This window comes from Micrasema longulum, unplaced genomic scaffold (assembly GCF_059751315.1).
Source record: "Micrasema longulum isolate JH-2025_06_02 unplaced genomic scaffold, ASM5975131v1 h1tg001674l, whole genome shotgun sequence".
NCBI lineage: Eukaryota > Metazoa > Arthropoda > Insecta > Trichoptera > Brachycentridae > Micrasema > Micrasema longulum.
Window position 1 is genome coordinate 62,629 of NW_028278853.1, and position 72,089 is coordinate 134,717.

At 31.0% G+C, this 72,089-nt stretch overlaps 1 protein-coding gene across 1 annotated transcript; it reads left to right on the forward strand.

The window, feature by feature from the left end:
- Positions 1 to 27,062: 27,062 nt before the first annotated feature.
- Positions 27,063 to 55,036, forward strand: LOC148274357 (paired box protein Pax-6-like). The gene is made up of 5 exons (XM_088237233.1): positions 27,063 to 27,105; positions 27,397 to 27,564; positions 41,136 to 41,334; positions 54,420 to 54,600; positions 55,007 to 55,036. The coding sequence occupies exons 1-5, from the start codon at positions 27,063 to 27,065 to the stop codon at positions 55,034 to 55,036; spliced, it is 621 nt and encodes a 206-aa protein (XP_088093359.1).
- Positions 55,037 to 72,089: the final 17,053 nt, after the last annotated feature.

Genomic DNA, 72,089 nt, shown 5'->3' on the forward strand with positions numbered 1-72,089 from the left:
AGTTGGGGAATTTGTGCATACTTAGTAGCCTGCTTTTATTTATTTTAAAATGCCACGACAGTACAAAACAAAACATCTTCGAGCACAATGCACGGTGGAAGCTTTGCAGAAAACTGTAGGAGATATTATGCGGAAAAAAGGCTCTATTTCCGTAATCTCTAGACGTTTTAACATACTGGGATGCATTTTTATGCTGCGCATAAATTATATTAATTTAGAAAACATCCATCTTGGTCGTAAGTGCTATTTGGGTTAAGAAAATGAAAAAAAAATTGTTGTGTATGTGCAATATACTTTTGTTAGAAGTGTACGCCCTTATTTTAAGTTGAGGCCATAATATCCTACTAGTCACTAGTGGGGTTATATGGCATTTCGACTGTGTTTTTCTTTCTTCAGTTATAAGAGTTTTCATTTGCTTTATTTTTCCTTTTTAGTGGTAAGTTGTGCTTATAAACAAACTGGTGCTTATAAACAAACCATGTATAGTATTTGACTTATGATAATATTACTTTTTCCACAAACGAATAATCCATATTCTTTTTTTTTGTTGCCATATTTCCTTGACTTACTCTATTTTGTTTATTGTGAATAGACTTTTATTTAATTTTTTTATTTATTTCGAATACAAACAGATGTACAGGTTAAATTAATATATTTAAAAAAAAAACTGTATAAAATGTATACATAGTAGGGCCTGCCATCCAATTATATGTATTCACTAAATAATACTGTAATAAAGCGACAAGGGTTTAAGTTTAAACTATAAACTTAATAAATATATTATATATTAAAATAAGATAAATATGGACAGAACAAGGAGATAGTGGAAAGGAAAAGAAGGAAATTGATAATGATTGGTAAAGGATGAATGAAGGAAAGTAAGAGTGGAAAATTGCATTTGATTTAATGATTAAATGAATTATGAATGAAGAGCACGAATCAAGCCTATTAATTCTCTTCTGTACATATGTATGGAGTGTTAAATATGTCAAAACTATTAAAATTTTATTTAAATGTTTCACATATACGAGGGATCGTAGAATGTTTCCGATGATTAGTTTTAATTTTACGAATATAGAAAATATCAGAGAGTCTAACTATTTATACTAAGCCAAAACTTTTATTTTTATTTTTATGCACTTATTTTATCTATTATTACCGTTATGATTTATTTAAGTGTTGTAATTTTTAAATAACACCGCCGTGACGTCACGAGTTTAAGTATGTTAGTTTCTCTGACATTAAAAAGGAGAACCCCGTACCTGTCAAAACACGCTAAACGTTGAAAAACATGTCCACTCGAAAACCGTAAATCTATCACAACACATGACAAATCTATAATTGATTAGCTATTAGCTAGTTCACCCGAACCTGTGATGTTTCAAAGTAGTTTTCTTTTATTAAAACAATTTTTATTATTTTTTTCATAAATTTTTGAACCATTTCTACCTCAACTTGAATTCCATTTCCTTGAAGTGAGTTATTTACAACTCAATGAAAATGACCCCACAATTGAAACATTTGCTAACTAGCTGCTGACTACTTGTCGACAGTTCACGTCAGAACTACGGGACGCAAACCTGAATTGAGAGGACCCACAGGAGCTGCCTAGAGGCTCTTCGTGGACGCGATATGCTCCAACTAGGGGCGGACATGAAATGACTTATGGTACTTAAATACACAATGCCGCAATGCGCCTATCAGGCTACTACATCATCTTATTATTAGATATTATGTAAAAAAAACAATTAAATTTAATAAATAAAATAAAATTCAAATAACTCGAGTCTTTCAATTTTTAGTATCATATTCCTTACCTATTAAAACATATTACCTAACTAAAACAGCAAAGGAGACTGAGACATTCAGTTCATTATTATTTATTCCAGTATTTTAATAATTTATTAGAAGTAATGCTACCAGAGCTGCGATTACAAACGCTATCTTCATCGATACGATACGTATCTACGTCGGTAACCTGTAATTGAACACGTTCAGAAAAAAAAACATGCATATTCCATTTTTCATCCATAAAACTTAATTTTATTTATTTAGTAACTTTTTGTACATAATGTTATTTGTACATTGACGGGCTTATTGCCAAATGGCAATTTCTTCCAACCAACCAATAAAATAAAAGTTTTATTCAAGTTACTGAACATATTCCATAGAAAAAAAGATTAAAAAGCTAATGATATATAAAAATAGAAATAAACGTATTTGTTTATAAATTACCTTAAATCAAAACTATTAATCAATGGGAAAAGGGAAAAAAGGGGAAAGAGGAAAGGAGGAATTTTACTTTGTAGATAAAATTGAAGATAAATAATGACTTCGAATTGTAATCTTTTATTTTTTTTTTAATTAAAATTTTATTCATTTTGTGGTAGTGTATGGATAGGTGCGCGTGAATTGATTTGTGGTTAAATGAGAAAGATGGATTACAATTGAAGTTATTTATTGAGTGGATACACACGAGCTACATCCTTTCAATTTTGTACAGAAGGAATCTACAATAGCGAACACTGGCGAGGAGCTGGTGGACGGGCGACACGAAATGCCAAGATAAAATGTGCATTTTCTTTCGCTGCACGACGTTTAATTACTTGTCCGAGCTGACGTTGCGTCGGGTTACGCGTTGCGAGCCAGAACGGTGTTCGGCCCTGCCAACTTTACGGCTTGATGGTGATGACCTCCACAGTAGAAATGCTAGACCGAGAAACGAAGTATTTACTCCATTTTAAGATTATAAAAATCAACCTTTCTCCTTTGATTACAAAATAGAAAATGTTACTTTAGATGTAGTCAAGTCTATTAAGGACCTCGGAGTTATCATGAACTGTTAACTTACCTTTAATAAACATATTTGTACTATAATTAACAAGTCACTAAAACTCTTGGGTTTTTTTAGCAGGACATCTACTGACTTTACTAATATGTTCACGGTTTAAACATAAAATTACTCAGTTGTTTGTCCTCTTTTAGAATATGCATACGTGATCTGGTCTCCCTTCTATGTAGGCCTGATAAATCATATCGAATCGGTGCAACATCGTTAGCTAAAAAAAGTAGCATGGATGATTGGCCTCGAGAGGGGAGACTACACTTACGGAGAAATGGAGTCAATGTTAAAAATCTTAAGTCTACAAAAATGTAGAAATAACATTGACTCCATATTTATGATTAATTTGCTGAATGGCTTAATTGATGAACCATCAATTAAGCCATTCAGCAAATTACTGGAACAAGTGGCATTCAATGTTGCGATCCGCCGATTGCGAAATAATTATGTGCTGTTCCTGGATTAACACAGCACAAACTATGGCTTGCATGCACCAATGTCCTGATTGTGTCATATTGTAAACTCGAGACAAGATCTGGACTTGGTGTAAGTCTTTATAGTTTTAAAAATTCACTAAGCTAAACCAGATCTTCTCTTGAGGTAGTAATTTTAGTTTTTTTTTTGTCCTAGCTTTAATTTTATTTAGTTGTATTTTATTTTATTGGTGCCTGTATCCATTATAAGAAATTTTATTTACTATCGTTAGAATGGACTGCATAAGTCCGTTAAAAAAAAAAGCACCTTTTTAAAAATTTACCATGAGGAATGTTCTTCTGAAGTTTCACGGTCTGACACTGAAACACCGTGTGTTTATTTAAAAATGTGACATACGATATTTATTTGCGTACCAATTTTTAAAAAAAAGCGTTAATCTTTTATCGTACCTCTCCTTTTAATTGAAGGCCAAATGAATCCTATTGTTTGTCAATATAATACTCTGAAGGTATAATAATGTTAATATTTGGCAATTTTATAAAGCGCCATTTTTGTGAAAAATCACCTCAAAGACGCTTTACAATTTTATACGTTAACTTATATTCTAACTTATCTAACATTAAACGATATATTTTCTGATTTTATCTACCTTTATGTTAGTTAGAATTTTCCGTACAAAGATTTAAAATTCTAAATAAGACTGTTAAGTACCTATTTCTTACATAACCGACGCTGAGAGTCAATAGGGAAATATCACACCTTACGAATATCGATAAAAATATATGAAATGAGTTTAGGAAAATTTGTTGTATTTTCAAAATCAATATGGATATTGTAGAGAAATGATTTCATTCATAACTTTTGAATGTTACATAATATAATATGTTATCAGAGAAACGTAGATTTGAGATGGACCTTATATGCATTTTCAAAATACGCTATAAGTGAGGTCCAATCTCTGTTGCAATCAATTTTTTTTCATATTTTATTTATTTATTTATTTTTGCACCACAACAGGCCAGGAGGCCCAATTGCAGTGGTGAATTACATCACAGAACACCCAGGCTGGAGAAAAATCTAATTGATTTTTTTTGTGTTCTCAACGGGAATATAACCCAGAACCTTCCGTGCGTGAGTCAAGCGTCTTGACCACTACACCACGAGGGCCGCTCATATTCCCAACCATGTCTCCAGAAGTCAAAATCTGCTATTTATTCAACCTTCTAATAGGATCTTTTGTTTTTATGCCTCAATGTCCAGAACGAGTAGATTAGTCAATTCGTCACACGACTTGGAATTCTTTGGAATATATCTTCCGGCTTTTCGTAGATCTCTTTGCAACTAAAACAATTTGGGATGAAGATGGATTGGCATGGTTTAGCTTAAAGTCTTATATGTCTTTCGTTTTTATGAATATATTGTATTGCCCTCGTTTGTCTCTGCTACATAGTTTTATGTTATTTTTGTTTAGTTTCTTGTATTTATATTTTTTAATTTAACTGTTGTAATTGGCTGAGACCGTATATATAATAAATAAATAAACAAATATGTCCCTAGAAAAACGCGAAATGTTTGACATTGATAATTGTGACGTCAAGATTCGTGACAATGTTCAATAATAATTTTAACGGTTTCAAACAAAATTAAAAATTAAAATGAATCGTGACGTATTTGAGGCGTAGACAATGCAATGACCGTTTTCTCGGCAATTCAAAATTAAAAAATATTTTTTAAACCATTCATATTTCATTCATTTCAAAGACCCTCATACTTAAAAATTGTAAAAATGGTGATATTTCCGTATTGAAAATTATACACAAATTAATATATCATTCAAACATATAAATGGAGTTACCTATATTGGCATATCGATATATTTTTTATTGTCACTAGAACATTTTTGACGCTGAATTGTTTAGGTTTAAGAAGTGAATACAAAATGCGTTTTTATATTGATATATTAATTTTGTACATTTAATTTTGATGGATTACATTGCTGGTTTTGTTTCAATGCATATTTTGTTTATTTTTTTATTAGTATTTTATGAATTGTGTTTATTAGTTTTATATTAATGAATGATTTTTTAAAAATAATTTAGTTTTGATAATTTTAATTGTTAATTTTATTCATCTTTATTTTATTATTGATTCGTACAATTTTTGTAATTTTATTTCAATTTTAACAATAATTTAAATTCAATTTAATAATTTATTTTGCTCATTTTATATAAATATGTATTTAGTTAGTGTTTACATGTAATTGATGAAAAATATGTATTGTCTATTTTTTTTTTGTTTCAATATTTATGTGTATAATGTATTATTTTTTCATTGTTGGTAAACCAAATAAATAAATTTAAAAAAACGAGTTGACTATATCGACAATCATAGATAAATTTTATGTCGCCTATTTGTAATCGAGGGCCAGACGACAACAGACAACAGTGCTACGGGGCGATGTCACGGAACTGGACAAGTGATTTAACGTGAAGCGACATCTGTGTGGAGAGTGCGAACATCATTCACCCCCTCTCCGGACCCCACCACAGCGGCCATGTTGGTGACGTCACTGTGTTATTATTATTATTATCGCTTCATCCATTTAAAATAGGCACCTGCCTGCATTTCAAGTAAATATCATCATCCCCAGTGGTGCATAGGGCACTGCGTTAGAAAACCATACACAACGTAGTTCGATTATCTGTTACACGACGGTAAGGTGATCAGTCTTACGCTTCAGGTGCCGGACCAGCAACAACGAAGTATTTCCGTTCAAAAATTAGAAACAACCGCAGCACAAACTTACAGAGTAATATTTTTCTTTAATTAAATGAACAAAGGAAATAAAAAGTGCAGTTAGGAATACAACATACTTAAGAAAGAAGCGAAAAGTTATATTTATAATTTTGTTTCGTGTAGCACTGATTGAAAATACCGTTAATATATTTTTTTAAATAATTTATATGTCATACTAAAAATACCAATACCAATAATGTAAATAATATATGTATTAACTTTACAAGTAAAAAAATAATTAAGTAATAATATTGTATGTAAGTGTACCAAATTATATAAAATAGAAACAGAAATGTATTTATTTATTTATTCATAATTTTACATTGTTTGTATTCTTTTTTTATGCAGAATAATGTAAAAGTATAAATAATCAAATAACACTGGGGTGTCCCGTGCCGAGGGAAACGTTTTACAAAATGTGAAACATGCCTAAGATTAGCTATTCAACACAGCTAACATAATAATAACAATAAAAAAAACGTAATCAATCCAATTAACCTAATTATCATTAACATAATAAAAAATAAAAAACAAAAATGTTCATAAAAAACATAACCAATTAAAAAAAATTCATTTATAGTGCATAAAATTCATAACAAATAAACAATTAAAAATGAAAAAAATTAACACTTAAAAAATATAAACCAAATTTATTCATGTACACAGGCACATATATGCATATACATATAAATATATACATATACATGTGTGCATAATACGCATATATACCTACTTATACAATACATAAGTTGCATAAAAAGGAAGGAAGGCTAATCTGGGGATACTCCGTGTGCATCCGCTAAAGAATTTTTTTTTTAAGGCAATCCCAAAAAAATATTTTCATATATTATGTTGTTTTTTAATATTATTGTTTTATTTATTTTTTTTGCAAGGGGAATTATACGGAGTGCTTTTTAACGGGAACGCTTTTTGTCTTTTTTTTTGCATTGTATTTACTTATACGAGTATATAGAAAACTAAAATTGGCCTATAATTTTGGTTTATTTGTGAATATAGTTTTTTTTTTGTTGCAATGGCTGTTGTTTTATTTTCATAAATTTATAAAATAAAGTAATTATTATGCTTTTGATATTATGATTTAGAAATGTTTAATAAGTCATGTCTCAAAATTATAAAAAATGACTTCCTCGGCACGGGATCTTTGATGTTTGAAAAGTTATGCATAAATTTGAAAAGAACAATTAAAATGAGATAAAATAAAATAAATCAAAATATAAAATATAATATTTCACATCCACCCTTCAAGATTCAAACCCGGGACCTCAAGAACGGTAGATGAACGCGCTAACCACTACACAACGAGGCGGATTTATCTTCGGTCAACTTTCTTATGTGTTCAGGATTTTTACATGAGAGCAGCCGAAAACACTCGTCCCCAGCTCTATTCTATTTCACACACAGAAATTCTCTTGAAAGAGTCCAAAAAAAAATCTTAAAGTACATAAATTTTAAACTTACAATCAGTCATGAGTTTTTAAATTACGATTTTTTTACTTAAAACATTAAATTTGTTAAAACTTAACGATAGAAGAAAAATTATAGACCTTTTAAATTTATTCAAAATTGTAAATTCAATATAGGATTGCACTGAACTATTATCTCTCATCAACTTCAAGGTGCCTGGAAGAATGACTAGACACTCTAAACAGGTGCCACCGTTTTAAAGCAAAAATTCATGGACAGTGTATACTTGTAATGCCGTATTAAACAGACTTCATGAACTCGGCAATAGTTATTTCCACGTATCTGATATATTTGGTGTAGGGTATTGTTCCTATAAAACAAAACTTTTTCAAAGATGGTGAATAGTAAAGTTAATATTTGAAGCACTAACTTTGTGGTTATTCATTGTAATAAAACAAATAAAACAATTTTGTTTTTAACCACAATTTTTTAATTTGTAACTTTACGTTACGTAAACCTTGACAAAGAAGCTTGTTTGCTTTGAAGGTCAGTGAAAAATAAAAATTAGTGGTGAAAAACAAAGTTGTTTTATTTATTTTATTAGGGTGAATAATATTTATACTAATTTATTTATACAATTCATAATATAAACAATTTTTTCTTCAATATCGCCCAGCTGTATGAAAAAGTACTTATGATTTTCTTGTTGTATTACTTCAAAATATTTTATTATTTAATTTGTTTTTTACTTTTATCAATGAATTGTTTAAACTTTCTACTGAATTTGTTGCACAATTTTTAGTTAAATTTTTTAAATGTAAATCTTGTAAATTTTTATGTTTATTTTTTTTATAAATCTTGGGTAAAAGGAAATTTATGTTTTTAAAAAAAGGTATATATATTAAGCCAAATATTTTAGTATTATAATTTTTTGTAAAAGGCAGATTTGCCGTTTATGTTAATAAAGAAAAAAATATTTACAACTGTATTGTGCATCCGCCTGAACTCAGGGATTAAAGTAAATCATTGCGCCTTGGAACCCAACTATGTGCATTTATTTTGCTCAATATGTACCACTCTCACACGCGCATTTGTCAAATATTAACGTAAAAAAAATCATTAATCGGGCATGTTGCGTACCTGCCATAAAACTAAATAATTCAGACCAAAATAGACACCAAATAATTGAAACGGTCATCACCCCTCGGTAATGGCACATATGTGCATTTACCTTCTTCCAGGAATCAGCGAGCAGCTTTTTAGCCACATGTCCGACCGTAACTATGATACCTTATTCTATTCCACATGTGGACATCATCAGTTGCCTCCGGAGGGCCCTATTGCCAGGCAGAACTCTCGCCTCCTCCCACGTCAATCCAGCGGCCAAGCGAAAAAAGTCAAAATATCGTCATCGATGGCCTTCCAGGATGGCGTGAGCCCACAAGTTTCAAGATTAGGCACATTGGATTTAGGTTCTCCTGAGGCATGCGCAGCACGTGTCTAAGCCAGGACCCCCGCGAAGATAGAACTCATAACAAGAAAGACAGAAACGCTGTTCTGTGGCTGGTGTTTGTGTGAAAGAGAGAGAAAGACAGATAAAAGAAAATCAGTTGGTTTAATAAAAGTGATCGGGGATGCACGCACGCACGTATGATGACCGGTATATTTACGATTTTTAATTTATTTTACAACAACAGGGATATAGTACTTGTTAAAATAATGGAAAAGGAATTATTTAACAGCATGTATCTTAGTAAAATTGATATTTATGTAAGAAAATGTGTAGATAGGTATATTTATATAAAAAAATTTAAATAACTTCTTTGGTAACCTATAATTAAAAATGTTTAGAAAACAATATTGTATGTATTTTCCATTTTTCATCCAGAAAACTTAATTTTATTTTTTATTTATTTAACTTTTTGTAAATAATGTTATTTGTACATTGGCGGGCTTTTTGCCAAATGGCAATTTCTTCGAACCAACCAATAAAATAAAAATTTTATTTTTATAATTCAAGTTACAGAACATATTCAATAGAAAATAAACATCAAAAGCTAAAGATATATAAAAATAGAATTAAACGTATTTGTTTATAAATTACTTTAAATCAAAACTATTACTCAGCGGGAAAAAGGAAAAAAGAGGAAAAAGGAAAAGAGGAGAAATTTAGAACGAGATAGGAGATTTTTTTCCTAAAATCGAAGATAATTGTTAACATCCCATTGTAATACTGGCCCACTACCTCAGTGGTCCCCAACCTTTTTGTCGTCGCGAACCGGTCAACGTTTCATAATTTTACTGCGGCCCACTCGGAGGGACGGAGGGGAAACACATTGAATGAATTAAAAAAATATATATAATAACAATATGTTTGTACAATAAATAATAATAAAATTTACAACTGTGGTACATAAGTTAAAGTGACAAATAATAGTAGAGAAAAAACAAGGTTTGTGGGAAAAACGAAGAAAAAATATATAACAACAATGAAGGGTTATTAAGTTTCAGATAATTTATTAATTTTCTTTTGGATTCATTTATAATGTTTTAAAGGTTCAACGGAAGGTTGAAAGTATTTGTTTTCAAGTAGAGAAAATAATTTTGAGAATGCTCAGGGTTTAATATCGGGTTTTTAATGTTATTCTGACATCTTGTAGATATATTAATTTGAAAGTAATTTATCCATTTTATTTGAAAGTTTTAATGTTGAAGTTTTATGTGTTTTGCTTGAATATTTTTAATTGTATCGTGTTTAACATGCCTTCAAAAACAGTGACCCCTTAAAAATGAATAAAACCATGTGGAATATTTGAACTTACCGCTAAATCAATGAGAACCCTGAGCTTGCTTAATTGAAACAAGATGGTTCCATCTGAGGGTAATAGGAGATTGTGACACCCAAAGTGTCTTGTTTATGTCCAGTTTATTTTTTTGTTTTGTTTTGGCTGCTGTCACTGCAGAAAACCCCGCTTTACATAGATAGGATGTCGGAAATGGCAATAGGGATTAATTTTCAGTCATTACAGCACTATGATAAATTTTATAGGTGTGTTCGATTTTTCAAAACTAATTTCTATTTTTAAGCAGGCCCTTGCGCGGACCAGTACCATTTGGTTCACGGCCGCGGCCCGGGGGTTGGGGACCACTGCACTACCTTGTTAAAGGGTACTGTAACCCAGGGTGACTACGCCATAACAAACAATGATCGTGAATACTGGAAAAATCTTCCCAATGTTTCAAGAATAAAATAAAACACGCGTATTTAAATGCAATTTTTTTTCTTCTTATTTATCGAGTAAAAACACAAAAATACAAGTAGAAAAAAAAACAAAAAAAATAGTCAAAATATCTTATATGGTGGGGGATACTTTGCGCCGAATTACATAATCAAACAAAAATCAAATTAATAATGTTTTGACGCAATGTATACTTTAGTCAAAGCGCATTTTCTGTAAAAAGTGAGCGCGTATATCAATGTCATTGCAAAAATATTAGATATATTTGTTTTCTTATATGTTATATTTTTTGGTGTTATATTTTCTCAATTTTTAAAATTGTTTAATTTTTTATTTATTTTATTATTTTGTTTTGCATTTTATGTTTTATTTTTGTTATTTTGTAAACTTGCCAAACACAAGAGCTAGACTCTTTTTTGGCAAGTTCAACCTTAAGTGTTTCATTTTTCTACTGAATGTATTGTTTATTTATGCTAAAATAAAGTTGTTTTTTTTTTTTAATAAAAAACTATGAGAAATGACGCGTTAAGACAACCATAGACAACTCAAGGTAGCGAGGGTAAAAAAATATTTTTTTGTAATTATTTATTGTTCAGACGTAAAATTATTCGAAACAAAGTAAAGTTTTGGCGCAAAGTATACGGCTGACATAAGCAAAAAGGAAAGGAATCACAAAATTATTTAAATATGAAGTGATTTTCAACAAGAAAATTTGAACCATCAATATATAAATGAGCAGTAAAAAAAATATTTCAATACAAAAAATTAAATAATGTTTTTTAAGCAATTATCGATATCTAGAGATCCATAAGCAAAATCTCGGTGTTGATATGACACACATAGGTTTTATGCGTTAGAAACGATTGACATATCGTGTTTTTACTTATGATTATTTACATTTGTTTAAATGTTCACAACGTTGTTGAAAACTAAAAAGAATCATATCCCAAAATATTACTTTTGCAAATAACTGCCTTTTTCGCGTATGACGGCATTATACTAAGCAGGCGCAGAGTCACCCCAGTTTATATAACAAAATATTGTTGATTAAAAATAATAGCTTTACTTGTTTTGCCTAATTTTTTCAAAAGTAGTTTTATTTGCTTTAAAAACATCAAATAATGCACAAAAAGGTGCTTTCAAAGACGTTGTTTTTTTTTTCAAACTTCGAATCCCATCAAAAGCCTTTGTGGCGCACAAGAGCGCCGTCCGCAAGCTTATACCATACTAAATCATAACCAAATAAATAAACATTAAACAAAACACGACAAAACTTCACAGGAATTCATACAAAACAAGGAAAAAATCAATTGTATCAACCCACCGCACAAAGCTCGACCGCTGATTGGTTCAAAGTACCCGTCCTCTTGTCCCATTGGCGGGAGATAACGCGGAGCTTTCAACTTTGAATTTATGTTCCAGCTAAGCGAAAGAGAGGGGAATATAAATGCATCGATTGACTACTCAAGTGCGAAAGAGATGATGATAGCGTAATGCAGGTATAGATGTTGTATTTTGTTTTGCCGCTTAAAGCAGGATAGATTGGTTCCCGCGTGAAAAAAGGCGCAATTCAAGCTCAAACGCCACGCAATTTCAAACCTTATTTACGGTGATTTTAAAGCTTGTTTTTCAGTGATTTATTGACGTTATTTAATCAGTTTCAAGTGTATTTAAATACGTTATCAGGAATTGTAAAGCATGTCTGTTTGAGGTTCAGTTGCAAAGTTTTACCCTTAGATAAAGGTCGTTCGGGAACTTTTGTTTATTTTAAAACCGCGCTTCGTTATTTTTTTCTAAAACTGACAGTTCTATTTTTAAATTACTTTAACAAACGGATTTTATTTAAATATCATCCCGAAAAGTATCATTTAAAAAATAGATTTTTTAAACCATTTTTTAAAAATAAAACAGGGCTTGATTTAAAAAAAAATCAAAGCAAGCAAGTCTGATAAGAAAAGTTTAATCGTTTTGACATTTAAATTTGTGAAGTGAAATAAATAATTTGTGCTTTTCTACGTGGTGACATTTTAAAAACTGTGATTTTTTGGAATTTTAAAGGTTGTTTTAAAAAAAGGTGAGCTAAAATTATTTTTTGATTTTTGTTATGTTCAGGAACTTTAAAATATTTTAGTGTAAAAATACCTGTTTTATTTTATTATAATTTAAATTGAACCCGAAACCTCTTGCACAGTAATCGAACGTGCTGACAAGTTTACCTAAGTACTTACATATGTAATTACCTATAAAGCAGGCATTTTTTTTCACAATGAAATTACGTTAAGTGGGCAATTGTCTAACGTGGTAAATCTAAAAACTTCATAACTTTTTTAGATGAAAAAATTAGGGTATTAGAAGCAGACTTAGAAATTTCCATTGAAGAAGTGAGATATTTACAAAAAACTTTGAAAAAAGAATTGTGAGATTTATAATTATGCTTCACCAACTCAATGGAGAACGATAAGTTTGCGGTGTAAAGTAGTATAATTGAAATCTGTTTTAGCAAGATTTAGAGACGGTTTTGAATTACGCTATTATTTAGAGAGGTGCTTTTTTATGAATAGTTTATTTTGGCATCTAATATTATTTGCTTCTAATACCCTTAAATATTTGCATTCTTATTATTTAAACCAATATTTCAATTTTGGGGGCATTTTCAGCGAGTTGTAAATAACTCACTATTAGATTATGGGAATCAATTTGGGGTAGAGTGAGGTTCGAAGCTCGGACCTCTGATCCGTTAGTCCGCGACATCAGCCACGGGACCAAAACCCAATCCCAATAATAATATTCATCATTTCCCTATGCGCACTCAGCGGTGCAAAGGGTACTTAATTGGTACTCGAACTCGATCATTTTTGAAACCGTATCTTAATCATTTTTTTCACAAATTGAAAAGTCTGACTGCATCTGGATATCCAAGATTCTGCTTCTATTTTGTACGCAGAACTGTATTCCTCATCCGCCAAATATTGATTATGTTGAAAGATGGCCAAACATTCCGTTTTTAGGTTTATTTAGTTATTTATATCACCGGATTCTTTTGCTTCTTTGGAGGAATTTTTCAGAATTTTGTGCAAATACGCTATAGTAAAAAAATCTGTACGTAAAAATTATCCTCGAAATAAACTCGTCTATGTAACATTGATGGCGTTATCTCGAAATGAGCATTATTGAACTTAAAAAAATAAAATCTTTCTTAGCAACGTTGGTATATTTATTATTTATTTATTTATTAACTCTTTTGTTGCTGTAGTATATGGAACACGAGTCTACATACGAGTAAGATACAAGACTTGATTTATCTTTCTAATTTATTTCATTGATGACGTTGCATTTTTTTATTATCTTCAAATAGACAGTTTCACGCCGGATTTGGAAAGCAAATTTTTTATTCTTGTGGTGCGAAGAATAATTATACGAATAAAATAAAAGAATGCCAATACCACAATAAATCTATGTTGCTGGATAAAAAAAAGCACAAGAATAGAACTTATAACAAGAAAGACAAAGACGCTGTTCTGTGGTCGGTGTTTGTGTGAATGAGACAAAAACAAAATAAGAAATTCGTTCAATCTCTTGTGTATTGCAAAAAGTAGGAGTAAACGCAATTTATTTTACAGGCCTAAATTGTATAATGATTTTTATAAATTATGAAAAGGGAATTATATAGCAGTATGTCTCTATATTGTATTTTTCAAATACCTATCTGAATATTAAAATATTCTGCCCTTTGCTTGCGATAATACGATGTCACATCACATGTTGTAAAGGAATTTTTAGCATATCCTTTTAAGGGTTAATTCACACAATTTCATTAAAACACAATTCTTTTTTTATGTCCCGACTTATTTAATTATGTATAAACAGATTTTTACACATCAATTTACGAAATACATAATAAAAATTCATACATATTAATAAATTAAATATAGATAAGTTATTAAATGATACATGGCGTAGCAAAATTTATTTATTTATTTCACATAAAACTTTTTGTTTTATCTTTTCTATAATTAAGAACATCTATCTAATTTTTTTATTTAATTCTTTAATAATTTCATAAGTCAATAAAGTAAAGTTATTTCTCTACACAAACTTCAATTCCTCAAATGTATTACTTTAAAAATCGTGTGCTTTTTTCATTTTGTGCAATTCTAAAATGGTCTTCGTAACAATTTTTTTTTTGGTATTTTCTGTTGTAATATCAAATATTTTTAATGCAGAGTGCTAAGTTAACTACTAAGCTAAGATAAGACTTAAATATTTACTCAACTTTAATGAATAGGTGCACACTGAAATTAAACGCGTTACATCTGTTTTCTAGAGTTTTGATTTTGGGTTATGAATCAGTTACGTTCTAGGCAGCTAAATAACGTTCACGCAGAAATAAAATCCTAAATTTCCTATTTGTAAATGATTAATTATGATTTTTTTAAATTTACTATTTCACGAACTGCTGATACGAGTAAATGTAAAATCGCCGAGAAGCACGAAATTAGTTCACGACCTCAAAATCTTATCAAGAAGTAAAATGAACACTAGACAACCTCCAACTAGCTAGGAGCTACATGCATCCAAATGCATACAAATCCTACCCATCTACTGCAGGCTGCAGGCAATTAGGCTTGCAAACTAAAATTATAATTTTTAGAGCCCATCAAATTGCATATTTTCAAATTTTATAAAAAGTGACATATTATCAGGTTTGGCCATCTTAAAATTAATTGAGTTTTTCTACTGACATTTCTTGGTGGAACTGCATTTTAATTACAATAATAAACATACGTTTATAGTTTTATTCCACTCACATTTATAATTTTTACCAATGACCAGGTTTCGTCGTGACCGACATCCACCGACACCAGTCTAATGATGTCGGTCACGACGAAACCTGGTTACTGCCTAAAATTATAAATAGAATTGAAATAAAACCATACATGTACTTTTATTATTATAATCTTTCAATAGATATTATTATTACAGATATTATTACATATATGGATAATTTACATAGCGCTATTTTTGTGAAAATCACATCAATGGCGCTGTACAATAAATAAATATCCCAGCACGACTTGCAGCTACAGAGCGCATGGACAGTAAAAAATCTAGCCTCTATTTACATTTTATTTATTTTTTATTTGACAGTGAAGTTTATAGTTTTAGTGATATCTAAAAAAATTAAATAAAAAACGAAATTATGAAAATAGAAGTTAGATGACAATATGATTGGGGTTCTACGCCCCATTTACTAAATTTACATTTATGGAACTCTTGGCATTTAACCCGTTATTGGTTGGTTAAAGTGGCCACTTCACACACTGGGTAGCATTCATTATTCTACCTATGTTTGAACATTCATATTCTTATTATTCCATCTATTTATTTTCGTGAAGTAAAAGAGCCGAAACCTTCATAATTGCAGATAAAATAATTTAACTGAATCATTTCACCTTCATACTATGCAACGCAATGCCAGAAAATTCTTTTCAATTTTAAGAGGAGACGCGGTCTGACTTTTCTTTATGCAGACTTATTCAAGTATTTTCTCCCTGGAAAATGGCACTAGAGCAGTGATTTTTACACACTAGATATCAATGGCGAATGGTGATTTTATTCACAGGTAAGCTATAAAAAAATATCATATATTTGTACTTACATATAAGGAACATAATATAATGTTAGTAATATATACTATAATTTGATATTTTTCGGGGGTTTTGTGTAATACAACAATTCTTATCCATGAAATCAACTAAAACTATGTAACTTCGTGATATATTATATTATATGGATATATTATCCATTACTTTAATACATAATTAATCTTTTTTTTTTAAATACCACTACAAATTCAGTCGATATTCAATTGAAATATCAACTGGCCGCATTGTTCTTGTAATTAATAGTACTAAAAACGGCCGCGTGGAGCGCTATATGTCCTGCAATATGACGCATGAAAGTAATTATGGTCTTATGTCAAAAGTACCATCTCAAAGAAAAATAGTCCTTAAGGAAAAATGTTTGAAATACTGTTTTCCAAATGAAGAATCTATAAATAATTTGTGTAATCTGCAAGTTTAATTAATCTAGGAGAAAAACCCGCACTAGGGTTAAGACATTCAAAATATAGTTAACTTATTTGTATGGAAAAATAAGCCGGAATAATCGGCTAGTTGCTTGGCTCACCGCGAAGCTGGGCGCACTTTATTAAATTTAAATTAGGATAAAAATACAAACGGTGGAAATGATTTAAAATAAATGTTAATTACTTATTTGTTTTTCTGTAACGAAACTTACAATAAAACATTATTATGGTTAGTCAAACATAATGGTAAGCTGCGCATAACCGCTTATTTGTTTTTCTGTAACGAAACTTACAATAAAACATTATTATGGTTAGTCAAACATAATGGTAAGCTGCGCATAACCGCTTCACGGTTCGCTCCTGATAGATATTTACCATTAACGAAACTATAATTTTGCTTGGCTTTGCTTTTTTGTTTTTTTCTTCTTATGGGAGCTAGAACCATCCAAAAACATTTGAAAGCGCCCAGTTTTATCTGCCGTCTTTGGAAGTACGGTAAACAAATATGATAAATAATAATTTTGAAAAACAGAAAAATACCCTGATAGAAAATTTTGTTACGTTACTTTTTCTAAAAAATAAGAAATAATCCGTTTAGTTTGAGGGTGCGGAAAACGGAACCACGAAACCTCAATTTTCGCGATTTTGGCTAGGCATAAATCAGTCCAACGAACGTTTATCTTTTTCGCACAATGTCTGCGAGAGAGTGTCATAAATACTATGTTCAAATATCTAATCATCAAATTTCGCTGCCACCGCATTCCCCGGACCAATTGTTTCAATAAACAATATATTTTTAAATTTGTCTAATTTTCTGTAGACAAGGACTGGATTTTACCTCCTAGGGAGTAGGTAATTGAAATGAACATATCACAGCAGAGATGAAAAACATTTTAGAAAAGGGAATATGCAAGTCAAGTCATTTGATCTGTCATTAGACGGTTTATGTGGCCACTTTCACTGAGTAACATTCATACGCGCATTATGACTTATTTTTTAATAATATTATTGTCACATCTATCACATGCGAATGTGTTATTCTAGAAAAAAAATGCTTTTCAATACATTTTTCATTACTTTTATCGACGAGATCCTACGCGCTTGCTAGATTTTTCAAGGTAACGCCTTTATACAATAATTCAACTTCGTCTAGGGGTAGAAATATAGAAATGAAAACGCAGCCAATTAGCAAACTCAAGGGTTGTAAATACTCCGTACGAACTATAATACCTCTTTGAAAAAATAGAGTTGAGTTAAAACACAAAAGGGTGTCTGCCTACGACGCGTATTCATAGAGAAAAAGCCCTTATAACGGCGCTTTTTCAAAAGTGTTAATAACATAAGTACGTGAAGGATTATGTTTAAAAGGATTACACGCTGCTTGCATGTGGCTTAATAAGGACTCTTTTCTCTGTTTTTTAGGGACGGAATTTGAACATTTTCATTTCATTTTGTTTTACAAATGATTTGGTTACAAATTGAACACTTTAACTATTTTATGTCCGAGTATGTGAAATAACCAGAACTCTGGACGAGCGTTTTATACTCGATGGCTAATCTGAGCTAAAATCCAGAAAAAAGTAATCCAGTGGACATAGTCCACCTCGTTGTCCTGGGTTCTGTTCCTGGCAGGGCAGACGTGAAATATTGGTTTTAAAAGTGGTCCTATTATCATTATTATTATTATTATAGTTAACATATTACAACAGAGATGAAGAACATTTAAGAGAAGGTAATATAGAAGTCTAGCCATCTACAAGGCTTATGACCTGTCAATGGCTGGTTTAAGTGGCAACTTTACACACTGTGAAACATTCATAATTCTGCCCATATTTGAACATCTATTTTCCTTCAATTCTTTCATCTGTTGATGTTTGTGAAGTTAAAGAGCTGAAACCTTTATTTATGCGAGTGAGATTTATCTAATTGAATAACTTCACCTGCATACTAGGCAACGCCTGAAAACGTTATTTTTTCAATTTCTATACTTCTTCATGGACCAGGTGGATTTATCAACAATATTTTGAGTTTGTCCAAATTTTTGTAGACAAGGACTGGATTCAACTCCCCGGGGAGCTGTTTATATTAACATATTACAACAGATATGAAGAACATTTAAGATAAGGTAATGTGGAAGTCTAGGCATCTACAGGGCTTATGACTTGTCAATGGCTGGTTTAAGTGGCCACTTTACACACTGTGTAACATTCACCATTCTGCCCATATTTGAACATCTTTATTCCTTGAATTCTTTTATCTGTTGATGTTTGTGAAGTTATTATAGTTGTCAACGAAATTAATTTATAATTTACATAGCGCATTTTTTTTAAAAATTATCTCAAGGGGGCTGTACAATAAACACATATCTTATTACGTCTTGCAGCTACAGAGCTAATGGGCGATTAGGATTCTAGTTACTCATTTCCAATTATTATATATTTCAATTATAACAGACAGGAGCTAGCTTCAGAGCGCATAGACGGTGAGTAATCTAGCTCCCATTTACATTATGTTTTCATTTGAAAATGAAGTTTAGTGTTTGAACGATATTTAAATATTTATTTTTAAAATTCTTTTTCAAAAATATGAGTTAAATTATAACAAGTTTTGCAGCTACTGAGCGCCTAGACTGTTGAAATTCTAGACCCCCTTTACAACATTGAAGTATTTTATGGTTGATAACATTAACATATTAAGGCAAGATTACCTATCGTCTTGCAGCTACAAAGTACATTAAAGAGCGGAATTCTAGCAACTTAAAATTATATCAATAATATTACAATAAATAAACACTAAGCATAGTAGATAATTTGTCAAGTGTTCATGTTAAAATGTTAATAATAAAAAAAATAATAAGGCACTGTTTAAACATTATGGTTAACAAAATAAAAAGCAATATCCAAAGGGTAGCTTTTGTAGATTGTAAGTATCATAATTACTGCCGGACATGTGGCTAACAGGCTGCTAGAAGATTCCTGGAAGATGGTAGATACACATAAATGGAAACACATAAGGATGTTGCGTTTTGTTTCAATGTCCTGGGCCACGAATATGATAGGAAGCTATGGACGTCATACCTCTACCATGACGGTATAGTTGAAGATAAATTCTCTCGAGTGATTACGAAGATACATAACCGACTCCCCACCTTCACGATTTGGGTAGGCACATCGATGTGTAACAAGGAAAAGCGTACGTTACGGTACACATATCTACGCACTTATATAACAGCTTCATCATGACGTCATAGTTGAAGATAAATTCTCCAGAGCGATTACGAAGATACACTACCACTTCCCCCACCTTCAAGTTTTGATGTAAGTACATAATTTTGTACCGACGGGTCTAGTACAACTCGATACGCATATCTACGCATTAAAAGTGACACAAAATTTGTTCCGTTGAACTGTTCATTTCCCAAATAAAATAAAATAAAATATCATTAATTTAATTAATTTATTTTACATTTTAGAAGGGTTTTTAAAAAAGATTATTGAGCAAGCATCGGTTGCTTTGTACAAACTGTGACATAATGGTCGGTGCAGGAGTGGCGATGTCTTCGGTTGGTTCGATCGGACTTGGTTCTCTCGGGTTACTAACAAGCTAATAAATGTATATCATATATTTCATCACCGTCAAAATAAAGAAAATTATATTGATGGTGACACAAATTTGCTTTATATACTGAGATGCACTGGCGGTGATAGGGGCTTTGAATGTACCTAAATCCTAAATAACATAAATCTTTCATAGAAAATATAAAAACATATTTTCATAAAAGCTTGAAAATTGTTTTTGGAATGTGCGCATCTGAAAAGAGGCCACAAGATCTCTAGAACGGACCCGGGTAAATGAAGGAAGCTTTCTACGAGGGTTGTGTAAAAAAAAAGGTTCTCAATTCTTTTTCAGGTTTAAGGCATTTTTTATTTGAACTGAAAAGTACATCATTAGAAAGCTTAATGTCTTAACTATTTTTTGAGCGCATTTTTGTTGACAACTTATCCACTTTTGGAATCCTGAAAATGTTATTTTTTCGATTTCTATACTTCTTCATGGACCAGGTAATTTATCTACAATATTTTGAGTTTGTCCAAATTCCTGTAGACAAGGACTGGATTCAACTCCCTGAGGAGCAGTTTATATTAACATATTACAACAGAGATGAAGATCATTTAAGAGAAGGTAATATAAAAGATGAATCTCACCCGCATAAATAAAAGTTTCAGCTCTTTAACTTCACAAACATCAATAGATGAAAGAATTGAAGGAATATAGATGTTCTAAAATGGGCAGAATGGTCAATGTTACAAAGTGTGTAAAGTGGCCACATAAACCAGCCATTGACAGGTCATAAGCCCTGTAGATGCCTAGACTTCTATATTACCTTCTCTTAAATGTTCTTCATCTTGGTTGTAATATGTTAATTGAAAAATATATCATTGGAAAGCTTAATTTCTTAATTATTTTACAACATAATTACTAGATTTTTCAATGCATTTTTATTGACGACGTATCCACTTTTGGAATCCAGCTTCAAAGAAGTCCGCCGCCAGTCCGTGGAGGAATTTGGTGACCGCTTCCTGCACTCTTTCATTAGTTTCGAAACGTTGTCCACCCAAGTGTTGCTTTAATTTTGGAAACAAGTGGAAGTCACTCGGTGCAAGATCAGGGCTGTAGGGAGCCTGTTTAACGAGATCCCAACCAAAATTTTCGATTAAATCCTCGGTTTGGCGAGAGACGTGCGGGCGCGCATTGTCGCGGTGCAGTCTAACGCCTTTCCGCAGTCTTCCTCTTCGGCGATTTTGGATGGCTAGTTTTTTCAAGGTCTCGCAATAATTTTCCGAATTTATTGTGGTCCCTCGAGTCATAAACTCAACAAGCAGGACGATCACCAAACTCCTCCACGGACTGGCGGCGGACTTCTTTTAAACTGGATTCCAAAAGTAGATAAGTCGTCAACAAAAATGCGCTCAAAAAATAGTTAAGACATTAAGCTTTCTAATGATGTATTTTTCAATTCAAATAAAAAATGCCTTAAACCTGAAAAAAAATTGAGAACCTTATTTTTTACACAACCCTCGGATAAATAAGCAACTATACATAAATGTAGTGATAATATCAAGATACTTTGTTTACGGCTTACACAGAACTTTGAATAAAATACACACCACCGCAAATGTCAAAAATGAAAGTGTTATATAACGCATATCGACAGCTCTTCAAACTTTCTGCATAAATGTTTTAGGACAGTGAGGTTCCATCTTTAAACTTTCGACTTAAAATGCAAGATCCGTAGATATCTAGCGAGAATAGAAAAACAAGGAACCTCTAGATTTTTGCTGTCTAACTGTGGCTAAATTGCCAGTAAAACTGAAGCTCTTGGAATTGACCCCTACAAAGGCAGTTTTAAGATTTTTTAATGTATATGGAAGGCATTACTATACTTCTTTTCTAACTTTTTTGAAAAAATGTTTATAATTAGATATTATTGCAGAACCAGTATGCTGATATTTTTGCGTTTTATCGATTTGTTTAGATAATTTATTCCACTCGTTCATCTAAAATCAATAGGTCGAGTTAGGTTAGTTATCATGGTGCACTGAATCTCTCGCTGAAGGTATCCATGATTCGTGTTAAATAACCCATGAATCCATCCATGGGGTCGCCGCTTAGGGGATTCCGTGGGGGTATGGGGTGGAAGTAATGGGGGTGGGGCGGACACAGCCCTCAGCCGGCCTTATCTGCAGCCTACAGTCCTTACATCATCAATCTAGAGAGCCTTGACCCCCGTGACTTTTTTAGAATATTTGAAATTGTACTATATTTTTAATGTGCCCTTTTGAAACATTTTTATTGAAAAATTATTTGAAGATTTGAAATTTGGAAAATCGTTATTTTTCTTTGATATGATGCAATGAACAAAATACTATGACAAAGGATGTGTGGAGCTTGACGTGGCCCTTCTTGGCATTACTCATTTAAATATGAAATCGGCCAGTACTGTTGACATTTCTATCATAATGGAAAGATGTCTATTAAATCTCATTATGACATTTTTTAAATATGCTTTTGCACGAGTGTTGTATTAAAAATGTAAATATATATTTTTTACCTTTTACATACAGTGGGTGTCAAAATTAATAGGGACAGTATCGATATTTTGTAATTTTAATATTTACATTGTCTCTACTTCTAATCAATTTTAATTTGATGGAAATTCCTTCGTTATTTTTGCTGCTCGTATCACCACTGAGAGTTTTAAGAAGTGGCAATACTAGCGAAGCGTCACACCTTTTTAAAAATTGAGGTTATTTCCTGGGGACCAGATTTTTATAAAAACTAGCGATCAAGGGTCTTGTAAATATATATATATATATATATGTATATTATATATGTATGAATTATTTTAAGGAGTTTTAACAGTTCATATATACAAGGTATTCTTTAAACCCTGTCACATCCGAAACCACGATGATCATTATGGGCAAGAAGACATATTGGTATATTTAAAAAAATATTTAGAACGAAGAAAATAAAATAAAATAAACAAATGGTTGCTTACTTCTGCAGGGGAGAAGCGAGGGAGGCGCGGCCGCGCCATTGACGGTGTATCAGACTCCCCCCTCCCTCCTCCTCGTTTCTACCCTGCAGAAGTAAGCAACCATTCGTTTTTTTCTGTATTTTATTTTTTAAGATTTTAAAAAAATATTTAAATGTGCCAATATGTCTTCTTGCTCATACTGATCATCGTGGTTTCGGATGTGAGTCTTTAAAGAACACCCTGTATATACCAAAACGTAACATATTATTGATTATCTATCAATCTTCTAATTAACAATAAAATAAATGCGGATTAATGTTAAAAAATATGTTTAACTTTTTCAATAAAATGTTTCTGTTTATAAATAAAAAATAATGTACCTTAAATAATAAACATTTTTATTTAAATGTGTGCCAATTAATTAGGCCACCCACTGTTCTTACCTTCTTACAATTATTTGTACATTGGTATTTCGCGTATATATATTACTATAACTACAGTTTACAAATTTAATAACTTTAATTAATAATTTAATAAATTTAATAACACCAGATAATATAAAATAAACTTAAATTTACAAAATATCCTACCTATCTTTTACAAACGAAATTTTTTTAAAAAAAAATACAACTTAATGTAATCACAATATTGAATGAGTAATGTAATAATTATAATTGTTAATATAAAACGAAAAATTAACGAAGTACTCGGTAAACCTGAAATTACAAAATGCATTTAAAGAAAGAATAAGAAAGAGAAAATAGAAACAAAAATAACAATATAATATGAGTTCAATACATAATCATTGATAATAATGGGAAATACTTTATGTTAAAAAACAGTTACAATAATAATGCTTTCTAAGAACGATGTTAAAAGATCGATTTTGCGCTTTATAAGCGACAGGGAAATATCACATACTACGAATACCGATAAAAATATACAGAAACGAATTTAGAATAAGTAATTGTATTTTTGAAATCAATATGGATATTGTGGAGAAATGTTTTCATACATGAATGTAAAAAAGAAATTTAATGAAAATACGTTGCTGAAAAAACACAACATGTTTGAGCTTGGTAGTTGTGACGTCGGAATTCGTGACCATGTTCTAAACAAATTTGAATGGGCAGGAACAAATAAACATGAATCATGACGTTTGAGGGGCGTGGGCAACGGAATGACCGTTTTTGCGGGAATTCAAAATCACAAAATTAAAAATATTTTTTTTGCTAATAATAATTATCAATTTTTTTTACTGGACAGTATTTCAAAGACCTGTATTACTTTTTAAATGTTTTAAAAACGTGACATTTCCCTATTGTTTATAAGCTGGAAATTTTTTAAAACATTTTAAAAGTAATTAAAATGTTTTAAAAACGTGACATTTCCCTATTGTTTATAAGCTGGAAATTTTATAAGAAATACGTCACCTAAATCCAAATGTTTATTGCACAGCGCATGTTTATTTCCCAGTGGCAGGGCTGTTGATATTAAATTAACGATTTTTCATAAAATTAATAAATCGTTAGTACTTTTGTTACTAAATATAATCGAATTAAAAATATTTAACAAAAAGTCGTAGATACGAAATTCATTGCGTATTCGTAACATAAAAATAAAATATCTTAAAAATTAATTCTGAACTCTTTCTATGGTAATCTGGCGTAAGGCATAATAAGGGGTCCATATTGTAGAATTATACTTCAAAACCATTCTCACCAAAAAGGTGTACGAAATCTTTAAAGTGTTCACATTTCTGAAGTCCATAGGGATACGCAAAATAAGCTCAAGCATCTTCAGAAATCTACTACTAAAGTAATTTATATGATCACACCCAGATCACCCATTTCAGTACCTGAATCCAATGGAGTGTTACTGATTGAATAGTCAAATAAAATTGGAATTTATATCCTATGATTTGTATTTTAATTAAGGAGAATTTAGCTACATACGAGTATATGGCGAAGTTAATAAAAATTGTTGTTTGAGTTAATTTGATAGAATATTGGTAATAATCTTCCGTTGTCAATAGCTGAAGCAGAAAGATAATGATCACATATCAAATAAAAAGTAACCATTTATATGTACTCATATATATATATACATATATATATATATATATTAAATTTTTGAAACCCACAATCATATTGATAAACAAAACATACATAATAACAACAAATAAATAGACCAATTACGGGTTTCCCATAGGAACAAAAATATAAAAAACAAAACGTACTGTCCCTCTAGGAGAAAAATAAAGTGGGATATGAAAATAGGAAAGAAAGATAAGAAGGGAAAAGAAAGAGTAAGTAAATATAAATCAATGCAAAAAGAAAGAAAAAATAATATAAATATACACGTACAACATACATACATACATACATATATATATATATATACTTATACTCGTATATACACAACATATATGCATACACAAACACACATACATACATACATGTATGTGTGTTTGTGTATGAATGTTATATAATTTATAAGAAAAGAAAGAAAACCAAAAAATAAAATGAAAATTAGCAACTAAGAACTTTGCTCTTGTGACGTCTGCATCGCAATTTTAATGTGTTTTTGAAAAAAATATTTTGTTTCGTTAAAAAGATCTATTGTGCCAAAGTTTAATAAATGTAGGTATATTATTATGCAGGGACAAATATATGAACATTTATGTACATTATCTAATTAAAATTCCTCGTCTAAAAAAAGATTCAGTGTAATTTTCAATATCACTACACGATTTATTTATTTATTTATAAATACACCTAATGGGCATTTTTAAGGACACATTTATGCATAGAAAATTATTAAAAAGGAAAGTAGAAAGACATAATGGTATTAAGTAGACTTGGTGGGAGTGGAAGCGGGAGAGAGGTGTTTATAATTGAATTTGATTCAGTGATCGTATGAAAGAAAGCAACTTGTTATCGAAAAAATCAAGACTGGTATGTTTGTTGGCAAACCTAAGAATTGTAGGCATAGGGGAATGAAAACCATGGTTAGTTCAATGGTTATAAAAATCATACATATGAAATTGTGAATCAACAAAAGTGTGTGTTTGTGTGTATTTGTATGAGAGTAAGTGTAGATATGTGTTTGTGTGTATTTGTGTGGGAGTAAGTGTTCAAGTGTGTAGTGTGCGTATCGCAGCCAGAAAGAATGAGTATTAATTTATTTTTAGATCAATTAAGATACATTAAGGGGCATGTTAAATATATCAATAAATGGAAAAAAAGCATATAGTTTGAGCAAGAACGATAGAGGAAAGAGTGGTGTGCATAATTAGTGCTACAGACTGGCAGATGGAATAAATATTTATGCCTTGTCACTTAAAAGGGGATTTTATTATTTAATGATTTATATAAATAGCATAATTCAGATATAGTGCGTTTATTTTCAAGGGTAAAAAATACATTTTGTTCAGCAGATTGGCTGTAAGTGCTGTTATAAGCAAAAGAGATGAAAACAAGGTTTTAGTATTTTAAAGAAAAATATTTAACAAGATATTTCATGCTGTCAACCAAAACGGAGTGTGAAGGAGACGGTTCTACCATGATTTAAATGCGCTATTTGGCGAATCCAACATTACACAATTCATAAAAATAAGATAACAATGGTTGGGCCATGTGCACAGAATGAATGGTAATCAAATCCCCAAAAAAAACTTTTCACCACTCTGGAAGGATGCCGAAGCAGAGGCAGACTAAAATAAAGATGGTTGGACAATGTAGGAAGTGACATGGGAGCAATTGGCCTGATGAACTGGAGAAGAGCCGCAAGGCGCAGGGAAGAATGGAGACATATCTTGGAGGTGGCCAGAGCTCACAACGGGCTGTAACTCCACTGATGATAATGATTTGTGCTTACTAACACAGAAAACTTTGTGCATCAACGAATTCTGTGATTTTGCCTTTTAATAAAATGGCTGCCATGTTTTTATTTTATTTATTGTTTGATATTTGTATGTCAATAAGCAATATTTGCAAAAAAGCCATTGTATTTTTGCATTTTTTTCCAGTAAAGCTGTGTACCCCGATGCTTCCCGCCCAGCAGCTGGGTGGCCTCAGCCCCTGGCCGCCCGACGCCAGCCTCCTGGACCGAATGGACGACCTCGCCCACAAAGGTACGCCGCCCGCGCCCTTCTCTAGGGCGCCCTATCTGGAGGCGGGCACGCACCCTTGCTGCGGTGAGCCTTCCGCTGCTCGGGGCGATCCCGTTATAACCAATAATTATTAGAATGTGTAATTATATAACAACTTATATTAAACATAAATTATACATTCAAAATACTTATAAGGTACACGTAAAACGGCCTCATTGTGTTTTTTCTATTTTCGAAGTGTAAATGACATATTTTCTCCTGAACAAGTTTAATAGCATGAAATATTTATTTATTATTATAACTAGGGCCGTATCCTTTTTGTACAAAATCAAAGTTAAATACAAAGTTATGTAATATAAAATAACATAGTAAATTATTATGGTTAAACTCGATAAAATTGGTTGGTTGGAAGAAATTGACATTTGGCAATAAGCCTGTCAATGTACAAATAACATTATGTACAAAAAGGTAAATAAATAAATAAATAAAAGTAATGTATTGTAAAAAAAAATAAAAGATTTATTATGAACATATTACAACAGGGATGAAGAACATTTAAGGGAAGGTAATATAGAAGTCCAAGCATCTACAGGGCTTATGACCTGTCAATGGCTGTTTTAAGTGGCCACTTTACACACTGTGTAACATTCACCATTCTGCCCATATTTGAACATCTAAATTCCTTTAATTCTTTCATCTGTTGATGTTTGTTAAGTTTTAACTTTTTTTATGAGGGTGAGATTTGTCTAATTGAATTATTTCACCTGCATACTAGGCAACGCGTGAAAATTCAAATATTTTGAATTTTTGGTGAATGCTACGCAGTGTGTAAAGTGCTCACTTAAACCAGCCGTTGACAGGTCATAAGCCCTGTAGATGCCTGGACTTCTGTATTACCTTCTCTTAAATGTTCGTCATCTCTGTTGTTATATGTTAATATAAACAGCTCCCCAGGGAGTTTAATCCAGTTCTTGTCTACAAGAGTTTGGACAAACTCAAAAAGGTTTATAGTTAAACTGTGAAATAAAGAAGAAAAGTACTAAATAAGAGATACATTTTAGGTTTGTAAATCTCACATAGGCACACATTATTAGGCACACAAACTCAGGAAAAAATAAATTAAATATACCTTTATATGGGCATATTATACAAACAGACTAAATCTCTGATTCATCGGTTATTGTTGCAAAGTCAGTAGTACGCACTTCCTTTATGCAACTGAATGAGCATGAACCTACCTGGGTAGCAAGTATGACTGCTTAATATTAAAAAGGAACAAAATGCAGCTCCTTGTCTGATAAATTCCAGGAAAAAATAGTGAGCAAAAAATTTGATAATTGCTGGAATAAGCTAGTTTTTGTTTGTTCACGGGAGTGATTTATTTGTTTTAAAGTGAACGTTTTTGCTTGCGATTGTACTTAAAAGTATATTTAACATTATTTATTATATATTTTGAACTGAGCGTCCCACAAAAAAAGTTTTTATAAGTTTATATATTTTTTGGTGAGCCCGTTTTTGCCGTGTACCTTTCACTTGGTACACTTTCACTTACATGTTCGACCAGTCAGCACTTTCACCCTCAAACGGACATCTTCATACATTCAGTGTAAATATTATACAGTATTTACAGTGAATGTTTTTCATTAAAAAAAAAAAAGTAATAAATTAAACAAACCAGATTTTTTTTTGCATAGGTTGCGTGTATTCAAATGACAAAAAACATTTACACATTACAAGGAGTTGATTACAAATTTCAATATCTTACTAAAGCTAGGGTTTCCTAGGACAGCGGTGCCCGTATTTTAACGGCCGTAGTGAACGGTGATGCAGTGGACAGCCGTCGTAAAGGTGATTAGAGAGTGGTTTCCCAGGAAAACGGTGTTAAATGGTGTTGATAACACCGTTTTCCTAGAAAACCACACTCTAGTCACCTTTACGACGGCTGTCCATTGCATCACCGTTCACTACGGCCGTTAAAATACGGGCACCGCTGTCCTAGGAAACCCTAGCTTAACAAATGTTCGAAAATGATATATAAATTATACCACAATGACATTCAGCAGTAACTGTCAACGCTGAGAACCAGCCGATTCCTTTTAAAATGAATAATGCCAAATACGGCCACTTCGAACGCCACATATCCTATGTGATACATAATATTATGTCAACGGTATCATACCAAAGAAAAATTGTCCTTCAGAATTCTTCGAAATTTGTGATCTGCAAGCTTGTTTTAGTACTGAAAACAGGCGACTAGGTTAAAGATGTAAAATACAGTGTATTTTTTTGTATGGAGAATAAGCCGAGGTAATCGGCTAGTCTTATCGTTCGCTGAGAACGGGCTGGGCGCAATTTATATATTTTTTTGTAAGCAGATATAAACAATGGATGTGATTTATAATAAACTAGCGGACCCAACAGACGTTGTCCCGCCCGAACGTTGGCTTGCCTACTATTAGCTTGGAAAAAGACTTTGCATTTATAAGTAGGAACCGAGGTACTTGTTAATGATTGGATTCCAAAACTAAAAATTATTAATATTTTAATATTGAATTTTAGTTGGTACGTTGGTACCTGTTTATGGTTGAATTCCAAAACATAAAATAGTTTATTTTCAAATATACAATTCTTTTTGCAAATGTCAAACTCGGCTCTTCTCACCAACAGGGGTGCACTTTTTTCAGGAATGCGATTTTTCAAAATGAATTGAATGTCAGTTAATATTATTTAAGTATTACCAAAAATTCAGTAAAAAGGAATAAATTATTAAGAATGTAAGGAAAGCATCTGATTGGGATCCATAAAGTTAATGTTGTTTGTAAATATTCAAAAACAAACTTTTTTAAGCACGAAAACAAATTCTTCCATTTTTTTTGTGTTTGCATTCTCTTCGAATGCAACCCTGGTAGATCGACGAAAAAAAGATTTATGCTTCTAACTTTTTTTTACAGATTCAATTATTTTTTTTAATATTTACGAACACACTCAGCGCAAAGATCTATATTTCGCTGAAAACCGCACGTAAATCGCTTAAACCGTTTAGGGTGGAGTTCAGTGACATTACACGAACAGAAAAAAATATATATATAAATATAATAATTATTTTATCGATTTTCCCATAAATATGGTTACTTTAAAACTTTATTTTGGAAAGTCAAATTTAATGGTAAGATGTGCATGATCGCTTATTTGGACGATTCACCCTTAGTGTACAGCTATAGATAACTTTTTCTTTTTCTGTTGCACAGAAATATTATTGTGCATCTTTCTACTTGTTTTTAAATAGACCTATAGTAAAAATACTTAACACAGCACAATATTTACCAGTCTGGAGATGTCCGTTAGAGGGTGAAAGCGCTAATTGGTCAAATAAGTAAGTGTAAGTGAAACAAACATTTTTTAATGTATAACTTATATTCAAATATAAATTATTATATTCAACAGTTACAATCGAATTCCATCGAGAGTTGTCAATAAATAGCATAAATCAAATAATTAACATATTACAAAAAAAGAAGAACATTTTAAAGAAGGTTAAACAGTAGTCTAGACAATCTACTCTTAGGTCAGCATTTGATTCAGGAAGAGGAAAACTTGTCGAAATCCGGCGCTCCCCAAACACTAGATTTGGAGATTGTGGTTTTGCCGTTGCCGGCCCCTCTACCTGGAACCAATTGCCATCAACCTTACGAATCATCGACAGTCCCAGTCAGTTAAAATCCCAACTTAAATTCCACTTCTTTAGACTAGGGTACCCTCAATTTTAAATCTGAAAATATAATACGTCACTTTAGTTTAGTTAGAATTTAAGTTTCGGTATACAATTGTAAAGCGCCCTTGAGGTGATTTTTTACAAAAATGGCGCTATGTAAATTAGCCAAATATTATTTTTATCTACAGGGCTTATAACTTGTCATTGGCTGGTTTAAGTTGCCACTGTATACACACTGTGTAACATTTACCATTCTGCCCATATTTGAACATCTGTATTCCTTAAATCATTACATCTGCTGATGTTTGTGAAGTTAACGAGATGAAACCTTTATTTATGCGGGTGAGATTTATTTAATTGAATTATTTCACCTTGAGGTGATTGGTGAGTTTGCTTCTCGGAAATCCATTACCTGTGAACTAATGACGTAATTCATTTTGATATTTTTTTCGTACATTTTCGAGGAACGTCGCCGATCAATCAATGCTCTAATTTTTACCGCGTGTAAGAAAACATTTTTATATCCAATTTCCGATAGCGCTGAACATCCTCTTTTTACCGATCTATGGTGAAATGTAATTTTATGTGTGTGCAATCTTCTTATTTTTAAATTGATTAGCTATTAAATTTGATAAAAATACTTTATTTGAATTATTTCTCTTTCGCAAATCCTTTAAATTCTTTCGATCCCAATGAGGAATTCCACTGTTTTCTAATTTATTTTTTAGGGTACTATTTAACGAAGCAAATATATTTACATATATTTATTTTTTTGTGCGTTATTTACATAGATATGATTTTTTAAAGTTACATTTATCAAATACCGCGCCAAATGACTGTAATAAGTGTGTCACTTTTCGGTAATGACGTCATGAAACGGTTGGCGTTCTTACTTTCACTGACCGCGGTAAGTTGTATTTCTCCAGCCAATAACAAAACTGACAAGAATCTATGGAATATTTCTTTGATAACTTCATTTAGTTGATCGTAATTTGCTCATTTCTATGTTATGGTTGTTTTTACGAACGTTTCGATTTAGAAAAACCTAGAAAGTTGACATAATCTCTGGTTGAAATCTCAACAAAGTATTTTTATACTCTATGTACTCTCTATTTCTATACTATTTAAGAGTATACTCTTTTTTTCTATGGTCAAAATGTTCCTTACAAGGTGGGGGGGCCTTAAAGCGGAAACCGGAAATACTACACGTAGATATAAGGAGTGACGTCATTATTTACGATTTTAAAATGAATACTATTTTAAACATTTTTTATTTATTTTTGCATGCGTTTTTGAGATATTTCATCCTACTTTAAAATTTTTAAATATTCACGTGTACACGAAAACATTTTTAAAATTTAATTCCGGGTTGGGCTGGAATTCCTCATTGTAACTTCAAAAATATATTTCGGACTTTTATTATTAGGCATTCAATATACGGAATGGTTGTATGTGTTAAATAGATAAAGTTTTACACATCAAAAATAAAAAGGGCTAACCTTATTTCAAATAAATTAAAAATAAAACCGTGGATATCAGTGGCCTCCTCGCTAAAACAGAGTCAAAACGTTCCTCTTACGCTCAATAAGCCCCTTGGAGGGGATGAACGTACTAGAGAAAATGAGAAATATCTTTTGTATAATAATATTTGATTTCACCAAAGATAAAAAGCGCGGAAGGGCGGTCTGCAAGTTTCAAAGAAAGAATAATAATTTCAAACTGCCTCGAGATAAAAGCATTTCTCACAAACTTCTCTTTTACGAGTAAAATTAAAAAGTTTACGCTTAATACGAAGCGATGTGAAACGGAAGTTGTGATATAAAATGTTTAAAGCAACCATCATATTATCATTATCATCCCTCGTACTAAAAACAAGGTGAAATTGCATGTTACTGAGTTGCTCGTAATTATATTCCGCAACATCTTTATTAATTTATTCGAGTTTTCTCTCACTACGCACCTTGCAACACTTTTTAAAATTTTTTTGTTTATTTATATTTTTTTGTGCATCAAAAATAACGAAAATAATCTAACATATAGAATAATTGTTTAATTTTGCAATACGCTCAAGGGGCATTTACAAAAAGAATGCAGATATATACTATATTTAACTGTTATTGTAACTATGTAAAAAAATCAACACCATATATTTTTTTAAGGCAAGTATAAACCAAAAAATTTTGCTGTAATGCAAAATCATAAGTAAAACGTAAACTAATAAAAAAAAAAAAATATGGACATGAAAAAAAATAAAAAAAGGCACTAGGTATTATAAAGTAAATCAGAAAAATATTCTGAAATAAAAAGCAAATTGTACATATGTTTTTAAATATTCAAAAATGATTTTTAGATTTCAATATTTAAAATATATAATTAAATTTTCATGACCGTAAGTGTACTGGATTAAAATAAATTGAAAAAGTATTTGAAAAATATTTCAGAAAGAGTAAAAAATAAAAAATAACCAAATACACATCAAAAACAGAGAAAAAAATGCGAGAATTTTTTATACACTCATTAGTTAATATTTTTAAAATATTAAACACTCATTATTTAACTAAATGAAATAATTCATTATATCTTTTATTGCTTTTCTTCCTTTTCTTTATTTCCTCGTTATATAAACTAAGACCTCTTTTACACGGGGATACGTTCCACACAGTACCGTGTAAAAAAATACCTTTTAAAATGCTGAATGAAATATCTTGTATGAAATTTAATTAAAAAAATAAAAAGGGTTTTTATTGTATTTTTTTTCTTTAAAATAACAAAACACTAAGATAAAATCGAGACAAAGATTATTCGCTGTCATTACAAATATTAAATGCATAGTAAAATAGCGATGTAGGGCATTCCAACAACGAAGTCGGACGAATAATACAGTATGCATTGTTTAATTCATGTTTAAAATAATATTGTTTTAATTTTTATGCAGTAAACAAGACATCTGTATATTTTGATGTTTTGTTTGATTATTTAATAAAGTATAAACTGTTTTTCCGTACATAATATATAACTTGAATGCATCTCTATACACCGTATCTTAATTATTATTACGACTACGCATTTGTCTTTTTTTTTTAATTTTAATAATTCTTTTTTTTATTTTTAAAATGTGTTTTATTTGTAACTACATTCCTATGCATAGTACATTCATTTTTTTTTTTTTTTTACGTAATGAATTTTCTATTTTTGGATTGTTATTTTTATTATTGTTATTTTTATAATATTTATGTGATTATTATTTATTTTAAGTTACGTAGTATATTTTCTTCGTGGTTATTATTATGGCTTAACACGGACACAGTCTTTAAATTATTGAATGCGCAAACAAACGTAATTAAAAATAAATTAAATATGTCCTCATTCCAAGATACTTGTCCTTTGGTGCATTTAGATAAGACTTAGTTATTTGGGTAGGTAGGAAGAAATTGCTTTAAGGCAATATGCCCGCACTTATATGTTTGTATATTGTAAAAAAATATCTATTGTAACGTAGAAAGAATGCACAAATAAATTGGCTTGCTCACAGTAAGGCAACTAATTAAATATTATGTAGCAATTTTTATACATAAAATAATTAAGGGGATGAATAAAATAAAAACAATAATACAATTTAACCAACAATGTCAAACAAGGGGTATAAAAAAAGATAAGATTACAAATGAGGAGAAAAACAGAATCTCAAAACTCATTGTACAAGGGATTGTAGCTGTACAATTAGTTACCTGAAGAATTAAAGGGAATAGAAAAAAAATATATATTTTAAATTAATTTGAAAAAATATGTTATTAAAAATTGTAATATTATTAAAAGTTTAGATTAGATCTTAAGATGTTACGAACTAACTTAATAAAGCATAAATAAATATATATCAAGATAATTTAATCGTTTCAACGCCATTTCTGACACTTTCAAATACTGCAGTAAGAACGCATTAAAAAAAAATTCGTCTGCCTTCCTAGAAATTTAACTCAGAGCTCCGAGCATCGTAGACGAACACTCTAAGCAGCCCATAATCCAAAATATTAAATGCTTTAAAAAAATATGTCCTGAAAATACAATTTGAAAAAACACCCACAATTTCTTAAAGAAAATACTCCCTACTCACACTATAATTTCACGGGCTATACATTAACTGTGAGTGTGTTATTTTAACATACCAGTTTGACGATTTCGCGAGAGCGGTAAAATCGGTTATTGGTTGTCTTGGAGCGTCACCCCGCCATTATTTAAAAACAATATTTTTTAATACTACTAATAGGATGGATGATTTGAATTTTATTACAATAATCTTAAAATTAAAGTTCTGCTGAATTGTAAGCATGCAACTCGTCAACAGGTTATTTTTATTGTTTCAACTGTTTCATGTTTAACATACATCAATAATAATTGTATTCGAAAAACATTACATATTATACTAAATGTTATATTCCATTATTTCATTACAAATTAAGACTATTATTAATACAAAAAACATAATGAATATGGATGTACGATTGAAACATAGGCTGAATGGTGAATATTACGCAGGGTGCAAGGTGGCCACTTAAACCAGCCAATGACAGAACATAAGCAAATTTAATGCCTTGACTTCTATATTTTATTCTATAAAGTGTTATTCATCTCTATTGTAATGTATTTAATTACAGAGCTTTAATTTGAATAAATAGACATATTACAACAGAGATAAGGAACATTTAAGCGAAGGTAATATGGAAGTCTAGGCATTCATTTCACCTACATACTAGAAATAATTCGATTAGATGAATCTCACCCGCATAAATAAAGGTTTCAGCTCTTTAACTTTACAAATATCAACAGATGAAAGAATTGAAGGAATATTGATGTTCGAGTATTGACAGAATGGTGAATGTTACACAGTGTGTAAAGTGGCCACTTAAACCAGCCATTGACAGGTCATAAGACCTGTAGATGCCTAGACTTCTATATTACCTTCTCTTAAATGTTCTTTATCTCTGTTGTAATATGTTATTATATTAATTATGTTATTACAAATTAAAACTATCATTAATGCAAAAAACAGAATTAATATAGATGTTCAAACATAGGCTAAATGGTGAATGTTACGCAGGGTGCAAGGTGGCTACTTAAACCAGCCAATGACAGGACATAAGCAATTTTAATACCTAAACTTCTATATTTTATTCTATAAAATGTTCGTCTCTATTGTAATGTATTCAATTACAGAGCTTAAATTTGAATAAATAGCTTTAAAAAAAAATCCAGAAAATGTTACAATTTATAAACACCTGCCTTAAATTTAAAATAAAAATTATTCCCACAAATTTCAAACTCTTAAAAGATTACTTAATTAAGAAATTGCCCTTTAAAATGGTTAACAAGCGAATCTTTCCTCAGCAAGAACACTCAGAGATAATTAATTATCAAAATTCTTTAACAATAAGAGTTTGATGTTCATTTGCAGTATAAAAAAGTCTTTATAATACTTAAAGGGGGGAGAAATTAAAAGGTCTTTTGACGGCAAACTGTATTCATAAAAACGAAATATCATTTTCTAATATTCGAAGCATTAGCATAGGCTTTGTGGAATATGATCAAAACTTATATTTCAAATGCGAAAGTGAGTTTCGTTTGTTTGTCTGCCCTTCACGTCTCAACGGAGCGACCAGTCGAGTTATTTTTTGTACAGTGATAGCCGGGAGATAGGAAGTAAAATAGGCCACTTAATTTTCATCCCGAAAATTAAAAAAAGCTCTCTTAGAAATAATCAAATACAGTAAAAATGAGCAATATTATTTTAAAATGAGAAGGCTGTCAAAAATAATCAATATGTATCTACAAATTTCATATTTGAAGCATTAATCAATTTGTAATGATTGTTTTTCAATCTACATACATTGAAAAAACTAAAAGAAACTTTAATATTAGAGTAAAAGAACATTCAAGGTGCCTTAATAATTTTTAAAAATCTGAATTCGCTAACCATATGATAGAAAAAAATCATGATTTTAATTGATACTGGATTAAAAGTTCTTATCTTAAAATTAGAAAACTTGGAAATCTTAGAAATTATAAAGCGATTCATAATTAGAAAAAAAAATCAAATAAACAATATTTCCTTTGGTTCATTCCTGTCTAGTGTTGAGCGTATCCATCTCACAATACCATCCTTACAAGACAAAAATATTTTATTTATTAGTTTCATACACAACATAATACTGGTAAAACAAAAAAGGATAGAATTTATTAGTTAAGTCTACTTTGATAAAGAAGCTTATACAGCCTCCAAACATTTAGACAAATTAAAAATATTGTTAGTTAACGTTACATTTCATATAAAAAAATATTGATACAATTTTTATTTTTTTAAATTGATTAACATATTTCAGGCCTTTAATTTTTTTTAGAGGTTCGGATAGCTCATCGTATTATGTTTAACTCTTATAGAAAGAGTTTTGATGCATCCTCTCTGAAATCCAAAATTATAGATTAAAAAAAAACACTTTTTACCTTTGCCTTCATAAAAAATGCCTTCTTTAGGGTGGTTTATATGATTTGTTTATATAACATGATAAAAATTTCAGCTCTTTTACTTCACAAGAGTCAACAGATGGAAGAGTTGAGATTGAGTTGTCATTGGTTGCTTAAGTGGCCACTTTACACACTGTGTAACATTCACCATTTTGCCTATGTTTGAACATCCATATTTCTTTAATTCTTCCAAAACCAACTGGTTCAAGGAGAAGTTTAAAAATTGGAAAATTGTTTTCAGGCGTTGCCTAGTATGTGAAATAATTCAGTCAGATGAATGTATTCACAGCAATAAAGGTTTCAGCTCTTTAACTTTGAAGAAATATCGATGTTCAAACACAGGCAGAATGGTGAATGTTACACAGTGTGTAAAGTGGCCACTTAAACCAGCCAATGACAGCTTATAAGCCCTGTAAATACCTAGACTCCCATATTCCCCTTTTCAAAAATGTTTTCCCTCTCTGTTGCAACAAGTTTCAATATAATATTTTTTTAATTGATTAATCTTGCCATAAGCCTGGTTATAATGAATGCAAATAATTAATAAATTATGCTCATTCTCCACATTTCATCTTGTTTTGTTACTTTTGATATTTTATTTAGTAATCAAATCAATAAATATAACAACAGTTGCTGTAATATTATTGATTTTGGTTAATTAATTTCTCATACCTCTTGGTTCTATAAAAACTAGTTGCACCAAAAAACGTTGAGTTAAAAAAAAAGTTTAATAACAAATTGTGGCTTTTATTCAAAATAGGCGAAATTGGTTGAATCAAAAATATAAGATGAACAATTCATTTTGCTCATTTTTACAACAAAAAAAAAAACAGTTTAACTTTACATTTTTTAACATAGCTTTAATGGGTGGCTTTATCTTACTTTCTTCATGCAATCCATTTGCCTATTTTGTCAACTTTAAAGGATAACTTTAAAAGATATCGTACCAAAATACTCGCAGGCAAGTAACTTAAACCCGAGATAAATTTTGCTTTTATTTAAGTATGATTAAGATTCATTTGGAGAGGCTAAACTACATCAAATACTTTACATGCTATAAAACACACGTTTACTTCTTCCGATTTTTTTTTTCTGTTAATAAAAAAATATATTCAGGTCTGTCTATCTTGGTTAAACGCCTCAAGGGTTAAATCTAGTAGGTACAGTGCGTTTGGATGCTTAATGGCCTATATTAATATGTTAGTGCCTGTCGTTGAACTGAGTAAACACACAATTTTGGTTGTGTGAGGGCGCACAGTGTAACTTTTATTTGAAATTTTTCTATTACGCACGCATTAACAAAGGCCATTAAATATTTGAATGGGCAGACTGAAAGTATTTAGAAAAAGCACCTTTAGCAATTAATTTGTTTATTTATTAATTAGATTAATTTAATTAAGATAATTTAGATAACTGTAGTAAGATTGTGTGATTTGAGTGGATTTTGAATTTTATTTGTCATATTATGGACACGAAAATGGAAAACACATATATTATTCTAAATGTCTGCAATGCAATCTAAAAATTAACTCCAAAATGTTATTTCAAGCCACCTATATCAATTTTTTTTTTTACTTTTCTTTTTCTCTTACTTAAAAAATGCTCAAACTGAAACAAATTAGGAAAATAATATCAGACTTCATATACGTTGTCATCTTAAAACCAAAGAAGTTTAATCTATATATATATATCTATAGATACACAAATAAAATTTGTAAGTAGGTATAATAGATACGATAGATAAATATTTCTAAGTAGTGGTTAATGAGTAGAAAATGACAAAAAAAAAATTGTAATAAGATCACCAAAATAAAACGTGATGTTTCTTGAACCCGGATGTTATGTGCTGATAATTGACCACTTAAAAAGAATCTACTAGTCTTTTGTGATGTAGAAAGTAACACTTTTTTTTATTCTTTAAAAAAACTCAATTTATTAGAGAATCAACGCTGACGTGGGAATCGAACCCAGAACGTGCAGAAAAGTGCTATACTTACAATAATACGCAAATAGTAATTTAGATTTTGTTAGTTATGTGTAGTTTGGATTAAAAATAGAAAGAAAAGTATGGTTAAATTGGCTTGACCTTTGTATAGTTAATAAAAACACTGTTTTATTTTGTTTCGCTTTGATTTTTATTTAATTAACAGCTTAAGGGCTATGATTTTTTTTAGTATAATAATACCCAAAGAAGAAGGAATAGCTGTTAAAAAAAATATCAAATTAGACTACTCTAAGAACGATGACAGTAAGTCAGTTTTGGTTATTTCGCCGATGGGGCATGTCATATAATTATATTATGTTAACAATGTTTGATTATGTCCAAATGCTTGCAGACTGGCTGGAGAATGGTGAATGGTGAATGTTACACAGTGTGTAAAGTGGCCACTTAAACCAGCCAATGACAGGTCATAAGCCCTGTAAATGCCTAGAATTCCATATTCCCTTCTCGAAAACTTTTTCCCTCTCTGTTGAAATAAATTTAAATATTATGTTAAGTTTACTGAATTAAAAAAGATCTAATATTTTTTTTATATCTCCGTCTAATAATACTGAAGAAATTCATGCATTTATTGTGCACTTTGCTATTTGTCTAAACCAAACTGATTTACTGCTATCTCCTTCAGAGCAAGCAAAGTGGGAACAAAAATTGGGTGTTTTTATTATTATGCATAAAATGGAGTTTATAACGTTATTTATTCACCACTTCAATAAACCAAAAATTTTGTTCAAGTTGGGCATATAAACCTTTCTGATTTCATAAATACTTTAAATGAAATAAAAAGACATGCAGTCAAAACTACTTATTTATTTGAAGGCACATAATATATGTATAAAGCGGTTTTATTTACAATGAATTTAACAATAATGTTAGCTTTCCAAATGGACACACGTGTCTATATCCACTGACGAAGTATAATTTGGATGGTTCTATGACTGGAAGTCATATTCCGCAGAAAAACGTTAAGTAATAGCAGCCTAGTTTGTCAATGGCTCAGGAACAAAAGGAGTGCGTTTTTGCTTTGAAATAGCCTTAAAAGTGGATATTGAGAATAAATTAAGTGCTAAACTTCATATTTTCTTGATTAACTCTTCCTTTTTAAAGGCACGCAAATCTTTTATTCTTACTTTAAACTGCAAATTGCAAATATTAACGAAACTTTATGGGTTTTGATAATAAAATTTTCATTTTTGATTAACTGTTCCACTTTGAGCGCACTGTGTTCTCGGGAGAACTTTTGTGTTTACTAGAAATTACAAGTTACATACATTAACGCATCAAATGTATACATTTTGCCTCCTTCTAACCCTTGGAATAACCTTCTGATATCGGAATTGTTTATATGCCCACCCTTAGAATATCCAAACTAACCTTTGACGTGTTTTCCACTCTCGTGTCTCGGTGTCCCCGTGTGTGTCCTGCGAGTTGAGAGTGACCGGGTTGTTGTGTCTCTGGCAGGTCACAGCGGTGTTAACCAACTGGGCGGGGTGTTTGTAGGGGGCAGGCCGCTGCCGGACTCCACGCGGCAGAAGATCGTGGAGCTGGCGCACTCGGGGGCGAGGCCTTGCGACATCTCGCGCATCCTGCAGGTGTCCAATGGCTGCGTCTCCAAGATCCTGGGGAGGTGAGTGTAACTGCCAGTTTATTTTATCATTTTTGTTGCATAAATCAATTGAATCATCAACCAGACCTTACATAACCGTGAAGGTATTCTATCATTGTCATATGATGTCCCTAACCTTAAGAATATATCATTTTCTGTTCTATAATCAATCTAATCTTACCCTTTGGAAATTTATTGTAACAAAGGGTTGTTTTTTAATTTAATTTTTTTAAATTTAATTTTTATTTTTCTTTATCTTCTTAATTCATTTTTATTTTTTCTCCTTTCTTAGTGTAAAATGCATTTCTGTCTTCATATTTAAAAATGCACTTCTGTTCTTTTCACTTTTATACTAATATGTAAAGATGATATTTTTGATTTTTTTTTTCTTCTAAAAATCATTTATATATTTTTCGCTACTTCTTTGTATAATACATGTCTGTCTTTATTTGTGTAAAACATGTAAAAGCCTAAAAGGCGTTTAAATAAATAAATATAATAATTTGAAAAAATAAAAAACATTTTTGAGAAGGAAATATGAAAGTATCGAAATCCACTACAGGATCTGCTCTAGTGCAGTATTTTTTTTCGATTTCGCACGTTTCCCGTATAAAGTCATTTCTGATCCAGTCGCTCATCGTATTTCCGGTAATCAATCTGAGTAGCCTCATCTCTGATGTTCTCAGCAGGTTCCTTGTTCTTGCTGTGCCCGTTCATATTTCTACAGCATGTGCCATGGGTCTCACACATATCATAAAAGAATAACGTTTGAAGTGTAAACATCATACATCATTGTCTCTGTTTTAAAATTAGTAAAAATAGTGGTAGGGAACTCAAAAGTGATCTTCATAGTGATTTCTAAATCGGTTGTCAGAATAAGCAATTAGTTTTTTGTGAAGTGATCCAGTTGTGATATTAAAAACATTTAAAACTTTTGATTTTGTTAACAAAATATATTGTTGTTAAGAAGAAATCTAGCTCTCTGATTGGTCATATTGAATTATCTCCATTGGCCGGCCATGAGGTCATTTGTTATTTTCGGCTTGTCTAATTGGTAAGTATTTATTTGTCATTATTAAAAGCTTATTTGTAACATTTATAAAATATAAAAATATATTAGCAATGCCAAGCTACTGCAGCAAGTGTAATGAATTATCGCAACAGGATAAACTCATAAAATGCGATGGATGCAGTGATAAAATTTGCATTAATTGTTCTGAACTTAATGCTCTTGTTCTATTGTAAGATCACAGCTGGAGTATGATCTGCAGTTTGGAGTCCTGTTTGCGATTTTCTTTTATTTATCTTTCTTTTATAAAGGTAAATATTTATATTTGTTTCAGATGTAATATTTATTTTTTTAAATATTAATAATTATGCTGTTCTCTTTTCACTGGTTTTATTGTAATGAGGAATTCCAGCCCAACCCGGAATTAAATTTTAAACATGTTTTCGTGTATACTTGAATATTTAAAAAATTTGGAGTAGGATGAAATATCTCAAAAACGCACAAAAAATAAATAAAAAATGTTAAAAATAGTATTCATTTTAAAATCGTAAATAATGACGTCACTCCTTATATCTACGTGTAGTATTTCCGGATTCCGTTTTGACCATAGAAAAAAAAAGGAGTATAATTTGTGATTGAAAAGTTTTGACATTTCAACAGCGTTGCCAGATCCACGTTCGTAAAAACAACCATAACGTAGAAATGAGCAAATTACGATCAACTAAATGAAGTTATCAAAGCAATATTCCATAGATTCTTGTCAGTTTTGTTATTGGCTGGAGAAATTCAACTTACCGCGGTCAGTGAAAGTAAGAACGCCAACCGTTTCATGACGTCACTACTGAAAAGTGACAAACTGATAACAGTCATTTGGCGCGGTATTTGATAAATGTAACTTTTAAAAATCATATCTTTGTAAATAACGCACAACAAAATAATATATAAATCTTTATATTTTTGCTTAGTTAAATAGTATGCTAATAGAAAAAAAAATTTAGAAAACAGTGGAATTCCTCATTATGTAAAAGGTTCGTGGAACCGTAAATAAATAAATAAATATCTTATAAATATATTCTTCGCGATTCGCAAGTCTCGATTTTACCATTTATGTATCAATTGGCTTTATTAATTTCACTGGTGTTATATCATAGACGTTAAATTTATAAACGTAAACGATGCACCAAAGAGCAACGATATTATATTGAGACACTATCAGAGGGAACAAAATATCGAGTAGATATTCTTTTTACCGACTCGCACATTGTTCTCAATCGGCGACGGAGTATAGAGTTTGTCGACAGTGAAACGCGATACGGGTCCATTGAGTGAAGTCACTCTGACATATCGAAACCCATCTCAAAGTTGACTTATTTCACTTTTCTGGTTGGCCGACTTTAAATCCATTCGATTTCTTAACAAGAATGAGGTAGTATTTAATTAACAGGTAAGAAAGTTGTTTTAATTTATTAAATTATCAATCTCACTTAAAACTAGTTCCCGTTGTGCGGTCATATTGCGGAAAGATGAGTCGATTATGTAACGATTTTTCGTCGCTCGAAAATTGGCATTCGAAATATTTTGTGAGATGTCAAATTCTTATATCAATCGTTTTCTTCTTCTTATGATGTCAGGAGGATAGGTTGGCAATTTTTGCTTTGTCCGCAGCCACTCTAAAGAAGGGATTAGAGCTACAGTGAAACCACTTTCATAAGTTTTTTAAGCCAGGAGATACGTGTTTTTCCTTCACAACGCTTACCTTAAACTTTCTCTTGTAAAATTATTAAAGGAATAGTTCCAAGATATTTTCAAAATAAACTTAAAAATAATGAGTTCTTTCATAATTATGCAACAAGAGGATCTAAAAATATAAGACTGGAAAAGGAATCAAAAGCTATGTCTCAGAACTGCCTTATGTACAAGGGAATACAATTATTTGAGGAAATGCCAAAAAGCATAAAAAATAAAATAAATGTCAATACATTTAAAATTAAATGTTAAAAGTATATTTGTGAAAAATATTAGGTAATATATAGTGTAAATGGTGAATATAATTAGTAAAAATGTTCATATGAAACAGTGAATATTATAAATTAGGATATTAATAGTATAATAGTGATAAATAATGTGCGAATAAGTACAAATGTAAATATATAAAAAACTATGTTAATCATAGAACTAAATAAAATAAATAATTATAAAAAAATGATGCGGACCATTTCACGCTTCTCTTACTGCATAAAATGTCCAAAGTACTAATTTCTTTTCTTTATTATTGTATTGATTATAAAAATTTACTCACTACTTTTACAAAATACCACAGCCCATATACAGTTAAATTTTACAACCTATCTAATATATATTGTTAAAAACCATGCCGGTCTAAAGATGTCGAAAGTATTTTGTTGATAATTTCATTTACCTTTCCGATAATGGTCCATCATTTTGCTCTTCTCGGGAGAGGACACTTTCCATTTCTTAGCATACCACATCATTTTTTGCAATTCTACTCTGTTCAAGGTGCCAGATTTTAGAATGAGCTACCTCTTCTTATAAAAAATGCACCTTTCCTTAGCCACTTTTAAGAAACGTTTGAAACATTATAATTTGTATATCCTTACATCACTAATCTTTTCATTACTGGGTCCTCTTCTTGGCTCCTTCCAAACTGATTACCTAATCCCACATCCCTCATCAATTACTATTAATCACCAAAGTATTTTTACCAATAAGTTTTTATGTGAACAAACCTGCCTTGAATACAGCATATTTATTTTTTACAGGATCAGCTAACGCTTTTCAGCGACATTTAAACATTAATTTGATATTTTTTTTACGTATTGGAGGTGCGAAAAATATTGTGATTATGCATGTAGCGTAGTACTTATCTAATTTTCTTGATTTTTTAATTAGAGCTAAAAGTTATTTGTAATAATTATAGTAAATACTTAGCTAAGAGTAAATACCAATATCGCTCGATTGGTTCATGACGTGTAATAAATACAACAATAATACAGTGTGACAAGCTGTCATCGGCAAATCAAGTGATGTGGTTTCCCGCCACACGCCAAAGCGTGGAATGTTGCCAGCACTACGATAAAATAATATTACAATAGGCAAGGTAGGTACTTACTCAACCTCCCAAGCCAATAGAGTAGGTACCGTTCTTCATACCTGCGTTTCTCAAAATTTTATTACACAACTTTTCAAGGCACTGGCATTTGAATATAATATGCAATGTCTAGTTTTATTACAGATTTTCTTTATTTTCTTTTTACTTAAAGTTTTTTGCGACACAAGTCCTGGCTTCAAGGACCTTTATTAAAAGCTTTAAAAAGCCTCTTTAAAGGACATCAGCCTGAAGATTGTCTTCAATCTCACAAGTGATAGCAGTAGTATAATAGTATATGAAAGCAGATTGGTTTAGTGGATTTGGCAGCTCGAAATCCATGTTATTGATGTATTTATACAGAACAGAGGTAAGGATACATAATTCAAAGTTATATGTAAGTAAATTAACTAAAGTTATTTTTATCTTAAGGATCATTATCAACAAATTTTCTTTGGGTTAACTAATGAATTGATATAATGCTATTTTAATGGGTTTAAGTATTTTATTTTATTTTTGGTGTACCATAATGATTTATGAAAAACAAAGGGTAAAAAGTCATTAGTAAAATTCTACGTCGGGTTTATTTTTTAATCTGTTAATTTCGAGAATTTTTTTAATCTGTTAATTCTCTTTTCTTTTTAATCGATTAAAAAAAATTGGCCTGATACATGAAGATTTCCAAGAATTAGGAATGTGCTAAAAGAAATAGACATAAACAAGATCAAAATGGGTGTGGACTGTGGACAGTAGATATTTGCATTAACTTATCAATAATTCCGGAACACCATATGGACTATTACATTTTTTCCTGTTTAATTTGTTTAAACAATAAAATACTTCACAAATAAATATTTCACATTTACTAAAATCGAAAGTATTGATATAATTCAGGGACAAGTTAATTGGATCATAGGAAATATTGTTTTTAGAGTATCTATACAAAAGAGAAATTATCAACAAAAGATCTACAATATCGTAGTTATTAGTAATGTGAGTAGCATTAGATAGCATGCTTGAAAGAAAATCACTTTACGATCATTTTTTTTCGACAAATTGCTAGAAATCTTTGGGATTATGGGTTAATATTTGTTCCGTATTTTTAATAAATGTCTCGTAATTTTTGCCATATTTGGTTTTGCACAATTCTCTTAGAAAATTGACAATAGTGAGATAAATTACTTGTCTTTTTATATAGCTTGTGAATTCTTTTTATGTTTTTTTTTTTAAGTTTTATTTATTTTAACAAATAAATAACATACATTATTGAATTTTTGTTCCCGCAAAGCTGAATTTTGTCTGTGGGTTACATTTTTTTTTTTTTTAATTCATAAATGGTAAGTACATAGTTTAATAATAAATTTAAAATATAATATATTAAAAAATATAATACACTTAAGTTTCACTTTCTGTTTTTAAAAAGTTTTTGACTATATTTTTAAATAAATTTAGTTTTTTTTCTCACGATTTAAATATCAATTGTTTCAGTTCAAACTGAATCGTGCGTTGGAAAGATTTCGGTTTAAATAAAAAGCAAAAAAATATTAGTAAAAATCACTTTAATATTTTTGTTTACGGTTTAAAAAAAATACTAGAATATTTTAGTCTATGGTAAAAAAATATTATTGGCTATGGCAATGTTATTGTTTTGATTTAAAATTAGACCAATGAGAATAAACGTCAAATCACTTTACTAGCACCTAAAAAAATACAACAATAAAATCAGCAGTCATTCAAAGTGGTTTACATAACTTATTATGGTGGTTTTAAAGTAAACCAAGTCTTGCGAACTCTGTCACTAATCACTTATATTGATCTATTACTTTATATTTTTAGATTGATTGAAACTTATCGAGAGATAGTAATGGATAGTTTAGTGTAAGAAAATTATAGATTAACTGATTTACACTGTAATCGGAAACAAGGTAATATTATATATCTCTTATTCCCAATTAAAATATAATTCTTCTGTAATTTTTAAATAATCGGGATAATATCTATCTGAACTGTTAATTTTTATAAATTTTCTTGTCTTACGTGGACTTGTAAGTTGTAAGATTTATGTTTTTAGTTTCACAATAATTGGAATACTGTAAAAGCACTCCCTCCACATACCTGAATACCATTTTAAAAACCAAGGGTCTTCTTACGGATTCGCTGGCATTAAAAATATTTTTTATTGTTAACAAGCGAGTTACTCTTGAACGTTTCAATTTTTAAATTGAATTTAACTCTAGCGCTTTCATTTTCCTTGAGTTCCATTGAGCTTAGGGAATTGTATGGAATTCTTATGTCGGATATTGGCATTTTTGTTTATAATCACTTTGAAATTACACGAATGGAACCAAAACGTGTGTTTACTTAGTTATATGAAATTCAGTTGCGAAAATCCATCAATCCAATAATCATAACATTAACATTCAATTCACCACCCTCAGGCTGCGACTTTAATTTATACAATGGTAATTTAGATCTGTTTTATACCTAGCAATAAGTATTCTAGTCCTGTGTTCCGGAAAAAATCTAATGATATTTTAATGCATGATTAGTTTTTTTAATCCCATGTTATTTCTTTAAAATACTTATCCATGCAAAGGCGCTAAGGGCATTTATAAATAAATGAACGCTTTTTTGAGAAATTCTTCTTCTTCTCTGTCTTCTTGTAGATCAGATGATCTGTAAGACTTAGACTACTCAGTCTCCCGCGATGAAACCCAACTATTCATCCATCACTTAGGGGGTCCTTCAGGTGGGCGCCTTGCGGAAGGCGAAATTTAGTTTTCGTGGTCACCAGTCTATCCCTGCTCATTTTGTTTTTGTGGTCTCTCCAGAATCTTCTACGGGATCTGCTCCTGTGCACTATATCTACGATTGCGCACGTTTCCCGTATAAAGTTATTTCTAACCCAGTCGCGCAGAGTGTTTCTCAAAAACACATTTATGTTTTTTGCAAGACATGTAGAATAGGGTTGGCCGATAATTTTTTTTTTCGAATTTTTAAATGAACGGGGTCTAAAAAGTTGCCTTTTGGGTTACTCAGAGTGCTAAAAATATTAAAAAAAATAATTAATACTATTTTTGGCCCTTAACCAGTGCTTGAAGTTTTCGAAAAAGTCGATTTTTTGTGCTAAACCAGCTGTCATTTCGTATTTAGGTAAGAAAACCAGTCCAATTTAATTTTATAATGTGCATTAAACCTTAAGCGTCTAAGGGCGCGAATGGCACGTTGCTTTGTAATAAATTGGTAGCATTGTTTTATTTAATAAGCCATTGTTTTCGCCAGGCGCTCAACGGAATCAGTTCCGCGGAGTGTAAACTTTTTGCTTTTCGGTTGTTATTAAACGTTTTTGAGTTTGTAATGTGAATTTTATCAGTATAGATAATCAACACATTGTTAAGACAGTAATAAACTCTAAACCTTGGTTAAGGGCCAAAAGTAGTATGAAATTTTTTTTTAAATAATTTTTACATTCAATGTGATCCAAAATGCAAATTTTAGACCCCTTTCACTTTGATGTCTAAAAAAATAAAAAAAACTTCATTCATCATCGGCCCACTCTAATGCAGAAGTCAAAAAAGCTTACTGCAATGCAAAATCAAAAGTAAAACTTTGCGTAATAAAAAAAGATAAAAATATGGATATAATATAACATCAATAGTAAAATTGAAAAGCAAATTCTAAATTTCAAAAAATATTTTCTTTAAATGATTAACTGATAATGATGAACTGATCGATACAAATACGTATTTCAATAAAGAGGTTCATCGTTTTTTGTTTTTTTTTTTAAATGTAGACTTTTAAACTAAGCCTTAAAAAAACATTTTTATTTTATTTTATCGTAGTATCATCGCCGTGATTTTGGTTTATTGTGAAATTTGGTAATTTAAAAATTACTCCACCGTGACGTCACCAGTTCAAGTCGTCGAGGTTTTCTGACATTTAATAGGAGAACCCCGTACCTGTCAAAACACTCTAAACATTAACGTGTTTACCCGGAAACCGAAAATCTATCGCAATCTCAGAGCAAAAATTCTTTAGAGAAGCCCTTAAAATAAATTGCATAGAAAAAAGCGTTCCAAATTTTTGATTTGGGATTAGTTTGGTTTGTAGTTTAACAGCAAACGTGTAAGGGATGGTTTCGGTTAGCGCTTACAATTCTCAACCCAAATACTTACGGCTCGTTGTATTGCTGTAATTTGTAGCTAACTTTGTGGTCAAAGGCGACTCTATTAGGTTATTACTCTAGGATCACAAAGCTATAATTGATTAGTTACTGTTAACACGTGACATTTTGATTATTTTGTTCATAGATTATGGAGAAACTTCGCCTTATAATCAAATGCTTTTATAATTACCGCGTGTAAGAAAAACATTAAACATTCTTATAAATTACTGAAATTCCGCATTTTGGTCTTGGACACAAAGTTTGAGGATCGTCAGGCTCTACCTTCGATACATTACCGGGTGGGCGACAGGTCAATCGTATTTTTCCTTTGGCTAACATGTCCGTGAAAACGGGTCTTATGTACCGAAACGCACTCCTAACCGTATCATATATCGGGACTGGAGTTACAACCAACAAGATACACTCACTATGGGAGTTCTATACTATACATTCCTAGGCTGGAATCGAGCCGGCTACGGCTTATCTCTATAATGAGATGGTAATTAAATCTTTTTGATTTTATCAACAGTAAAATATAGTAAAAATAATTATACGATAACTTTTATTTGAATATCCATACTACCATTATAGTATAAATGTAAAAGTTTGGTTGTCTGTTGGTTTGTGTTTCTTTCACGTCGCAACAGATCGACGGGATTTTAACATAGGGATAGACGAAGAGTTAATTATTAGAAGCAAACTTACCAATCTCCATTGAAGGAGTTACTGAGATAGTTGCGAAAAACTTTTAAAAAATAATTGTGAGATTTCTAATTATGCTTCACCAACTCAATGGAGAATGCTTAGTTGGCGGTGTCAAGTTGTATGATCGAAATCTGTTTTGCAAGATTAAGATACGGTTTTGAATTACGCTATTTTTTAGGTCAGTAGGTTTTTATGTATATTTTATTTTGGCAATTTATTTTCCGTTTTTGCTGAAAATTTGCTTTCAAAATAAGTTTGCTTCTAATTCCCTCAAGTGTTATAGGCTACTTGCCAAAAAGGGCACTAAAAAACAATTAAATATAGCAACATTTTACAACAGAGATGAAGAACATTTAAGAGAAGGTAATATAGAAGTGTAGGCATCTACAGGGCTTATGACCTGCCAATGGCTGGTTTAAGAGGCCACTTTACACACTGTGTAACATTCACCATTTTGCCTATATTTGAAAATCTATATTCCTTCAATTCTTTCATCTGTTAATGTTTGTGAAGTTAAAGAGCTGAAATCATCTCTGTTGTAAAATGTTAATATAAACAGCTCCCCAGGGAGTTGAATCCAGTCCTTGTCTACAAAAATTTGGACAAACTCAAAATATTGTTAAATATAGCAAGAATGAGTACATTATTTGCAAATCAGCAGGCGTTAAGATGGGTTGTCAAAAATAATTAACTCAATAATAATTCTAAATACGAGTATCTATGATTGACATGCTTCATATAAAATGATTCTTATTTTATTTTTTACATTTATATGTATATTTATGCAAAAATCGTAAAATTCAAGTCCTGTTGAATTGTAAGCATACAATTCGTCGGCTGGTTTTTTTTTAACGTTTTATACTCAATCTAAATTAATAACTGACTCGCCTACAGTCTGCATTAAATGCCGCGGCGAGACTATTTTTTAAATCTCTAAGTTTAGTCATATCATGTATATATCACTGCACAACTCTGCTCCGGAATATCTAAGGGTCTAATTTATTTTTATATATCGAGCTGAACATCTGTTCGATAATAATTTTGCTCCATAAAATACCCTTAACTGGTAAAACATTTAATTTATTAAACATGAATAAAGTATAATGTCTCTGATTGTATACATAATTGGGTGCAATCAATTTGACAAGTGCATTTTGAACATCATAATTAATTTTAAAATTCGCCACTAGGGTATAAACTTTTCGATAAAATTTAAAGCAAAAAGTCAGCTGAACGTATTATATCAAAATTGTATTTTAGCTAAAGTTTAAATGGTGATAAATATGTTTTTTTTTTCTCGAGATATGAAGTTTTCCCCTTTTCCGCAACTTTCATTATTATATAAAAAAGATGTTCATAAGAATCGTTAAACCTTGTTTTTCTTACATTCTTGTATTTTTAAACCTTGTAATGCCCGATGTAGCATACTATCCACATACCTAAAAATGAAATCAAACTAACTTAACAAATAAACTTTTTTTTCAGTATGTGCATCAAAAAACATAAATTAAAAAATATTGCATTGAAGGGTTAATTTTAATGGTTTTAATAATTGACCTAGACGAATGTACTCGTAAAACAACGACTTATAAATTTGGCCGCAAGCGTGCTAAACAGCTAACTTATCTACCATAGCTATTGGTATCTAGGGAAACTTGAAACTTGTCGAGATTCTTGTGGTCGACACCGGGAATCTAACGAGGATCGTCTAGATAGCAAGTTCCATGTGTAATGTTACACAAACATTTTTATGCGACGGCGTCTTTTTGCACTGACCATAAATCCTGCCGTCAAATAAAAGCATATATATGTTATAAGTATAAACTTCATATTTAAAAAAAAAAACGATAAAAAATATATGTAGTTTTTAAAGCAAAAGAAGAGACGAGGAGGAAGAGGGGGATATGGAACAGGTTAGAGATGAACATTGCTAAAGAATGGGAGAGTAAAATGTCAATAGTTGAATGATATTTATTTATTTATAACTGTTGAATTATTGTCCGTTTATAATGGTAAACTAAACTCATTCACAATGAAGTCAAAAATACAAACATAAGAGACAAAACAACAAAACAACAAAGCTTTCACGAAACATTCCACGAAATCAAGACAAGATCAAGACATGATCTGGGCCTCGATTATGACGGGAAGATAAGGACGTCATGCCTTCACCATGACGGTTAAGTTGAAGATAAATTCTCTCGAGCGATTACGAAGATACACTACCGATCCCCCGACTTTCAAGTTTTGGGTAGGTACATCGATATGAAACAAGGGGAAGCGTACGTCACGGTACACATATCTATGCACTAAAATGACATAGCTTCAGTATGACGTCATAGTTGAAGATAAAATTCTTCCGACCCATTACGAAGATACACTACCGATCCCACCTCAAGTTTTGATGTGAGTACGACGGTTTATATTGACGGGTCTAGAACCCCTCAATATGTTTATCTACGCACAAAAAGTGTCAAAAATCTTGTTCTACTGAGCCATGTTTCCGTTTTTACGATTTTTTTATTTTTTTTAATTTAATTTATCTTTCTGAGATATGAGAGAGAAATAAGTAAATTTTGAAGTCGAATTAAACTCCAACATAGCTGTCAGTTTTGAAAACGAGTGGCTAGATGCAGTGGCTTGACTAGCTAGATGCTGCCCCATTAACATACAAGGGCATCTAGCCGTAAAATGTTACCATTGTAAAAATAAATTTAGTTATTTTATTTTTTCCATCTGTTTTACTATTTTTCTAAATGTACGTATAGAGAGTGGCCTTATAATTGTTCAGTAGATAAATACAGACAATTATTAAGTATACCATCTTGGTTATTGTCAAAAGTCATATAAATATCATGTTCAAGCAAGCATTTTATGCTTGAATTGGGATTTATTGGAGTTTTGCGTGGTTTCCTATTTAGAAAAGATGGTTCCGTTATGATTACTAGTTCGACCTAATCTAGAATATGCTTCTCAAATTTGATCTCCATTCTACAGGACTCATATTGACCATATCAAGTCTGTCCAACTCCGTTTTCTAAGAAAAATGGCCTGGTGGTTCGGATTACAAATGTGTAATTATTCTTATTTTGAAAGAGCAATCTCTTTATCTGTCTTCATTGAAGAAACGTAAAACTGAGATGGACCTTTTATGCATTTTCAAAATACTTCATGCTGTCAGTGATGTCTCATCTCTGTTGCAATCAAATTTTTTTCATGTTCCTAACCATGTCACCTGAAGTCAAAATCTGCTATTTATTCATTGTTCTAAGAACAACTTTTGCTTTTATGCCCCAACGTCCAGAATGTATAGATTAGTCAATTCGTCACACGACTTGGAATTCTTCGGGCTTTTTGAAGATATTCTAGCCACAAAAACAGTGTAGGATAAAGATGGATTCGTATGGTTTAGCTCGAAGTCTTATATGTTCATCGTGTTATTGAATGAATTGTTTACCATTATTTTATTGCCCTTGTTTGTCTTTGCTAGATAGTTTTAAGATCTTTTTATTCAGTTTCTGTGATTTATGTTTCTTCGAATAAACTGTTTTTATTGGCCTAGGCTGTATATAAAGTAAATAAATAAATAAATAAGTATCTAGACGGAATCGTTACATTCGGATCAAAAAATAAGGAGATTCAAATAATTAATTCAAAATCTAATATCTAACATAAAAAAGACAGTCCTTTAGAGATAATTGCAAAATTTATTTTTAACATTTCATAATTATGATGTACTCATTCCTGTGTCCATATTCATAAATACTCTACGCAATATCCGTTCGGAATCTTTTGAAATCCACCCGAAGCGGTTACGTAAATAGCTGATTGCAAGACATTTATGTCGTTGTCAAGATACTAAAAAAAAATAAAATAGAATATTTAATTTGAGTGACGTTAGCAGGCGCTACTCAGGAGCGATTTCATTGTGTTTCAAAATTAAACATTGCTAATAAACAACGAGCGCCCGAGCGATCCTGTAACAACTCGAAAGGGAATTTCCGAGTGATACCGAAGCAAACCGAATGGACACGCAATCATATGATTCCCATGTTAGCCCAACCTTCATTTATTAATAATTTAGCCGAATCGTATCATCAAATTTCTTTTTTATTTTCTAGATATTACGAGACCGGCTCCATCAGACCTCGAGCCATAGGCGGCTCCAAGCCCAGGGTAGCCACTGCTGAGGTTGTCTCCAAGATAAGCCAATACAAGAGAGAGTGCCCCAGTATCTTCGCCTGGGAGATCAGAGATCGTCTGCTTCAGGAAGCCGTGTGTACTAACGACAACATCCCAAGCGTGAGTCCTATTAAATTATTTAACCATCTTCAACCAGTAAATTAATTAAATGAATCAACAATGAATCTGTACTACAGGCGGCTTCTAACCAAATAATATACAGGCAATGCATTTTTTTACATACTTGAAAACTAGCATGTACTATTCTCCACTAAAAGTACTCCACATTTCCGAAAATTTCGGTTTTGCATGAGCTTAAAAAAAACAAAATTGTCAATACTCAAGTTTCTTTTGAAAATGTACATTTGATAAACGGAGATTTTAAATTAATTTAACTCAGCTGCCTTTAATGTCGCTTTCACTTTATTGCGGTATTTGATTCAAATTTAATAACGTTAATTGAGGTATTATCATTATTTTGAAAAGTTAGTTAACTCAGACGCACTCAGATTCAGATTAATTTCAGAATCATGTAATTAACGCTTTACTATATTAGCTTAAATATGATTGAAATATTTATGCTAAGTCTTAGTGTGTTGTAAACGAGCGATATTATGCAATAACAGCCTACGCATAGGAACGCTAAATCCGTTACTTCTTTTGTTGGCTATTTGTAAAAACCTTTGAGTAATAGCACGCCACTGGCTAACTGAGCAGCCTATACGAAAAAAAACCACTCTATTATTATCAACTACGAATTTAGCTACAGTTTACGACAATACAACGGGCCGTATGTACTCACTTCGAGAATTGCAAGCGCAAATCGAAATCGTCCGTTACACGTTTGTTGTTAAATTAAAGACCAAACCGAAAATTCGGAACGCTTTTGTTTTATGCTAAAGAGCTAAAGGGCTTCTCTAGTGAATGATTACTCTGTGTATAAACACACTAATATTGTACGGGGAAGTAAGAAACTAACTAAATCATTTAAATTCTTACTGATATTGTGTCAGTACGCATGTTCAAAGCGAGGATACAAACAAACTATCTGCGTATTTACCGATACTGCACTGTTTTGCATACTTTCTTCCTCTAACTCATGATTTCCCGCCATGATACATTTCTAGCTCAAGCTACATTTTTACCACATTTAGTTTATTCCTTACAAATTTAGAGTATAGCTCGTTCAAAACAAAATAGGTGAAACTGACCTTTCGGACAAAGGGATTTTGAGTATTATTCAATTAAAATCTGTAACATACTTTCACTATCTAGTAAAACAATTAGTAATGAGAAAATGTTTAAAAAGGATATAAAAAAATATATAGTAGAGCTAGGTAGAAGTAAAATGGACTGTCTCATTCGCCCAAACCAATATTTAATCAACCGCTCCACAAGTGTATAGCTTATGTTAGGTTTTTGTTATTTTCATTGTGCGTTTTGTAATATAAATAATATAGATGTACATATACGAGTACCTCGTTTTTAAGACTGAGAATATTTTGTTAATTATCTATGTTTATTAAGTTAGTCTTCTTTGTTTATTCTCTAATGTAAAATATATCAAAAAAGTATATAATTAAGTGTCCTCAGCACGGGTAACACCCCAGTGAGGACATTTTATTTTTATTATTAATTATAGTTTGTAAGAGAAAAATATGAATAAATAAAAAATAACAAAAAAATTACAACCGTTAAAAGTAGAAGCATTTGCTTCTTCTGTTTGGTCTCCACAATTTGTCAAACATAAATAAAGGTTCGAGAAAATTCAATGGACGTTTCTTAGATATTTTAAGCGGAGATGCAGGAATACCGATCTCAATTATATGTCTTCCTGCAAAAAGCACCACTTGCTTAGTTTCGAAGATCGCCGTCTACTATGACTACGACATGGGGGTTTTCCATGACATACTCAGTGGACGCCTAGGTAGCCCGGCTCTTTTGTCAGAGTTATCATTAAATGTCCCTGGCTACCACACCCGTCACACGTCGAGCTCTCTATTTCATGTGCCAGCAGTTCGTACGAACTATGCCCAGAACTCTCCACTTATACATTTAGCTTGTGAATAAAATTTAAACTTTCTCTTCATTGATCCGTTTGATTGTCTTAAATTAACATTTAAAATGCGCGTTTAAAAACAAACTTTTTTTCCTTAAACTTAGTTTCTATAATAAAATCTTATTTTATCTCTGATTCTTAATATTTAATATATTTTTGACACTTGTGCAATAACATTTACACACATGTCTACCTTCATTCTATAATAACACCCACTTACCCACCCTCTCACACACTTACACTAACACAAACACACTAGCATGTATTATACGAGTATTTTTGGATATCTGTCACTGGTTTTATTCTCTGTATATTTTATTTGTTATATTTGTTTTACATTACTGTTGATATCCCTAATAAATAAAATAAAATAGAAAATATATAACGCCGAAATAAAGATGCTCAGATAATCCGCAGGTGTTACCAGGATTGATAAGCTAAAAAATAATTATGTTCGCGGTAGCTTTGGAGTCGCGCCTAATACGCCGAAACTAAAATAAACTAGACTCCGATGGTCCGGACACGTTAATAGACGCAATGACGATTATGTGGTTAGACTTTTGTTGGATATCCAAACAAAAGCTAGAGCCCGAGGTCGTCCACAAGCCACCTGGTGAACCAATATTAAAAGGATCCTGAAGAGGGAGTACCTGACCAGTGAGATGACACAAGACAGAAAGACTTGAAGACAGTGTACCAGAAGGGCTGACCCTAGATGAACTGGGAAGAAGCAAGAAAGAAGAGTAACAACTGTTATATTACATAAAAAACGTAAACTATGTATCAAGAAAAAATAACTTCAAAAGGGTTTTTATTGCTGAAATAAATTGACAAAATATATTTCATTGGACATGATAAAGGAAAATAGGAACATATTTTTATGCATTTCGTGGGTATATCAATTACGTGTTCATGTTAAAATTGTGGTTTATTGTTATCGAAATGTAAAATCAAGAATCCATAATTAAATTATTAATAAGGCAATAATATTATATTGTACGCAAAAGTTTCTCAGTCCACGTGCGTTCTGATAAGTGGGATTATGACTGTTGGCGGTGCTCGCGTAAGGAGGTTTAGTATAAATACAGGGTGGCGCATGGCGTAGGGGCTGACGGGGATGGTTTGCCGAAAGTCATGCAAATTTCCATGGTTACAGGAGGTGGGCGGTACCATGAACTAGGGGCTACGCAAAACGTAGACCGCTACGCGTTTACAGATTTTCGGAAAACGCTGCGTTCTGACTATTGAACGTATTTTAGTTTATCTTACAAGTTGTTCACAATTCAATTGCGTAAAAAAATCAATGGACGAAATATTTTTTTGAATTACAGCGTGTAAAGTGATCCCTTAAACCATATTCTTTTTTCAAAATGTTCTACACCTCTGTTGTAACCTATATCTTTCTTCGTCTGTCTTTTTTTACTAACTCTTTATTTATATTTTCCATTGAAGACTTATCCCGACAATAATTGATTTAAATACAAATATTATTGCTATTTCCATGTTTGTGTATATTTTGTTTTTTTATTGCCTAAAATTCCATGTCATATTTACAAATAGTTTTTTCACCTCTGTTGTAACGTATATCTTCTTTTTTCTTCCTTTAGAAGACAAGTATCAATATTAATTAATTAGATGCCCAATTTCAAAAAATGCGTATGTGAATTTTTGTAGTACTGAGATATTTCAAGATTAAGTGTTTATATTTAAATTTTTTGCAACAGAGAGGGAAAACATTATTGAAAAGGGAATTTGGAAGACTAGGCATTTACAAGGCTTATGACCTGTCATTGGCTGGTTTAAGTGGCCACTTTACACACTGACTTAGACTTCCAAATCCCCTTCTCAATAATGTTTTCCCTCTCTGTTGCAATAAATTAAAAAATGAACAACTCCCTAGGGAGGAAATCTAGCCAGTCTGCAAGCATTTAGACAAACTCAAACATTGTTGATTTAAGTGTTTATTTTGTTCCTGAAATGTTAAATGACAGAATTCCGGAAAATAAAAAATACGTTTGGAAAATTTTTCTTTTTCTTTATTTTAAGATAAAAAAATACAAAATTGTTACACGTTTAGTTACAAAATTATTGCTTGCAAAAAAGTGGACTTGAGCCTTAGGTCAGGACTTAGGGATTTTAAAAAGTATTTAAAGGACTAAGGGATTTTTTCTCAAGGAGAAAACTTTTGGACTAAAAGATTTTTAGGACTTTTTAGGGATTTTAAAAATTGAAATAATGTTTTTTAAATCATTTTTCAAGTACAATACTTAATATGAGTATTCTTTAATGGAAAAATAATTAGGTTAATGTATAGTTAACAAAATTCTCTACACGGCAGTGTTGCCAACTCAAAACCTACAAAATTGGAAAAAGGCATTTTTTTAAAATTGGGTATCCAATTTATATATAGACATATTGAAATTTCTGTTTTGGTATTTATTTTGTTCTATTAAACTTTTTTCGCATACGTTCTGAAACATAAATGATATAAATCAGATGTTTTATTTTTTTGGATAGATGGAAGAAATTATGAACAAAATTGGATCAATCTTGACTTCCATATTACCTCCTCTAAAATATTCTCTATCTCTGTTGTAATGTGTTAACCTTAATAACTCCCTAAGGTGTAAAATCCAGCATTTGCATGATTTAGACAAACGGAAAATATTATTCGTAAAAAATATGTAATAGCATAATATCGTTGAGCGTTGAATGATCAGAACGCAAGAAAGATATTGTAGCTTTTGTGAAAGCTTACCGTAGATACCGGCGTAGCTTAATATCGAATTCCGATAGCGCTGAGAAATGTAATACTACCTGCTTCTAGGAATAAAATTATTCTGCAGACAATGCTTTGTTGAGCAAATGCAATCCGTTTTATAATATAAACAACTAAATTATTCGAATAACAGATATTTTTTTATAATAAACACAAAAAAAATATCATACGAAACAAAGAAATATTCGCCTCCATGCGTACCATGAAAAGGGTTTTTGGTTCAAATCCCAATGTGGTCGAAATGATTATTTAGAACATGTCAACCACAACTCCTCAAGTGACGTACATACCTCCTCGCCTGATAAAAAGCAAGGAAATCAAACGACTTTGGTATTTCAAAACGCCGTTCCTTTAAAATCCGAACAAAATAAATTACTTTAGATAAAAACAAGGTATTTCTGTTAAAAAATATATTTAAAATGTTGATGTAAATCAAATATGTATACTTTTCGACCGGCAGATTACGCCTCTTAAAATTTAGTCTTGACATTAACATTCATATAAAGACAAAGTATTTTAACAAAATTTATTCTAATGATTGGAAAATAAGTTTATTAATCACGAAACTAATTAAAGAAAAAATAAAATAGTTTTCAAAATAAAATAAATCAACAATGTTTGATTGTGTCCAAATGCTTGCAGACTGGCTGGATTTCCTCCCTAGGGAGTTGTTCATATTAAAATTTATTTCAACAGAGAGAGAAAACATTTTTGAGAAGGGAATATGGAAGTCTAGGCATTTACAGGGCTTATGACCTGTCATTGGCTGGTTTAAGTGGCCACTTTACACACTGTGTAACATTCACCATTCTGCCCATGTTTGAACATCCACATTTCAGGCGTTGCCTAGTAGGTGATTTAGTTCAGCCGGATGAATTTCACCTACGTGATAAAGGTTTCAGCTCTTTAACTTCACAAAAGTCAACAGATGGAAGAGTTGAGGAAATGTGGATGTTCAAACATGGGCAGAGTTTTGAATGTTACACAGTGTGTAAAGTGGCCACTTAAACCAGCCAATGACCGGTCATAAGCCCTGTAAATGCCTAGACTTCCATATTCCCGTCTCAAAAATGTTTTCCCTCTCTGTTGAAATAAATTTGAAAATAAAATAAATCATTTTAAATCATGTGCATTTTGTGATATTTTTCTTTATTTCTAGGTTAAATAATGCCTTTAGTAAGAGTTCAAAAAAAATCAACAGTTTAAATTCTTCCGATTAAACTTTTTTTTAAGAAATTATGTTTACTGTATTTTTTAAAGAATAATATTTTGGTTGTAGTATATTTTCCGCAAAATTGTAATATTCATATCGGCCTTTTGATGGCAATCAATTTTTTTTTTGAACAGTGTTTTAAAATGTCCAATTCATATGATTTCCTTATGAAACATGTTTTCTGTATTTTTTTGAGAATTATATTTTGTTTGAAAATATTTCATTTATACAGCATATTTTCCGCAAAATTTTATTGTTTGTATTGGCCATTCGATGGAACTCAGTTTATTTTTGAACGGCGTTTTAAATGTCAAAATTACATGATTTCCTTACTTTCAATCAGACTTACGCGTAATATTTGTATTTTACACGTTACTTTTATATTGATAATAAAAAACGACCTTCGTACGCTGCGGTTGGTATATCAACGCAGTACTCTATGCACCACAAATTGTAGATAAGAGAATAAGGATGACTATGATTTATTTGACCATAATGATGACAATAATGTTTAAACCAAAAAATATTAATGATGAACAAAAGCTGTAAATGTGAACAAAAAACAAAAATAATGGAAAACGTTTTGGTGTTCCTTTTACCAGAATCTTCTTTCAGTTTTCTGCGCGAATTTAATAATTTCTCGGAGCGAATTTACCTCCACTCGTATTTAACTCCCCCTTTATCATCCCTTAAATCTTTTCCGATAGATTTTCGCCTTAAACACCCTTCCGCAGAGGGGTGTATACTGTAATTCGTTACGACGTGCCTCTAGGAATTGGGGATGATTTTTTAATCTCCCGCGAATTTTCATAACGTGAAGGCGTTTATTTAGAATTTCGTACGTAGTCTTGATTATCGTAATTTAATTTGAATTTAAACATACCTTTTTGTAAAAAAAATATTAACGAATGTGAAACCGATGTGAAACCGATGTATTTGATATGATTCCTCTGGAACCTAAATTAAATCTGCTAGTTGTAAAAAATATTTTATACATAAAATGAGAATTAGTTTTTAATTTCATGATTTTTTTAGTATTTTTTTCTTATAGTTGAGAAGTTATTCCTATTTTATTTTTAATATATAAAAGGTTTAAAACTGTATTTTTATGAATACCAGCGGGGGCTATATACCAGTTGCAAGTACAAACTATAATTCATTTTGGTAAATAAAAAATAACAATTATTATGAAAACGTTTATATAAAACACATAAATTAATTTATAACGCTATACATAATATACGCACTCTCTCATCTTGAATATTCCACTGCTATCTGGTCTCCTGTTTATAAATGACATATTAATAGAATCAACAGTGTTAAAAAAAAAACTGAAAAAACAAGAATACAAATTTCATTTGCATTTTCCAAATTATAAAGCTTCATTAAAATTTCATAACCTTGATTCATTAGCACACATAAAAGATATTTTTGATCAGATCCTGCTTTACAAAATTGTAAATAATAAATTCGATTCCCCAGAACTCATAAAACTACTTGCTTACCGCGTCCCCTCCAGGCCAACTAGACTCTTTAATATTTTCTATATTCGTAAAATTAAAACTAATCATCAGAAACATTCTACAATCCCTCGTATATGTGAAGCATTCAACAAAAAAAAATAATAGTCTTTATATATTTAACACTCCATACAATATGTACAGAAGATAACTAATAGGCTTGATTCAAAATAACAGAATAGACGTTTTGTCTTTTTTCTTGCTCTTCATTCATAATTCATTTAATCATTAAATCAAATGCATTTTTCCACTCTTACTTTCCTTCAATCATCCTTTACCACTCCTTATCAATTTCGATCTTTTCCTTTCCACTATCTCCTTGTTTTGTCCATATTTATCTTATTTTAATATTGAGTATATTTATTATTTATATAGTTGAAACTTTAAGCCGTCATTGCTTTATTACAGTATTATTAAGTGAATACATATAATTGGATGGCAGGCCCTACTATGTATCAGTGGCGAATATTGATTTTATTTACAGGTAAGCTATAAAAATATATCATATATTTGTACCTACATAGAAGGTACATACTATAATGTAAGTAATATATACTATAAATTGATATTTTTCTGTGGTTCGGTGTGATACAACAATTCTCATCCATGAAATCAACTCAAACGGTGTTACTTCGTGATATATTATATTATATAAATATATTACCCATTACTTTAATACATATCTCATTAAAAAATAAATAAGAAATATCATTATGAATTCAGTCGATATTGGGTATTCAATTGAAATGTAAACTGGCCGAATTGTTCTAGAAATTAATAGTACTAAAAACGGCCGCGTCGAGCGCTATTTGTCCTGCAATATGACGCATGAAAGTAATTATGGTCTTATGTCAAAAGTAACATCTCAAAGAAAAATAGATCTTAATAAATAATGTTTGAAATGCTGTTTTCCAAATCAAGAATCTTCAAATAATTTGTGTAATCTGCAAGTTTAATTAAGGAAAAAAAACCCGCACTGGGGTTTAAGGCATTCAAATATAGTATACTTATTTTTATGAAAAAATAAGCTGGAATGACCGGCTATTTTCTTGACTCATCGCAGGCACTGGACGCGTTTTATTAATATTTATATTTATATTTATAATAGTTATTATTAATATATTTTTCTGTAAATAAAGTTACAGTAAAACATTATGATAGTTAGTCAAACATAATGGTAAGCTGCGCATAATCGCTTCCATACACGGTTCGCCCCTGCTATGTATACATTTTACATATTATGTTTTAATTATTAATTTAACCTGTGCATCTGTTTGTATTCAAAATAAATCAAATAAAATAGATTTAAATATATTAGGTCGCACAGGTAAATATATTAGGTAGCACAGACCAGTTGGTATTTGACTTTAAATAATGCAAATTTTTACGGAAGAAATCAGGTGCTTCAACGAAAGTCGAACTGTCAAAGTGTGAATACCATTTTAGGCGGGATTACGGATTGCAACCTAGCGGACAAAAATCGACACATAAAGAAGGTTGCCAGCATATTAGAAAAAAAACTATATATTTATTTAATTCATAAAGGGAATAAGAAAATCACAAAGTAAGTGTTTGTTTTAACATACACACGGTTAAAGAGCCAACAATCGAAATAAAGCCTCCTTTAAACAGACTTCACTAGTAAGGACGGCTCTTATACTAATTCTGTAAAAAAAGTTTACATGGTACAGTAATATTTTTTTCAAAAAAACCGTTTGAAATCATAAAAAAAACTTAACCAATTTGCAGGAATGTTGTTGATGAAAAAAATAATTAAAATTGTGCAATTAATATGAAATGATAAGGTTTTTAAATAGATATAAATAATGCTTTGGAAAAAGTAACATAGGAGTCCGGGCGATTGTTTTAAAAATTTTGAGATTAAGTGGTCACTTTATACAAACTCATTGCTTTGTCTATGTTCGAATATCCATGTTTTCTATAGCAAGAGCATGTTAGCTAACATTCAAGAACATATTAACACAGGTTATGTCTATGTGGGTTTTTTCTTACTATTTTATTCTGTTTTTTGTTATGTTTGTATGCTATATAATGTAAGAAAAAAAAAATTAAAATAATTTAAAAAAAATATTTTAAAATTCGAATACATTTTAGATATGGACATGCTTACATATTATTTTCATGTTATACCTATTCGACTAAGGTGTAATAATATATTCATCTCGATGGTTTTCATGTGTTCTTGCCTTATTCCAGTTTAGAATTGGATAAGGCATACTTATTTCATGGCTCAGAAATTTATTTATTAATATACACGGCACGCTGTGCCTTTTACCTTAAAAAGATAAGTATTTAAAATAATATAAACATTTCAATATAATGTGAAAAACTTAAAAATTAAATTAAAAAGTATTATTTTACATACTTAACACAGCAGTTTTGTATAAAGAACATATTTAGATAGATCAAACATTCTGATTTTCAAGCTTAGAATTGGTTTTTTTTTTCTTTATTAGGGCCTACTACCAAAACTTGATAACATCGACCAAAAACAAGTTACATTTATAAACATAAGAAAAATATAAACAGACAGGAATAACAATATACATAGATACAAACAAAAGACAAGAAAAATATAAGTACAAGAATGACATCAAAATATCAATTGTAATAATAAACACATATCCAAACCAAAAAAAATTTCAACATACATTGAAATAGACACTAACAGAAAAACCCACCAAAACCTAATAGTGCCTATTTAACAGAAAATAGAAACTTACAGAAAAATTAGAAGAAAGATAGAACTTGGTTAAAGCATACTTATTGTCTGGCTCGGAATTGGTTAAGGCAATTTTCAATTTCAGAATTCGTTAAAATATACTGATTTTTGAGCTCAGAATTGGTAAGCATACAGATCTTCAAACTCAGAATAATTAGATAGAGCATACTCATTTTCAAACTCGGTCGATAATATTTAACTGAATGAAAAAAACATTTAATAATATTTTCTTGCTATTAATTCATCATTTTAAACATTCTTTTAATTTAATTTGAATAAATTATTTACTTATTGTCATGTTTAACATATTTTTTTCAATTCTACATAAATACCTCACTGGGCACAGCCCGTGTCGAGGCATTTATTTACATTATTGGTATCCGGTTGGAACGAAGAATACTATTCTGTGTATGAATTAGAATCAGATTACTAGACGAGTGTCATCAACTCGATAGTTATCCCAGGTAAATATTCCGGAAAAGGGAATCAAGTGAAGAAAATTCCGCCTCACGTATGGCGCGTTCGTTTACCATGCTAGAGACCATGGACTCGATTCCTAGCAAACTAGACGTTGAATATTAATTTAAAAGTACAATATTTGTTTGTCTGGCACATTTTATTTTACTCCACGAATTATTTTTTTCCCCACAAAAGGCCAGGAAGCTCAATTACAGTGATGAATTACACCACAGAACACCCAGGCTTGAGAATAAATCAGATATGTTTTTTATGTTCTTACCGGGAATAGAACCACGAGTCAAGTGTCTTAACCACTACTCCGCGGAGGCCGATGTAAGTGCGAAATACGTCCTATCTAGTATACCAATGCAATGCCCTTTGCACCATGGGGTACGGATATGTAAATTATGATAAATAAAAATGCCTCATTACGTACATCCATTATGCCAAACTATTGAATTATTAAATGTATTTATTTAAGGCTGTAGTCTGGTAAAACAAACGCAAAATTAAGAAATCATACGATTTTGCCATTTTAAAACGAGTTTTTTTTAATCGCGCAATAATAAAAAAATAAAAAAACATAAATTGACTAAAAAAAAATATTGTTTAAGGGTATTTATGTTTAAAATATACTGAAAAGTTTTATGTAACTAAAATAAAATTACTTTTAGACCGGCAGATTACGCAATTTCAAATTTAGACTAAACTTTGGTATCTGGGATTTCAATAAAGACTAAGTATTGAACTAAACTTTTAAAAATAATTAAATGATAATAAATTGAACATGAAAGTGGCAAAATTTAAATTTGATTTTTTTTGTTTTAAATCACATACATTGTTGTGACATTTTCTTTTATTTCTACGTAAAATTATGCCTTCGGTAATACTTTTTTAAAAAAATATTGAAACACTTTAGTTGAAACTTTTTATTATAGAATTGTATTCTCTTTTTTTAAAAAATGAAGATAATTGTGGTTGTCGGATTAATTCATAAAAACATCTTATTTACGTTTTTATGACCTTCATACCTGCCCTTATCATTTTCGGTTATATGCATATTTGAAACCTTTGTTGAAAATTTATTCGACGTCGCATGAAAAAAATATAGTTCCTATAGCATCGCAACTTTTTGCTTATTGAAAAATTGTGAAATGAGAGACGACCCTTTTATGGTGTAATTTTTTTATATTTTTAACAGCTTTTTTTTATTAATTTTAAATAAATGAAATCTGTATTTTTGTACCATTTAAATAAAAAATATAAAAAGTATTGAATAAATTATTTTGTTGAGAAATAATTTGTATTAGTGAAAGGCAGTATTTTTGGAAGATAAAATGAACATCTTCAAAATGTTTTTTATTTCACATTTATCTATCTCTAGAAATTCCCTTGTAAATATTCAACAATAAGGCTTTATGAAGATAATGGGGGATGTGACTTAGGCTTTCATGCTGTATTGTTACAGGTTCTAGAATATTATATCTTCAGGAAACACTCCTACGCTCTACGCCGAGGGTAACAAAATGCTTTCAGAACCTAGATTTATATTTTAGAATTTTGTGTATTGTTCTTGTCCGGGCGGATGAATAATACAGTTTTGTAAGTGAAAAAGAAAAGCCATTTAGTCAAAATCGCTCGTCGAGAGTTTGGGGTCTTTTTTAATTTTTTTGGATTCGGTCAATAGTAATGTGCATGTTTAAATATATGCAGAATGGTGAATTTTACATAGTTTGTAAAATAAATTACCTTAACAAGCCAATGACAGGTCATGAACCCTGTATATCCCTAAACTTCTGTTTTCTCTTTTCAAAACTGTTTTCCCTCTCTGTTGCAATACATTTGATTAGAAATATACATAAAGTATGAAAATTTTGTTAAAATATGTTAATGTCAGCCTTGTTGTCTAATGGTCAGCGCGTTTAGCTACTAAGCAAGAGGTTTCGGGTTCAATTGTGGACATGGTTAACATGAAATTTAGATTTGGAAAATACATTTTTACACTGTAATATTTCATAGTCCTTGGAATGGCATCTGAAATCTATGACTGGTCTTCTTATTTTTATGTAACAAAAATAATCAAGATATCCTGCTGGTGTTATAGTGAATATTTTTCGTGTGAAGATGGTTAAATTAAATTCATATTCAAATTTATTGCAACAGAGAGGGAAAACATTATTGAGAAGGAAATATAAAAGTCAAGGCATTTACAGGGCTTATGACCTGTCATTGGCTGGTTTAAGTGGTAACTTTACACAATGTGTAACATTCACCATTCTGCACATGTTTAAACATCCACATTTCCTCAACTCTTCCATCTGTTGACTTTTGTAAAGTAAAGGAGCTGAAACCTTTATTATGTGGGTGAGATTCATCCGGCTGAACCAAATCACCTACTAGGCAACGCCAGAAAAAAAACGAACTTTTATACTTCTTCTTTTACCTTTTAATTTTTTAAATGAATGGTTTTCTTACATATTACATGAAAATGTTTGAATAAGGTTATGCGAATTATGGTCAATATTGAATGAATTTAGCCATTGCAGTAAAATGAGTTGACTTTACAAAACTATCGAGTGCTTGATGTCTAGTAGAGAAAATCTGGCTTGGCTCGTTTCCGATTTGTAGCGGCTGGTAGCGTGTTATGTTGGTGAGTGTAGCCACCCTGTCTCTGGTGTTGCTGGGGATATCCACATTTTATTTTATGTATCAAACTACGCCATGATTTGTGGATCAATCTAGTGCCCAATGCACAATCAAGTACGTTTAGGGAACGATTGGAATGAATGAAATTATAAAACACAACTGTAGATCATATTAAGGAATAAATTTGCTAACAAGGGTAAAAAGTGTAGCCGTTTTTTTACATTTCAACGCCTTAACCACAATTTCATAAAAACTGCGATGTTTAAAAATGTTTATTATAATGGTTGATGAATATTCAGCATGTCAAGATTATGACAGACATGAAATTTGGTCTCCAGAGGCGTCAACATGTCTGTATGCGTAGGTCTATCTGTGGGGTGGAATCTACCCCTAAAGTGACACTTCCATCAGTAGATTTGCGACCGTCACGGCTTATTCATACACTCTCCCTGCTTCCGTATCTCGTCGCGTAGATCATATTAAAAATGTCATTTGTTTGTGTGATGACTCTATCATTTTAATACTTCCCCCTGATCGTTATCGCGGGGTGGAAAGGACCCGACAAACGACTCGGGGGTTGAATCTCGGTCACGTGGCAATATAACCCGTGAAATTATTTAAGGTTATTTAACGGTTAGCGTCTCCAAAACGAATCAAGTTATCGTCGATTCTCATAACGTCGTAATTTGACGCATAAAATAGAGTAGAAATTCGTTTTTTCATAACTTTTTTTCTATTTTCGTGCACGATAAGACGTGAAAATTGAGAAATATTTTTTTCCAATGAACGCATTGTACAATTTAATACTGTTCTAGAAGCAAAGATTGTAAATTTGGATCATGAATTTTGTGGTAACTGTGCACATTATCAAAATTCTTTTTGAAGTATTATTTCCCATTCAAGGGATAAAGATATCTTCAATCAAAAGTGTATTCATTTATGTTTATGTACATTACAAAATAGTCTCTTAATTCATACATATATAAATAATAAATTTGATAACTCAATAATATTAGGTAGATATAAAGATAACACGTAGGTATACATAATATTTTGAGATATTTCTGTTAAAAAAGTAAGAGAATCTTGTAACGATAAATTCCTTAAGAGACGTAAAAAATGACAATGTTCAAAGTAATATTGTTCAACATAGAGATAGCTCTTCCAACAGGCATAACCATTGGCAGGTTGGTCTTGTATATTGGAATGTGGAACAGTCTATGCTGACGCTGTCTAAGGTAATTATCCGGAACATAAAAGCTAATGCTCCGCATAATTTCTGGGTTATCGAAATCAAAAGAAATGCATAGTTAAATGCACACTCCTTCTAGTCTTCAAATGGTTGAAACTTAGTATACCATGGAGTGGGATAAAGCTATGGATAATATCCGCACTCCCTCATGTAGAGAAACCGAATAAATTTCTTCTGAACCCTCTCCACCATAAGAGAGTACTTCAACTCATTATCCTATTAAATCATAATTCTTAAAATTATAACAATAACTAGACATCACTATGCATTTAGTAGAAAATATTGCTTCAATTAAGTTAATAAAAATACACAAAAATAAAATATTTCAATCAAAAGTACTTAAACAATTATATTCACAATCCTTTTTTTTTGGGAATTTTATTTGAAAACATTTAATCATATTCGTAGATTTAAGAGTATCAATAAATAGATAAGAGCAAAAACATTATAATAAGACGCTATTCCCTATTATTGTTCACAAAAAGTTCTAAAAAATAATATTTTACATAGTGGGAAACATTAAAAAAAGTTATATTGTATTTGAATGCATTATTTTTTTTAAATAGTTCAATCTTGATATGTTATCCAGAGAATGGAATCCAGTACTTCTATATAAATATTTGAGCATACTTACATTGTTGATAAAACCACTTATACAAAAATTTCATTCTGAAACGATTGAATTTATTTACAATTTATTCACGGAGGATTTGATTCTGTAGGTAATCCTTATCAAATAACATGATTCAAATTCCCATTTCTATAGTATCACAATGATCTTATCGTGTGTGGATCAGTATCTAATATTAGGGACGAAATGAATGGGATTCGAACCCCTCACATCGGCATATGTCGTCAAGTGTCATCACCACTATGCAATATGTTACCGAATCTTGTTACATCACAAATTACAGTACCCTTCCCAGTAGCATTTACTCTTTAAACTACGCGTCAATAAATAAATAAATTCACAAATCATCATCAGCATCATTCCATGTCCACTCCTTGGTTGGAGCATGTGGTATCCACAAAGAGCCTTCATTCAGCTCTATTGGCTGCCAACTTCTTTGCGTTCTTGCGGTTCTCGTCCTGAAGTTCTGATATAAACTGCCGACGAACAGTCAGCAGTGGACGGTCAGGACGTCGAGCGGATGCCTTGTAAAGTAGGCAAGCGTAGTTCTTTTTATTTTATTTTTTAAATATTTATTTGGACCCCTGTATTTAGTAGCCTTGCGTGTCATGTACAAGGCTAAGGTACTCGGAAAAAATTAGTTTTTGTTTGTTTTGGAAATGGGATGTTTGATAACTGATTTTGATTTATTACCTTTATGAGTCCACCATTGTTGCAAAGTTCAAGAACAATGGCGCGTGATAACTACTTTTAACTACAGTGTGGATATCTGTTAAGGATATTCCATCTTTCCTGCATTCTGCTTCAAAATTATGGCGTTGTAAACTGAAAAATGGGCACTGAAATAACGAATGTTTGATACTCTGTGAAGAAATATCATCGCATGGACAATAGTCATTATTCCTTAATTTAAACCTAGCAAGCGTAGTTAAGGCTCTCTGGAGGCATCCGCTGTATCTGGCCTAGCCAACTCAGAATTAAGCTGTTTTAAGCCCTAGTGAGGTGCCACGATTTTTTGTATTTTTTTTGTCTTAAAATAGTACAAACATAATAAATGAATGTCCTTAAATTAACGTTTATCCAATTATTATTAAAACAAATACTAATTATAAACTTTTCTAAACAATATAGTACATTAAAAAAGAAAACTTCTGTAAAGCTAACACGAATAAGATTCCTTTTTAAAAACTAGCTTATCTGCTAAACACATGTTTTTTTAACTGACATTTAAATGAAATAATATTTTTTGCTCTCTTATTTCTAATGGTATTTCCTTATAATATAACTGTACAGCTCGGTGCATCAACGAGTTCTGTGTATTTGTTTTCCTACGAAATGGTAGTCTTACTTCATGTTTATTTCTTGTTTTATATTCGTGTTCACATTGATTAGAAAAAACCTTTTGAGTCAACTCTTTTGAGGTATAACCATTAATCATTTTATGAACAAAAAACATTACAATAAAATATATTAGTTGACGTACTGTCATAATTTTTGCTTGTTTCAGCATCAACTTTATTCTAGTGTATTTACTTTTTCTCAAAATTACTCTCATAGCCCTATTCTGCAGAACAGTAAGTTTATTTATTTCCCCTTCAGTTGTCAAAAACAAAATACTAGTACAATAATTTATATGAGGCACAATTATGGAGTTATAAATCATCCTGCACGAATCTGCAGTTAGATATTTTTTGATTCTTCCCATAAGAGAAACCTTCCTTGCTATCTTATTGGTCACATATCTTGTATTCTGGGAATAAGTCAATCTAGAATCCATATAAATCCCCAAATATTTTATCTCTTTCACATCCTTAAATAATTTGTCATCCATCACTTTTATTGGTGAAATAGGGATTTTTTTATTTCCTATGCTCATAAACTTAGTTTTATCTGTTGTCAGCTTAAGTTTATTCTTCTTCAACCATATTTCGATATTTTTAAGGACATATTTTAGTTGATGTACTATGGATTCATAATTCGCATCCGTAAAGGAGAATTGGTATTATGCAGGCGTTATATAGGCGGTATTTCGATCTCCAGACAACCTTCATACTGTTGAATGTGGCGCCTGCTACTCTTAATCTCACTCCCAGTTATTTTTGGAAGCTGCCATTTTCTGTAACATATACTCCCAGGGGTGCTATTCTGAAAAACTGTCGTGGCACGAGGAAACAATTTTTCTCGTGTATTTTGTATCTAAATAATAATAATCGGCCGCGAAAGCGTTTGGAATACCACCCTAGGTATTTGAAACTCTCGACTCTTTCGATGATTTGGTTTGACAGATTCAGGGGATTTTTAGCATCA

Coding starts and splice junctions, on each gene's coding strand:
- LOC148274357 (XM_088237233.1), top strand. CDS start 27,063: ATGCCGAAGCAGAGGCAGACTAAAATAAAGATGGTTGGACAAT. Junction 41,335..54,419: donor GTCTCCAAGATCCTGGGGAG/GTGAGTGTAACT, acceptor TTTATTTTCTAG/ATATTACGAGACCGGCTCCA. Junction 54,601..55,006: donor CTAACGACAACATCCCAAGC/GTGAGTCCTATT, acceptor GATTAATTTCAG/AATCATGTAATTAACGCTTT.